Raw genomic sequence first — 72089 nt, 5'->3', positions numbered from 1 at the left:
CCCATTTTTTTGTTTAAAATGTGCAGGCCCTGGGAGATGGGGTCCCCAGGGCCCAAAAAGTATTAAAAGAAGGAGGGCCACACAGCCCCCCTACAAAGAAATTGTTTTTTTTAAAAAAGGCATCACGTCGGTTGCCCCGCCCTCTCCCAGCACCTCTCTGCAAACACGCCCCCTGGCACGTTCTAAGTTGGAGAATTAAGTCCCCTTGAATACTCAGGGTCCCTAGGGGTCAACTAGCCCACCAGGTACCTCCAGTAAGCGCCACACAGCTGGATTGCTGAGAGGTGGTCCGAGGCAATGCCCCTTTTTGCACCACTCTGCAAACGCGCCTCCTGGCACACTGCTGGTGGTATGATGAGGTCCTCTTGTATCCTGAGGACCACAGGACACAAGTGGACTTCATCCCCCGAGCAGCAGTGCTCTAAGAGGCGCGTTTGTAGAGTGGTGCAAAAGGGGGCATGGCTGTGGACCACCTCTCTGCAATCCAGCTGTGTGGGACTTACTGGAGGTACCTGGTGGGCTAGTGGGCCCCCAGGGACCCTCAGTATTCAAAGGGACTTAATCCCCTAACTTAGAACGTTCCAAGAGGGGCGTTTGCAGAGTGGTGGAGAAAGGGGGCATGGCCTGTGTCCATCTTTCAGCAATCCCACTATCTGGGACATACTGGAGGTAACAGGTAGGCTAGTTGGCCTCTAAGGACCCCCTGCACCAAAGGGGACTTTAATCCCCATCCAAGAGCGCGCCACGAAGTGCATTTTTAGAGTAGTGGGGAAAGTGGGCCTGCGATGACAACTTAGTAATCCTGCTGTGTGGGCCTTACTGGAGGTAATAGGAGGAGTATTTGGTCCCCAAGGATGTCCTTGGGGGCCAACTACCCCTCTTGTTATCTCCAGTAAGTCCCACACAGTGGGATTGCTAAGACGTCTTCGGAGGCCATGTCCCTCTTTCTCCACCACTCTGCAAACGCGTCTCTTGGCAGAGTATGGGTTGGGGGAAGAAGTCCAATTTACTCCCGGGGATCTTTGGGGGCCAAGAAGTCTGTTTCTACAACTCTCTTGCCTCATTCTGTTTCTCTGTTGCTTCTTTCTGTACTCTTCTTGCTTCTTTCTCCACCATTCAAGCCTCTTTCAGCATCTCTGTTGCTTCTTTCAGCACTTCTCTTCCTTTTTTTGTACCTCCTGCCTCTTTCCATACCTCTCTTGCCTCTTTGTGCACTACTACTACCTTTCTGCACATCTCTTCTTTCTGCTCCGTTCGTGCCTCTTCCAGCACCTCTGTTGGTTCTATCTGCTACTCTCTTGCTCATTTCTGCATCCTCCTGGCTCTTTCTGTGTCTCTCTTCCCTCTTTCTGCACCTCACTTGCCTCTTTCTGCACTTCTCTTGCTTCTTTCTACACCTCTGTTGCTTCTTTCAGCAATTCTCTTGCCTCTTTCTGCACTCCTCTTGCTTGTTCCTGCACCTCTCGTGTGTCTTTCTGCACCTCTCTTGCGTCTTTCTGCACCCCTCTTGCCTCTTTCTGCACCCCTCTTTTCTCTTTCTGCACCTCTCGCCTCTTTCTGTACCTCAGTTGCTTTTTTGTGCTCTTCTCTTGCTCTTTTTGCACCTCTCGCCTCTTTCGGCACCTCTGATGCGTCTTTCTGCACTTCTCTTCCTTCTTTCTGCACCCCTCTTGCCTCTTTCTGTATCTCTCTAGCCTCTTTGTTCACTTCTCCTACCTTTTTCTACACCCCTCTTGCCTCTTTTTGCTCCTATGTTGGTTCTTTCTGTACTGTTCTAGCTTCTTTCTGCATCTCACGTTCCTCCTTCTGCACTTCTCTTGCTTCTTTCTACAAATCTGGTGCTTCTTTCAGCAAAACTCTTGTCTTTTTTCCTCTTTTCTTGCCTCTTTCTGCACCTCTGACTTAGAGATAGTTTTAATTCCCCCTGCCCTATTATATACTAGGGCCTGCAGCGGAGGTCATGCCAATCACAGGGGTCCCCCAACCCATAGTGTACCCTAGTGTATGTAGGTGTTTTCACTGTAATCTAACTGTCTTTCAGCATAGCACTGGCTCTGGGCCTGGTTAGTCAGAGTCAGTTACCATCAGCAAAAAGTTGAGGGCACAGGATGACTTTGCAAAAAGGCCTCTTTCTGCACCTCTGTTGGCTCTTTCTGCATATCGCTTGCTTCTTTCTACACTTTTCTTCGTCTTTCTGGACTTCTGTTGATTCTATTTGCATTTCTCTTGCTTCTTTCAGCGACTTTCACCTTATTCTGCACATGTACTACCTCTGTAGGCATAGTTAGAAATTAGCATTTAAAAAACCTTTGAAATTCACTGAAAAAACATAGGTTTCAGGGACGTTATTGTTCAAAATTAGCATTTAAAGAAAACCTTTGAACTTGATGAAAAAAACATAGGTTTCAGGCACGTTATAGTTAGAAATTATCATTTAAAAAACCTTCGAAATTCACTGAAAAAAACACTAGTTTCAGGGACGTTATAGTTGGAAATTATCATTTTAAAAACCTTAGAAATTCACAGAAAAAAACACAGGTTTCAGGGACGTTATAGTTAGTTGGACATTTCACTCGTACAAAACCAGAGAAATTCAGCAGTTATAGTTAGTTTAGCTAATTTCTCTGGTTTTGTACGAGTGAAGTGACCAACTAACTATAAAGTCCATGAAACCTGTGGTTTTTTAAAGTAAATATATATATATACTGAAATATTGAGCTGTTTTGAATGTATCTTATATGAAGGAATAAGAAATAAGGAACATACACACACATGTATGATACTTACGTTTTTACTGAAGCAGAGAAAATGTAACTTAGAAGAGAACAAAGGCTATCTTCTATTAAGGAGCATTATATCACAGATAGCATTTTATTATTGCACAAATAATATTCTCTTGTAAAATGAAATATTGCACTAGCACCTTATTTAAATACTTCACACTTTATGATGATCAAATGAAATGGGTCCTCCGAAAACAAAGAGAAGCTGAGTATATATGTTGTATGGTAATTCTATATCCTACATTATGAGAATACTACAGTCTTTAATTAGGAGGGGCTGAATAACAGCATTTTGCACTTTAATTAGGAACACTTGTGCGTGAGTATAATCTCAATAGAGCACATGTTACTTTAAAATTGCTAAACACATTTTATTTAACATGCTACTGAATAGAATCCCGGAGTGGGGCTAAGTATTAGCACGTGACGCTTTATTGAGAACCGCGGGCAATAGTGGGGAACTATCATTGAGAAGCACGTGGCACTTTATAATAAAATACATTTTGTGGGATTTGTTTGGAAAAGAAATAATAGTGATAATGTTTTTAATCCCTTGTGCCCTTTTGCGCTCTGTAGGAATCCATCTTTTAAGGATTTATCATTTATACACTCACACTTAGACTATTTTCCATTCTTTATTGTGCATTGGTGTTTTATTTAATGGGATGTGCAAAAGGGAGAAAAACTGCTCATTTGTGCAATAATTGATTTGTAATCTAATATCTCTACTCGCTTTGGCCCTTGTACGTTGATAAAATGTAGTACAAAAACATGTGTGCTGTAGGTAAAGAATCAAAATTCATCACATGAATTTAGGGGGAAAAGATTGGAAGAAAAAGAAAAAGAAAACCTATATTAAAATTGCTTAGGAATGTAACAACATAAATGTTACAAGATTTTATTTTAAAATAGGGTGAAGTGAATCACTAATGGCGGAGACCTTTTGCTAAAGAAAAACGAAGAAAGGTATTGCTCTAGGTGCAACCAGGGGTTATGGACATGGAAGAGGGACATGTAATATAATGTGTGCAATGTCGAACCCAGAGTGACCCAGTAGAAGGCAACTCGCCAAAACGCGTTGGTTTGGGATTTGTAAAGTAAAGGACAGTTTATTGTCTATTGTTTGAGCCAAAATAAATATCATTTTTTTTTTAAAACTGACTTGGAAATCGGAGCCCCAACTTGTGTTTGTTGGACGTGTGCCGCCGTAGGATCGGGTGTCCAGGAGGTGGAACACCTAACGGAGACCTCGTCAAGCACTGCTTATGTCTTCATATATTAAATTACTCATGATATGATAAACGACATCATTCATGACATTTCAAATGACATAATTGATGAAGTAGTTGATGAAATCATTGATGGCATCATCCTTAGACTGCTATTCAAATTACCTCATAAACCCTTACATCATTCAAAAAAAGAAAGTTGGTAGTAAAGTGCCTATTGTCATATATAGCATAGAAATACTGTATACACCTCTGGGTGCATGGAAAGGAAATAGCGTAACTCCCATGCCTTCTGGGATATGGTGAGCAAGATCTTGCCATTCATTCCTGAAGAGTTTTGAAACTCCTTTGTACAAAAAGTCCCTGACAGAATACTACTGAATACATTTTGTGGGCTGGACACCTCAGGCAATGTGGGCTGTGCTATGCAGATTGGTGAAGTTATTTGTCATGATGACTGAATGTGCTGTGGTTTACTCCAAGACATGCAGCCATCCTTCTCGGATATACGCTTTCATAGCTCAAGGATATTTGATGACAAGGTGTATTTGGCTTTGGAGAGATTTAAAATATAGTGATGCCATGGTCCAACTGTTCTGCATACTCTCTTCAGCCTGTCTGTTCCATCAACAATACCGGACATCCAGGGATTACTCATGGGACCTGGCTCACTACCATAGGCAGTCATCTCAGATCAGCAACCTGTCCAGCCTGTTCATGGTCCCAAGGGGCATGGTTGCGGCAGTATTGGTTGCTGTTATGTATTTGCCATTATCCGGGCATGACCTCAATGAGGCAGGACAAGATGCTGCAAGAAATGAAGAGAGGTGTTTGAGTCATGAAGAGCTAGGTCTTCAATGCCTTGCACAAGGCAGTATGGTTTGAGAGTGCCAGAAGGTTTTCGTGGTCAAGAAAGCAAAAGATCTTCCACCACTACTGATGCAACAAACCAGAGGAACAATCAACAAATTAGTGGAAGTAGATGTAAAGTGAATGCATAGAATGTAAAGTTTACAATATGTGCTGAGAAAAAGAGAGCTTGGTGTCATAGTGACGTATGTGTGGCAAATGCACAGGCTTTTGAATATAATACTTTTTTACATAGTGCAACCTCTGGAAGTGTTTTGATACATGATCTCAGCTTGGAAACCTAGAACCAGCTTGAGGAAGTAGAGAAAGAATTATGTGAAGTCCACTCAGACAGGAGAGATATTGGTGAGCAATGATCCCCAAATTATGGGCTTGATTGACCGGGAGAGGCCAGGGACATCAAACAAGGCCATCAAGTGCCCGTTCATAAAGAACCAAAGTCTTTAATGATCAAAATAGTCACCTTATCCAGATCGAATTGAAAAGAGCAGTTACATCTTTTTGAAAGTTCCTCTGAAACTGCTAACATGTAAGAACATTCACAGATTTCCCAACAGGCCACTGACATTCCAAAGTGGATAGAGCTGTCAACGACCACAAGAGATCCTCCCATGTAATTGATTCTTCCAAACCCTACCTGCCACCAACTAACCAGCCAAGAGAGCACTCAGGATCTGAGGTAAGGTGCTGGTGCTTCTGAAATGCTGGTAGGGCTGGGGAGAGTCTGCCACAAATGTTGTGCATACAACTGAGTCTCCTATTGCTGTACTGAAATATGGTAGCACATAAGGAGTACGAGAGATTTATTAACAGGCAGTGTGCCTCTGGGTGACCCTAGGGCCCAGGTACATTTAGACTTGTGGCAATCATGAGTAGTAGGGGCACAAGGTCCGAATTACCCACCAGTAGCACAACGATCTCACCAACAGTTGTTTCCTGCCTCGAAGGTAGTTCTCACTCTCTTCCCAGTCATTCATTGGTCTCCCTGCGGAGACTTTCAACAGAACTGAGAAGATTATCCCAACAATTACTAAAGGCTCAATTAACAGAGACACAGAGTAAATCAGCACTCCTAGTAATTATACTACAAATGCATGTATAGTTACTAGTGTTTGGATTTCACAAACATTCCTGGTAGTATGCCTTGATTGTTGCTATCGATGCAGGTTTCTAGGAGTATTACTGAAAGCCCAGTGCAGTAATCAGCTAAGTGGTCTATGAACATAATAAATACCATAATGGGAACTGCAGAGCTGCTCAAAGCTGCCAGCTAACTGAAAATGATCAACAGCGTGCCTGTTTTTCACACTCCCATAACACGAAAACTGCACCTCAAATGCCCCACGCATGACACTGGAACACTTCTCTCACAGGGTCAAAACAAAGAAAACACAGTTCCAACCCAGCACCCTTCATGCTGTAGGGTGCTACCGATGCAGCCCTACATGGGAGTAGTAAGCACTATATAAATGATGCAATTCAATATTATTGTTGGACTTAACCCTTTTTTGCAGGGTTATCCCTAAACTTTTTGCCATTCTCCTAGCTTTTTTTCTGACATGGTGTTGGTGATTATAGGCCTCTGGGCACTTTAGCACTGCTGTCCAGTGTAAAGTGTGTGTGCTCTCTGTGATGAATGTGGTAAGATTGGTCTACACCTGTTTGGCCTATTAAATGTACCTGTCAGCCCCTTTAAAGTGGTATCTTAGATACCCAGGGCTGGTAAATTAAATGCTACTGGTGGGCTTGCAGCGCTGATTGCGCCACCCATCAAAGTAGCCTTTCAAACCTATCTCAGGCCTCTGCCATTGCAGGGCCTGTGCACGCACTGTTACTGCTGCTGTGACGTAGCACCTAAAGTGTGTGCCATGTCCGTGACCCACCCCTTTTACTACGTGTCAGTCACCCCTAAGGTAGGTCCTAGCTAGCCCTATGGTCAGGGTGCATTGTAGGTAAAAGATGGAACATGTACCTTATGTGTGTGATATGTCCTGGTATTGACAAACAACCATTTTGGTTTCTCACTACTGTGCGGCTGCCCTCGCATAGGAATGCATTGAGGATTTCCTGATAAGTGTTTCAGTGGTAATTTCTGATATGAGAGGAGCAGTGTGGTCAAGTTTGATATGTTTGAAATAGTAATAATAAATGTAACGCAATGGTGTGAGCAGATTTATTAGAACTATTTTAGAAATGCCACATTTAGAAGTTGGCATTTCTGTGTGCTATGTGTCTGCCTGCCTGATGTGAATTGCATGCCTGGCTTTTGAGTGACAGGGGCTGGGAGGTGTGTGTGGCTCCAGGAGGGGCAGGGTGAGTCAGCACTAGGCTGAATAGGACATCTACCTTTGAAGTAGTGGGAGGGGTAGTCCTCTGACCCTGAATAGGATTGTGCCTGCACTGTACAATGTGGGCTCTGCCCCCTGTGGTGTGTCTGATCAATGAGCCCCCACCTGACAAATGGGAAGAGGAGCCTGTTAAACGGAGTGCTCCAACTCCCCCCTGAACCAGTTTTGGCTGGTCCCCACCAGCCCCTGTTCCAGCACAGACAAAGGAGAAATGTAATATAAATGTAGGGGCTGTGACCCCATGTGTTGTGAATAACCGCCACGAGGGCTTGCCTCCCTGCTGGAGGGCCCTGTGTGCTGGCCTCCCAGGGCCCAGCTATTCCCCATTAAGACTTTTTGGTCATCTAGCACCTCGTTAGCGCAATATTTAAATTACCAGCCGGGGAGAGGAGCTGGCGTTGGCAGCGTGACGCTGTGAGGGAATCCTGACGTGTGGGATTCCCCCCATGCTATGCTGGTAAAGCAGGAGCCCATCCTGCATTTTGTTGGGTAGAGCGGAAACCTAAGCCGCTTCATGGATATTTTCGGCGGGTGCCCACCCATGTTATGCACCTGGTTTTGGCAGGTGTCCTCCCCGCAGTTTACCATGAGGAGCGGGTGCCCACCCCGCCTCAACGCTCATTTTGATAATGGGTACCCACCTCGCTTCTGCATTGCTGGCGGGTGCCCACCCCACATTTTTTTTGCTTTGGATTGACTGTGGGTGCCCACCCCGCTTTTCCGCTGTGTTGGTGGGTGCCCACCCTGCACTGTGCCACTGCTGAGAAATCACTGCCGCGACCCGGGGAAGCCTGTGCCACCGACCAGGAAGCCAGAAGGCCTCGCCTGACTATGTGCGGAGTTTGGGAGCCTTCCGGCGAGTAGGGAGAGGAAGTACCGCCCGCCACAGGAATCGTCCGAAGCCTTGCGGGCTCCTCAGGAGGACAGAACTGGTGCCGAGAGAAGCGGGTTACCTGTGAGCTGTTGTTAGCCCCGGTGCCAAAGTGGATGTCCTGAGAAAGTGCCAGCCGGATTCGAGGTGGGGCTCTCGTGAGCAGAGAGAGCCCCGCAGGTTGCTGACCCGACCCGAAGAGCTGCACCCAGAGAGTCCTGGTGAGTAGGGGCTCCATGTGCACAGTGTTGGTGCCTGAGCGGTCCTGCCATTGCGGGCCGCTCCAACGAAGGGGGCATTTTCTTTCTCAGGGCATCCGGAGAAGCCCGGTGATTGGGGCTCCCCCATTCACGATAGTGCCAGTGTCTCTTTTGCCCACAGTTGCACAGCACCATCACGGGCAACTGCAATGGTGGGCTTGTGCCTGCCCTGTACAATGCTGGCTCTGCCCCCTGTTGTGTGTCTGATCACCGAGCCCCCACCTGAAAAACGGGAAGAGGAGCCTGGTAAACAGACTGCTCTAATTCCCCCCTGAACCAGTTTTGACTGGTTCCCACAAGCCCCTGTGCCAGCGCAGCCAAAGGAGAAATGTAATGTAAATGTAGGGGCTGTGATCCCATGTGTTGTGCTGTTCCTGGACTTGTTGGGGGCTTGCTGCTGCTGGGGGCCCGGGAAGAACCGCCATGAGGGCTTGCCTCCCTGCTGGAGGGTCCTGTGTGCTGGCTTCCCTGGGCCCAGCTATTCCCCAAATAACCTTAAGGACTTTTTGGACATCTAGCTCTCCGTGAGCACCATATTTAAATTACCAGCCGAGGAGAGGAGCTGGCATCAGTAGCGTGAGGCTGCGATGGAATCCCGACGTGTGGGATTTCCCCCTGTGCTACACTGGTAAAGCAGTAGCACACCCTGCGTTTTGTTGGGGAGAGCGGGAGCCTACGCCACTTTATGGATATTTTTGGCGGGTGCCCACCATGCATTTTGCTGGCAGCTCCAACGAAGGGGGCATTTTCTTTCTCTTGGCATGCGGAGGAGCCTGGTGATCGGGGCTCCCCCATTCACAATAGTGCCAGTGCCTCTTTTGCCCACAGCAGCACCGCACCATCGTGGGCAGCTGCAATGATGGGCATAACTGATTATAGAGTCCTATTTGGGCTCTCAGGGCACAGTCAGTGCCAGTGCCCACGTTTTGCGGCACAGCTGCACGGCAATTAGCGGCAGCTGCAATGTTTAGGCCATCATTTCTTTGGGGGCATTTTTGGATGAGACAGGAGTGAGAGACACTCCTCTGCCCCAGCACAATTGCTCACTTTTGAGGTTGCTGCATTGGCAGCCAGCCCTGACATTTGGGACAGAAGGCATTTTGAGCCCCAGTGGAAGGCCAGTTGGCCTAGGGGTCATTGTGGATACCTGTGTGTTGGTAGGGCGCAAGGCCTTAGATAATGGCCACAGAGTTGGCATCATGTGGTTAGCCGTATATGGGTGTTCTATAATGTGTTTACGCCTAATATGCTTGTGATGCCTATGACATAATGTGTTTATGTTTAGGATGTTTATGCATAATGTGTTTCTGCTGGTGAGGCCTAATGCGTAATGTGTTTATGGTAATGAGAGTTGGGCCTAATGTGATTTATTGCCTAATGTCATGCTATGATATTTTAGGATGGTGTCTAATGTTAATGTGATTATGCTTAGGTCATTATTGTACCAGTAGATACTGGTTGTGGTTTATATTTACTTACCTGTTCTGATGGTTCTGACCATGGCCTGATTGACTTGGTCCTGTATATAATCTCCTGTGAATATTGCCTAGTGCCAGTTGGCACTGTGTAAATGTGTGATTATGTTCCTAATGTGATGATGATAACACAAAGGCTATTTTTGATATGACCTTGTGTGGAGTTTCTTTTGTGCTGTGCCTAGTGTGTTGCTGCTGTCTGTGTGTGTTGCGCAAACGCTTTACACATTGCCTCTGGGATAAGCCTGACTGCTCGTGGCAAGCTACCAAGGGGGTGAGCAGGGGTTATCTTCGGCATGTAACTCCCTTGCCCTGACTGGAGTGGTGGTTTCTGCCTGGCTTTGGCACAAGCCTTAGCCAACCAGAAATCGCATTTCTAACAATAATACAATACAATACAATGTCATATGACATGCTCTCATTTCTGCAGTGTGTAATTGTACACAGTGTACCTCGCTGCTCTTGGAAAGGGCAGTATAATGTGCTATGCAAGTTTTTTCCCTCCGCAGAGAACATATTTTTCATGTAAAGAAGCACCTTGCCCCTCACCCTCCACCGGATTCGGAGGTGAGTGGGTCCCCTTCCCACTGGGGAAATGGACTAAGTCGAGCCCTTTGCTGTGATAACGCTGCCCCAATTTAATAACACTACTGCAATTTACAAGGTGGAACATGGTCAAAGTTTATGAATGGCAAAAAACTGAAAGGTGTGGGGGTTAACTATGCCTCATTCTGCCCCTCTTCACCCTTGGCATAAAGTTTACTACTGTAGATTTCTCTCATTGCAGAAAAATATGCAGTAGTAAAACTATTTACCCATATCAAAAAATCTTCTGTGAATACCTGGTAGCTCTAGAAATAGCCATTTAAAGATATAAATATAAGCTTTCAACCGAAAATGGCTTTGTGAAATTGGCCCTTTATTGAAAACAAGAGGAAAGCTTGACACTTTAGAATCTGATCCTTTTAACTGCACATTAAATAAAGATCACACTAAATTACATATCAAACTCCTGATTGCCTGGGATTTAAATTTGTGCATATCAGGATTTGGCTGTGTCACTTTTTAAATGAAACTACATTTCTTGTCAATCAGCAACTTTGTGATGACTATACTACTTGTATCCAAATTAAAATTTAACTCTTGACTTTTTTTTGAGTTAAAATTCACACTCTTCAGGCTAGCCATGCTGTGTACATTTTCCAGAGTCAATGACAGTCTCTGACGTTGGCCTCTACATGGCCACATTCATTGCCGCTGATAAAGTAGAGGTTTCCAGAATCATGATTACTCTACAGCCAACATATCCCATGCAACATTTTTTCTTCAAACGATGTAAAATCTCCCTCTCTCCCCAAATCACACAATTATTGTATTATTATTTAGATTTTTATATAGCGCTAGCGAAACCAGAAGGCATCAGAGCACTTTACATGTTATGTGATAACATTTACAAAAGGTACACGAGGGGATTAGCAAGAGTGCCTGTTGAACAACACACTCGAAGGAATCCACAGGATATCTAACTAAGTATACACTTGAAATAAATCAGTGGAAGGGTAAAAATAGAACACACAGAGATGAAAATTCGAAGAGATTTATATTTACTCAAAAGACATAAGGTTGGGGAGACAAATACAAAAAGTGAATTAAAGCAATAGTTATGAACAGAGGTAAACAATAATTTCTCTACAATTCACAACTAAAAGCATCAACTCCTGGTGGATTAAGCAGACAACCAAAATTAATTAATAAAGAGTGGTCGTATGTTAGTGCCAAAGCAACGTGACTGGAGATGATGGAAGTGTCGACGTTTCGGTCTAGAGGGCAGTCGTCATGTAGACCATCATCAGGAAAGAATATTTCATTGCTGAAAATACTCCCTACATTAAAACAATAAATGTGAATTACTAATAAAGTATGTAAAAAGTTATAAAAAGCATACATATATAAAAACTCCATGTGTCAAATAATAACTAAGGGCCCGATTCACAGAACTAACTTAAGACAAAATCCTAAACTTACTACTTTTGGTATTCACAGAAGTTAGGATTTTGTCTTAAGTTTGTCTTAAGACAGACTTAAGACAGACTTAAGTTAGGATTTTGTCTTAAGTCTGTCTTAAGACAAACTTAAGACAACATCCTAACTTCTGTGAATACTAAAAGTAGTAAGTTTAGGATTTTGTCTTAAGTTAGTTCTGTGAATCGGGCCCTGTGGTGTCTAATCTATACAAAACAAAGTACCCCTTCCTGGTATTGTTTTGGAGAGAAAATTATTAGACACACTGTATTTTAACAATTTTCATCGAGACTTATACAGTTAATGTACAAATGCTCAATATATTAAAAAGGTAAGAAAGACATAGTACATATCATGTTGTATATCTTGTCTCCGAAAACATAGCTGGTAAAAAATGAAATATTTACATTTGAACGGCATTGAAACAGGAATAAGAAAAAACATCTTAAACAGTCAAAATATAGTCTTATCAACAAATGAGAAACACAGTTGATTTGTCACCTGAAATTCATGAAAATGTGCCTTAGTAAGATGGCTTTGGGCGGTGGGTTAACGTGGAGCACGGTATCAAAATGGAATCTGAAAGAGTGCAGAACCTTAATCAATATGCAGTTACTAAAATTAAATAAAAGGCCTTTGGTCTATTGTTGTTCTTGGGCGCCTACCTTAAGTTTGAAGAAATAAGGCCACATCAGTTGGCTTTGTGCGGTGGGTTAACGTGGAGCACGGTATCAGAATGGAATCTGAAAGAGTGCAGAGTGCAGAACCTTAATCAATATACAGTGACTAAAATGAAAAATGCTCTAACTGAGTGCTTCTCGAGAATTGGCCAACGGATGTGGCCCTATTTCTTCAAACTTAAGGTAGGCGCCTAAGAACAACAATAGACCAAGGGCTTTTTTTTTCATTTTTCATTTTAGTCACTGTATATTGATTAAGGTTCTGCACTCTTTCAGATTCCATTTTGATACCGTGCTCCACGTTAACCCACCGCCCAAAGCCATCTTACTAAGGCACATTTTCATGAATTTCAGGTGACAAATCAACTGTGTTTCTCATTTGTTAATAAGACTATATTTTGACTGTTTAAGATGTTCTTTCTTATTCCTGTTTCAATGCCGTTCAAATGTAAATATTTCATTTTTTACCAGCCATGTTTTCAGAGACAAGATATACAACATGATATGTACTATGTCTTTCTTGCCTTTTTAATATATTGAGCATTTGTCCATTAACTGTATAAGTCTTGATGAAAATTGTTAAAATACAGTGTGTCTAATGATTTTCTCTCCAAAACAATACCAGGAAGGGGTACTTTGTTTTGTTTAGATTAGACACTTAGTTATTATTTGACACATGGAGTTTTTATATATGTATGTTTTTTATAACTTTTTACATACTTTATTAGTAATTCACATTTATTGTTTTAATGTAGGGAGTATTTTCAGCAATGAAATATTCTGTCCTGATGATGGTCTACATGACGACTGCCCTCTAGACCGAAACGTCGACACTGCCATCATCTCCAGTCACGTTGCTTTGGCACTAACATACGACCACTCTTTATTAATTAATTTTGGTTGTCTGCTTAATCCACCAGGAGTTGATGCTTTTAGTTGTGAATTGTAGAGAAATTATTGTTTACCTCTGTTCATAACTAATGCTTTAATTCACTTTTTGTAGTTGTCTCCCCAACCTTATGTCTTTTGAGTAAATATAAATCTCTTCGAATTTTCATCTCTGTGTGTTCTATTTTTACCCTTCCACTGATGTATTTCAATTTTATACTTAGTTAGATATCCTGTGGATTCCTTCGAGTGTGTTACATTAGTACAACTCACAACTAAGTTCAATTACTGTTTCAATTAAGTCCCTTGTAGCACACCTTGACCTTAACCGTACAGTGCCCAAGCCTACAAGGGTTGATTGGGTTTCCCCTGCTTACAACATGTTGAACAACACAGCATTAAGAGTATCAATGCCTCTGTCAAACAAGGTGGTGTCCAGTTACAGCTTTAACTGGCTTATATATACCACCACTAAATAAATCTAGTGGTAATCTATAATCGCAGAACAAAAGCAGATCAATATGCAGTCTCTCATACCCATCCTGCATTTCAGGTTCTAACCGAAGCGAGTAATGGCAATCACTGTGAACATTAGACAATGCACAGTCACCTTGTAGAACAGCATTAGATCTGTGCACTGATCCTTGTTGACTTCTCAGTGTCATTCAAACCGATCAACCACAACATTTTTTCAGACCCTTCTGGTGGTATTACCTATGGTGCCAGAGGCATGATCTTGCAAGAGGTCATCTCCTTCCTATCTGACCATTCCCAGTAGGTAAATCAGCATCCTGTTCATTTAACTTTACTAACATCGCCTGCAGTGTTCTGGCAGGGAAGGTGCGGTCCCCACACAGTGGCATAACGAAACTTGAGGGGGCCCCCTGCAAAGAACATGGAGGGGCCCCTCCCTCCCCTGGCAGCGGGGCCCACCATCTACCACTTTGCCCTACCACCCAGAAATGTAGCATATTTAAATTTGAAACCTCCAAAATTTAAATGAAATGTCTCTATATTGTCTTTCTCTAAGTTCTAAGGTATGCCATTTGTAACAATACAGTAAAAAGCTGAGGCAGCAATCAGAACAATGCCAAGAAGTGATCCTATTGTCTCAGGAACTGCCTATGGCTGAAGAACAAAGAACAACTATGAAGGGTCTGAATTAGAATTGACAATACCTTGAAACTTTGAGAAACTAACCCAAACCTGCAATTCCATAAAAACTCGACTGACAATTAAGGGTGGGCGTAAAATCCGTTTCGCGGGCGAATTTGCGGATTTTCCTCGATTTCGCGATCCGCGAATATCGCGAAATCGCGGTAAAATCCGTGAATCAGCGGGGACGAATTTTCAGCCAAGCAAGGGTTACAGCAGCAGGTGCAAAAGTTGAACCTAATTTCTTTGTAACCTTTTACAAAAGGGTTACACACAAATTAACTTCAACTTGGACACCTGCTGCTAATTGCTTTCTGGCGCCTCGTTATCTACTTGCAACTATTCTCTGACCCTGCTCTGACCCTTGAAGCAGGGTCAGAGAATAGTTACAAGTAGGCAACGAGGCACCTGTCCAAGGAATTAAACCTCATCTGGAAGCACTTACAGATATAAAAAACAGGAAGAAGGGAGAGGATGGCAAATACACCCATTTTGAGTTGTCAGGAGGGGTTAAACTAAAAGAGACCTTTACAGCACAATTTTCATATGCATTTTGCTAAAAAATAAAAAGCTGTATGTTCTGTAGGGGCAACTCAGGAATCTGGCCCTTCAGAGATCCGGCCTCTCTTTCTTTCTCTCGTTCTCTCTCTCCCTCTCTCTTTCCCTCTCTTTCTCTCTCTTTCTATCTATCTATCTATCTATCTCTCTCTCCCTCTCCCATAAACGACTGCATGGGTAACTTCGCTATGCAAGCGGCTCGTGAAGACGCAAAAAGCCCCGCGAACACGCAAAAAACCCCACGAACACGCAAAAAAACAAAAATTCGCACAAATTCGCGAATTTTGCAGATCGCGAATTTGCAAATCCGCAAATTCGGGGATCGCGAATTCGCAAAATTCGCCCATGCTTACTGACAATATACATGAGAAGTACACAAGCTATAACTCAGTAACCTGAGAAAGTCAAGAGAAATAGACTGGTGAATTATCTGCATGCCACACACTAGCGACTGTCAAGGGTAGTGCATGATAATAACATGAGCTGAGGAAGCAATTTCAATCATAATGTCTTATTAGTAAGCATTGCAAAACATGCAGGCAAACAAGGCCGAGGAAGAAAACTGTTTGGATGCTTCAGAACATTGATGCAGATGTTTGTCTGTTTTAATTTATCATTTCTGTAGTGTAAACAATGCTAAACACAAGATTTAAGGTACACGTATTACAAACAAGTGCAAGCAACACCATAAATAACACTGCATGTAGAATTAAAACAAACCATATCAGCAAGCAAGTACCTAATGACAATCTATACAAACTGCAGTTGGTAAAACAAAAGTAAAAGTGCAAATACTTTCAAAGTGTAAAATAAAGCAATCACCAGTCCAGCATTATACAAAAATCAAGCATGTTTTGTGAAACAATCCAACTTTCTTCTTGCATCAAGGTGAAAATACTTTCAAAGTACATGGTAAAAACAAGTCCAGCAGCTTCCCTTACAAGGACTGACCTGAACCACCAGACTGGGCCTTACTTCATAACAAACAGAGACCTCAGACCTCAGTGTGTGAACACTGGCGGTATTTACAATTTACTAAGAGTATAGACATGCCTGATAAATTACAGTTTCACCATTGCCTCCAAATGGCTCTATCATCAAGTGTGACAACGCCAGACAGGCCTGGATTTTAAGCCAACAGCGCCTTGCATTCCGGGAGTTGTGCTGTGACCATCAAATTAATGGGTTAAACATTCCAGCATGCAAAGTGTTGTTGGATAAAAGGTATGAATGAACACGACATGGTGCCAATGCCACTTGGCAGCTATGTTTTATACAAACACAAGGGGGTGTTTAATTTCCTCAACACAAGCTGCAGAAGTCTGGCATCAAATAGCAAACACGTTGTGCGGAGAACCCAGGAACGTGCTGTGGTTAGCCCCTGTGTATGGACCTGAGGTGTCATTCTCTAAGAGACCAAGTGGTAAAATCCCACAGTTGTCTCTAATGCATGTTAGTGCCAGGCAGTGGTCAAAGTGGGGGGGGGGGTGGGGGGGGGGAAGTAGAGGAACTGTGGGAGGAGAATCAGAGGGCGGGAATAACCAATGGATTGGGTCAGTGGGCAGAGTGAGAGGTGCGGCAGAAAGGGCAAAATATCAAAATGTTTAGTGTTTGTTTCCCATTTCACTAACCGGTTACAGCTTATTACATTATTTAATTTAACCAATAGATACACATGTTTATTTAAGGTTAAATATGTGTTATTGATATTAAAATACATTCACAAAGTGGGATGAAGTGGGATAGGTTTCCAATCACAGAATGTCGCAAACATCCTTAAAAGTGGAATCACAAGCCATTTGTCTCCCAGCCATGGAGTTTCTGTCATCAGCACTTCTCCTCCCTTTTTCCACAAGAGCAGTTCAAACATGAATGGCAAAATATCATAGTTTGCAAATGTTTTTTTACATAACTATGGCTTTCACATATTTGCCACATAATACATCATCTGCTGCATAATCTAACAAACTTAACTAATAAATTGTTTATAGCTCAAACACATCAACATTTACTAAAAGATTTGACTTTCTCATTGCTGCTGTTGTATGTTTCACTAGTACTAATAAGAAAACATATTTGCAGAGACTGTTAGCATGTGTAAAAATGTCAAAGTAATAAAGTATCAGAAAATTTACAGCACCACTAATACCAGTGTAGGGCGTAAGAGCACTTTAAATCACACATATTATACAGAGACAATCAATCATACGTGTGTAAATCACTGTGTAGGAAATGTTACATAAGTCAAAGGACTACAAGGTGTAGGAGTCACATGACAACGATACTAGTAGGCAGTAAGTATCGGCGAATTTTGCGAATCTCGGGTTCGCGAATTTTGCGGATTTGCGAACTCGCAATCCGCAAAATCCGCGAATTCTCGCGAATTTGCGGATTTTTTTTTTGTGTGTTCGCAAGGATTTCTGCCAGTTCGCGAGGGTTTCGTACCAGTTCGCAATTGCGAACTTACATTTCGGCTCGCAACGGTTGCGATTATGTTGTTTCTACGTCTGGTTCATCATCACAGGTTCCCAGCACCCTCTGTTTCACCACTGCAACCCTCTGTTACATCAATGCCACCCTCTGGTTCATCATCACTGTAGATTATGGGGGGGAAAAGCAAGCACACCAGCCCTGCTTCAACTGACATGAATTAATTTGGGGTTAGTTTATTAATGTGTCACTGTTTTAAAATTCCATTCTAGCACCTGCTTCCTTATCTGTAATTTGCTTTCTGTTGCAGTGCTTTTTTTTTCCAGGACCTTTGTGGCCTACTTGTAGCTATTCTATGAGCCTGCTGTGAGGGTCAGAGCAGGGTCATACAATTGTTGCAACTAGCAACTGAATTCTGGAGGGGCCCTAGTCAGGAAGCACTACAGGGAATTGTTACTAATGATGAGTTTGAACTCTTGCACCTGCCGAGTGCTTTCAGTTTAGCAAAACACGTTTTACTGCAATTTCGCGGGATTTGCGGGGCGCGAACACTCGCGAGATCGGATTCGGAAGCCGCGAATTCGTGCGAATATGCAATTTGTTTTTTTGCGGCGTGTTAGTTCGCAAGGTTTTGTGCGTTTTTGCGAGCAGCTCGTAGCACAAGGCGCGAAGTTACCCTCGCGGTCGTTCAAGGGCGCGGCCATCTTGTTTGCCTGACGTATTTCCGTTTCCGGGCGCGAAGTGTAATCTCGCAAAGTGTGCGGCTCGCTAGTACAGTTTCGCGAGTGTTCGCAAGGAAAATCTCGCGCGAACTTACCCGTGCGGTCGTGAACGGGCGCGGCCATCTTGTTTCTCATTCATTGCTATGGTTCTGGGCATGGTCTTTTTATCCTCTGTCAATCTCTGCCATCCTTTGCTTGTTTGAAGTTTTTTCTGATCTATTTTACTTATTATCTATCCCTCTATTTTTCTAGCCCTATATTTTTGTGTTTACTGCTACTTTTGGTTAATTTTAAACTACTTTTTTAAACTCTTTTCTTTTCTTCTCTTCCCTATTCTATTTTCTTTATTCCTTTCCGCCCAGACCATGGTGAAGGGAGCCGGGAAGCATCCCGAGAAGGGGAAGGGTCCCGCACCCCGTGTCCGGCTCCCGTGCGGGCGTTTGTGGGGGGAGGAGGTCGTACCCAGGGAGATCTTTACCCCGGAGGAGGTGGGCCAACTCATTTTTTATGTTCAGCGCCGCCTCCCCAGGACCATCATGGGAGGCGGCAAGATCAGTGCCGGGTACGGGGTCCGGGAGTGCCGGAAGCGGTGGGAGAAGGTGTGCCAGGCCATTTACCACCACTCTCGGGTCTGGCGTACCTACAACCAGGCCACCCACCGCTGGACGGATGTCCTGACCCGTGAGCGAGATCTGCTCGACCTCCTTGGCCTTGAGATCCCCGGGCTTGGTGAGTAGTAGTAGCTATTTCTTTACTACTATGTTTTCTCCTGCTGTGTTATTATATTGCAAATTTTTGTTTTTTACCAAGAGCAATAATGCTGCTCATTACATTGTAGGTAATTTATATTTCAAAATCTTCTGTGCATTTCAGGTACACTGCTCTCCTTCTTCTCAGTAGTGTTGCTACTATGCTTATTTGTTTTAGATTTTGTGTTCATTTCATTGGCCTGTAAAATTATGTATGTAGTTTAAAGAACTGCGTAATGCTACACACTAAGGTTCAGATTTTTAATTACCGGCGCATCCCTGCAAAGTAGCAGGGATGCGCCAGTAATTGTGCGTCACGCCACTATCACCCATGGTGCGCCGTATTTACAATGTGGCGCACCATGGGCCCAAAACGTCACCAAAGCGTTACGCATCTGTGCCGTAAAGGCGGCGCATTGCTGGAGTTGTGTCGCAACGATGGTGCAGCTCCATCAATGCTCTGGGGTGCCCTATCTCCCCAATGCTGCGTCAAGCCGTACGTCTGCTTCAAGCAGGCGCAGGGTTTGAGTCACGCATCATTGTCCTCAAAGTGACTGATTGAAATCTTGTAGATTTCCCTCAGCCACTTTTAGGATGCGTTCCTGCGCAGGAACGCCCTCCCTTGCGCCGGAACGCCCCCCTATTTGCGCAGGGCTTTACAACGTGATGCATCTCCCATATGCGTCACGTTGTTAATATACGCTGCACCATTGCGCCTCTTTTGTGCTGCCGCTGCGTCACAAAAGTCACGCAACAATGGAGCAAAAGAGCTGCAAGGGGCTTCTAAATCAGCCCCTACAGACTCAAGTCCAGTCCTTCCTTTGTACACATGGCGATAAGAAGAAATAGTGGTGGTGGATTGATAGTTTGAGTATTTTAATGACTGGTTAATGTAGAAGGAAACTTTAGTGTTGTCGCTGATCTTCAATCACAATGGACTTTGGCTGTCACTTCGCGTGCTGCGGACTGCTGCCTGCCAATCCTAGGCAAACCTTTTTAGTACTTTGTTTAGTGAGTTACATAAGGTAATTTCCAATTTGACGGTCCGCAAATCAAGCAATACTAAAGTAATAACGTAGTCGACCACATGAGATTGGTCAATAATATATCCCGTGGAGTAGTTGTCTATTTGCTATTTCGCAAAAATATTTTGTTAGTTCTTTTGAAATATTTGATTTGGTTGACAAATATCATCCATGTTTTCTGTTTTTCTTTCTTTCATGTTGTACATCAGCTTCCCCCAGGGGCAAGAGGAGGACGCAGGAGGAGGAGGAGGGTGCTGTTGACGATGCAGGCCAGGACCGGGCAGGCGAGGGCTCCTTTGCTGGCCCCAGTAAGTTTTAATTTTAATATAGAGTACTTATTTTTTCCTAGCATTCCTCATTCGATTTTTTCTAAATCGTCTTTGATCTTCTTGTAGACAGGATCTAAATTCTTATCCTGCCTCGACTATGACTCCATGTGGTATTACTAGATTATTCTTATTAGTCTGTCTGTGTAGCTAACTAAGATTGCACATTTGGCATTTCCATTGGACTCCCATTCTAGTCAGCAATAGCTCTATGCACTGAGTGCAGTCCTCTGGGATTGTCCATAATGTCTTTTCAAGTATTCTAAATGTTTATGCTTTGACAATTGCCAACAATAAAAAGGTGAATGACCACCAAGAAAGAATAAGATACTACTTTACTTTTGGTTTGGATAGGAGGACAATCCATTCTACTACTGTTGCAGGGACAAATCTGCACAAACAGAACTATGGACACTAAATAATGCATTGCTTAGCTTATCAATTATAATAGGTGCTGTTAGACTTTCCACATACCTCAGTGATAACAGACTTTTTAGTTGAACCCCCAATCTCCTTACTGACTAGATAGTGTGGCAAAGTCATTTAGCTCCCAAAGTCACCGATGGCAGAGGCACGGACTTATGCTTGCAAAAATTCCAAAACCTTTAGCTCATCCACTCTAGTCTGGAGGACCAAAAACCACAGAGTCTATTTGAGTTTAAAAGCTTTATTAAAAGTAAACACATTTATTGAAATCAAGTTTGTCATAAAAGTAAACGTTTAACTGGAAATGGAAAAGTGCTTAGTGCTGACGATTAATTGGACACATTTCTTGTGGTCGAGCCGAGCTCTCACCTGGTTTGAACTTGATCCTGCTCGTGTTCTTAGTCAAGCTTCTGTCTGTTAGGAGAAAAAGTGGTGTGTGTTAAAAATAAAAAGCAAGCATTCATCAGTTGTGCCAAAAAGTGCAGCAAGACAACAGCCTTCCCTGGAAAAAGGGACATTTTTACTTTACAGTAGACAGTCACAAATTATTAAATTGTATACTGTTTTTTTCACATTTCTTTCTTCCTCCTAGACCAAATATTATATAGTAGTGAGTGGTGTATTCTAACATTATTAAATGTACTTTGTAGGTGGAACATCTGGAGGCGGGGCCAGCGTCGAGCTGGTGGTGGCATTGGACGAGGACAACTCTTGGGAGGAGGCGGTGGAAGTGCCGGACAAATCTGTGGGGGATGACACGGTGGTGGCGGGCAGAGGTAAGCTACACATTCCTTACTCATTTGAGATTGAAGACTGCAGAGTGTGCTTTTTGCACGGGTGTATTATAAATAAACCAGGTAGTAGCCTCCTCTAAATGTACTTCGACTTAGCTGTGAAGTTTTTGGCGAGAAGAATCCCAATCAGATCTGAGGTGAACTTGATGGAAGGGATGAACGAAAAGCGAAAGAAGGGTGTAAGTAAGTGTGGAAGGACGAGAAATGTAATGATGACTGGCAAAGAAGAATGATATGTGTTTGCTTGGTCCCCGAGGTGGCTGGGAAGGAAAGAATATGGTATGGTGCATGGCTGGGTGAATGATGAAGCAAGGATGGGTGTAAGGAGAACAGCCTGGGTGGGTGAAACAGAAACTGTATGTGTGCATATACTTTGAATGGATGGATGCCTGGATCATTCATGGTACTATCTGACTCTTAGATAGCATATGTGTATCTAGAGAGAGTAGACGGTCACTGGATGAACTAAGTGTTACTTTGAAGAGAATGTAACACCGCATCCGCACGTCCGTCCCAGTGTAGGAAAGGCAAGGAAAAGAAGTTGTAATTTTGTCCAAATACTACCATGAATAGTAGCAGTAGTTTGTATTGCAACTGCAAGCACAGCATATATCTGGTTATTACGGTGGACACTCCCTACCTCTCTTAATAACTTTAGTTTAGTAGTAGTACGTCATTCATGTGTGGGGGTATCACTGTTCACTCCATAATAAGCAAAGCACCTAAAGTCATCCCATATGTCATCAAATACATCCCATGTGAAGTGATAGATAATCAGATTATTTAGCTTCTTTATTTTCCTTTTCTAATACTCATTTGCACTGTAGGGTGAAAGCTAAATTAATTAAGCAGTAGCCCTTTTAACAGAGTATTCTCAGTGCCACCCGTAATAGAAAAGTAAGAGCTTCACCACCTGCATGTACTGGACCGGTACAGTAACGCAAGTCTGTCTCACTCACCATGGTGTGCGTCTGTTTTTCTCGGGTGCAAGTTCACTGCGCTGGCATTATGCCGGCTTGCATAAGATAACGTACCAATTTTCCTAAACAAGAGAGAAGAAGAAGAATAAGACTGGTGTACTGTCATAGTCGACTGTAATGGAAGTCCATAGTGCTTGTAGAATTTGTTCCTTAAACTCCCACTAATGTTAGAGCAAGGATGAAGAAGTCGGAGGTTACATAGATACTGTCCTCAATAGTTATGTACTGTGCTTTCAATTTGCTACTTGTACTGTGACAACTTTCTGCTCAATCATTTTGTGTTAATCTTAAGGAGCATTGGTTACAGACTATGTCTTTCTTTCTTCATGTAGTTGCTCCTTCCAAATCCAAGACACCATCAAGGAGGAAGGAGCTGGCTCGAATGGCCCGGCAACGGAGGCTGGATGCCACTGTCGCTGAATATCGGCGGCTGGTGGCCCTGGAGAAGGAGGAGACGCAGTCTGGTACAACAACAACGTCCACGGGGACAGCTGCATCCTCCTCCGTGCGGGCTGCCAGCCAGCGCAGTGCTCCAGCGGTACGGAGCCGGGCTACCAAAGCCCAACGCCAACGCCGAGCAGCAAAGACAGCAGCTGCCCCCCACAGGATTTGCAAGGCACACCGGCGCCGCTTATCCCTCAGACTGTCCTACCTGGAGCAGGAGGTCCTGAACTATAAGAACTTGGTGGAGGGCCTCCGCTTCGAACTTGCCACCCTCCACAAGGAGCATGATGCCCTAGCTGCTAAAGCCAATAGCACCCTGCCATAGTGTCCCTTGCCCCTTTTTTAGAGTCTTTTGGGGGGTGGGAATTGGGAGTTGGGTTTTTTGGGGACTTTTGAAGGACAATCGTTGGGGTTAGGGAGGGTCTTGCGGGAGATTATTTTGTTAGGGCTATAAAAATATAATTTTTGAAACTTTATCTGACCATACCTGTTTTTTACTGCTTTTGAGTCTGGTGGGTGGGGGTTTAACAGTAAGTTTGTTTTCCTGAATAGTCCTAGGACTTTAGTAGTACTACCGTCAATCTCTCGTCTCTCCTAATACTCCATTATACTACCTCCAACCAAACGCCTATCTTACCTGTAATTTCTGTTTGCAAGTAGGGCTAGGCCCAGGGCTGGCTCCACGGGAAACAGCGAATAAGGTTGGCAATCCTGGGCGGATAAAATTTCCTCATAGCGGTGGTACTAGTGGTGTGACACAGTGGCAGTTGCATGCCTATGAAAAAAAAGAAAATGAAATCTGGTTTGTCCTCCTGAGCAATACAACGGTACAATAGAGAATATAGCAGGTGACAGTACACTAGAACAGTGCCACATTGTGTCAAGGCCAAAATTACGTTGTCTCTTACCTTTGAGAGGTTATGATTCTTGTAGACAACGTAGGAGATTTCGCAGAGACGCAAGGGACCAACTTCCCAAAAATCTAACTAAACTTTGCTGACTAGAATTCACAGCTAAGTTTTAACTAGAACTTCGGGAGGAGGGCCGGTACTGGACGTTGGTTGAAGGGTTGGACGTTTTGCTGTCGACCTGCGAAACAACAATTGAGCAGCTATTACTTAAATAACTCAAGCCTTCAGAATTCCTACTTAGACTGCTCAACCCTCTCCCCTCCTAAGTGAACTATGAATCTAACTGTATCCTACCTGCGATCAGTCTGGTTCTGTCCTTCGTCCAGTATTTCTTGTCTTGTCGGGAGTGGTGTTTTGGAGTTGTCTTGTTTGATGGAGTTTTGATTTGAGATGATTGAAGTTCTGTAAATAAACAATTATCTTATTAAAACTGTTCTTTCAACAAAATGTTCTCTTTCTTCTTCACCCCCTTACCCTGCTACCCTAAATTACATGGAAATCATCTTCTCTTAATTTTTACAGGTGGGTTCTGTGGTTTTCTTGTGTACCTTAGTACCTTAGAAATGAAAATACAAAAAAAAGGAAAAAATACATCCTATGCAAGCCTAACTCACAATTTACTTCTTGTGGATTAGATTGTTTCTATTCTTTTCCTAAAAGATACAAACATCAAAAATATTAAACCTTCAAAAAGTCTCTGAACTGAGGAACACTGTGTCTAAGTCTCTTTCTTGCGTTGGGCGCCTTGCAAATGTCATTTGTCACTTAGCTTAATAATCTTCTCTTTCTCTTTTCAGGTCGAGATGATTAATGCTCCAGGCGACGTTCCCAGGAGAAGCGCTGATGCTCCAGGCGGCGATCCCCAGTGAAGAGCTGACCCAGTAGGGCGGAAATCCGGAGTCCGGAACTCGCGTTGTTGCACTCTTCAAACGCAGAGGCAAAGCGAGTTCCAGAAGCCTGGGTGCGGTTTAAATACCGGCCGCACCCAGGAGAAACGTGCGTACGCACGTTTAACCGCCTTCGCTTTCTGCCTCAAAACGGCAATGAAAGCGGATGCGTCTTTAGTCTGCTGCGTGCTAGAAACTTGAAATGTCTCTGCTGATTTCACAAAAGATGCCTGAATAATATTTGCAATACATGAGTGAAAAGAAATATCCCCATAAGACTTTGATACATTACTTAGAAATGCCAAACTGTAATTTACAATAAAATAATGTCCAAAAATACACTACATACTTCAATCAAGAGGTGCTGGTGCACGGGAAAGGGGTGGGTTTTCTTAAAGGGGATAAGGCAGATATGTACTAAGATTGTACATAACTGCTATCAAGTCCGTAAGGGACGTGCATGATATTGAACAATTTAGAGGGTAATGTGCTGTGCTTAAGTAAAGTACTGAATCACATGTACTTAAGTAAAGTACTGAATCACTAGATGGAAACAGGAGAATCATGACACATTGTAGCCTAACAAATGGTAAAGTATAACTACTAATTCGGTTGAAGTTCTTTGACATAAGCCATGGGTCTTTGTCAAGCAGAGTAAGAATATATCCTCGGATTTCTTCACCAGCCTGTTGGTATCACCTTATCCTCCCCAGCAAGTGTGTGAATTTATTGCTGTAATTTAGTCACACATCAATCAAAACCACACAGCCCGGGGGAAGAGGGTTAGGGTTTGAAAAATGGATGGGTACGGTTTTTTGGGAAAGGTTTTGTGAGACAAGAAAAAATAGCACAGCATGGACAAACAATTGTGAACATAAACAAATCGTTGGGCACAAACCTATCCATCAATCTTTGAAAGTGCATGCACTAGTGCATGCATGTCAGTGAAAAGTAAGTAGTACTTTCGACAACTGTGGAAGAAAGAATGCGACAGTACAGGGCGTGTGTGGAAATATTGATAACTATATTCAAGATAAGGTCTCTGTTGCCAGATACCTGAGAGCCTTGCTGGTCACTATAAATCCATTCACAACACTCAATGGGGTTGGTCTGGAAGGTGTAGTAGATAGAAAAGGAGAAATTGCTCTTTTTCTAGGTGTCCCCTCACTCACCAGGGTTGCCCCTTGGTGACATGCTTCATCATTGGGGCCATCCCAGTCCTCTACGGGCTGGGGCATGCTGCGACTTGCGAATTACGTAGGAGCACTTACAAATGACTATGTGTGGTGCAGATGTGATAGTGGAGTGGACTAAGTGATGTGTTAAAGGATCAATTTAGAAGCAGAGAGAGATCCAAGAAATGCAGTCACAGTCCTAGAAAAACACAATGGATACTGTATATGTATGTTGTTGTAGTTGTCCTGTTGAATTTGGTAAGTAAGTTGCATGCAGAAAAAAAATCCTCTTATTAGCGGCACTCCTCCATTGCATCTGACGCTTCGTCCATCGATGTTGGTCACCACCAGAAGACACCCTGTAAAAAAAGCACAGCATGGACAAACAATTGAACATAAACAAATCTTTGGGTACAAACCTATCCATCAATCTTTGAAAGTGCATGCACTAGTGCATGCATGTCAGTGAAAAGTAAGTAGTACTTTCGACAACTGTGGAAGAAAGAATGCGACAGTACAGGGCGTGTGTGGAATTATTGATAACTATATTCAACATAAGGTCTCTGTTGCCAGATACCTGAGAGCCTTGCTGGTCACTATAAATCCATTCACAACACTCAATGGGGTTGGTCTGGAAGGTGTAGTAGATAGAAAAGGAGAAATTGCTCTTTTTCTAGGTGTCCCCTCACTCACCAGGGTTTCCCCTTGGTGACATGCTTCATCATTGGGGCCATCCCAGTCCTCTACGGGCTGGGGCGTGCTGCGACTTGCGAATTACGTAGGAGCACTTACAAAGGACTATGTGTGGTGCAGATGTGATAGTGGAGTGGACTAAGTGATGTGTTAAAGGATCAATTTAGAAGCAGAGAGAGATCCAAGAAATGCAGTCACAGTCCTAGAAAAACACAATGGATACTGTATCTGTATGTTGTTGTAGTTGTCCTGTTGAATTTGGTAAGTAAGTTGCATGCAAAAAAAAAATCCTCTTATTAGCGGCACTCCTCCATTGCAGCTGACGCTTCGTCCATCGATGTTGGTCACCACCAGAAGACACCCTGTAAAAAAAGCACAGCATGGACAAACAATTGAACATAAACAAATCTTTGGGTACAAACCTATCCATCAATCTTTGAAAGTGCATGCACTAGTGCATGCATGTCAGTGAAAAGTAAGTAGTAATTTCGACAACTGTGGAAGAAAGAATACGACAGTACAGGGCGTGTGTGGAATTATTGATAACTATATTCAACATAAGGTCTCTGTTGCCAGATACCTGAGAGCCTTGCTGGTCACTATAAATCCATTCACAACACTCAATGGGGTTGGTCTGGAAGGTGTAGTAGATAGAAAAGGAGAAATTGCTCTTTTTCTAGGTGTCCCCTCACTCACCAGGGTTGCCCCTTGGTGACATGCTTCATCATTGGGGCCATCCCAGTCCTCTACGGGCTGGGGCGTGCTGCGACTTGCGAATTACGTAGGAGCACTTACAAATGACTATGTGTGGTAAAGATGTGATAGTGGAGTGGACTAAGTGATGTGTTAAAGGATCAATTTAGAAGTAGAGAGAGATACAAGAAATGCAGTCACAGTCCTAGAAAAACACAATGGATACTGTATCTGTATGTTGTTGTAGTTGTCCTGTTGAATTTGGTAAGTAAGTTGCATGCAGAAAAAAAATCCTCTTATTAGCGGCACTCCTCCATTCCATCTGACGCTTCGTCCATCAATGTTGGTGACCAGAAGACACCCTGTCCACTGCCTGCCTGGCGGATGCTGAATTGCGGCTCGCTAATGTGAAGCCTGACTCCATCCTTTTTTCCCCATTGCACAGACTGAAACCCGGCCTGTAATTATTCAACGAAAAACAGGAAGTGATATAATATTACAACACCACTGATAAATAAATATAAGGTATGTAGGCTGTGAAGTGCAAAAACTCACACTTTGATTTTCCTAGTAGACAGTACAATATTTTTGACAGTGCGTACTCTGTCTGAGTTACCTTTTGAAGGATAAATAAGTATGGGCAAATTAATGTAGCGGATCTTTCCCCTCAAGCTAGGTGTACTGTAAACTGTGTTTTAGAACAACATTAGATCTTCCCAGCAGTGCTCCCACCCAGACCCTTACTAAAGCCAGTCGCAAAAATGTAGAAGACCCCCAATCAAATCGCAAAAAACGAGGCCTAGCAGAAAACTGGTGACAAAACGTACTTTGAAAGTAAAAGTAGGCCCAAATACCCCCTTACCCACCGTGGATTGCATTCAAACCACTTGCAAGCAACCAAGCAAAAGTATCCATAGCCAGCATCGCTCCAAGACTCGAAAACCCCCCACCCAAACACATGCAATAGAAATACTGCTAACCCTAACGAACCCTAAGTTAAGAATAGTGGCAAAGGCTTTCTTTAACTATGCCAAATCTCCCCTTTCCCACCAAGGATTTTCTTCAAATGACTTGCAACCAAAATTACACATTCTCACGAGTGCTCTAAGACCCCAGAACTCAGTTGCAAAAATCTAGAACACCCCGAAACACATGCAATCCTGCTGCTAGGGCTAACCCTAACGAACCCTAAGTTACAAAAAGTGCCAAAAGGCTTTTCGGCGTGGATTTTGTCCCAACCACTTCTACCCGGTATTAGACCTTCCCAGGAATGGCCCAAGACCCGCCAACCCACCCGCCAAAAAGCATAACACCCCCAAACAGGCCAAAAGCAACATCTCCTACTTACAATATTTCTCGGCCTTCGGTCCAAACGTGCTGCGTAGCTAGGCCATAAGTCCGGTTTGCCACCACGGATTTCCTGAAAAGCAAATGCAATCAAGATTAGAGTGTCCCAGCAGTGCTCACAGACCCCGAAACTCACCCACAAACAGACAGAACCCCCCCTAAGCGCACCTCAAAGGCAAGCAAGTCAGCAAAAACACAAAAAAAATTCCGCCTCGGATTTGGTCCAAACCACTTTTATCCGGTATTAGAGCTTCCCAGCAATGGCCCCAGAGCCGTCAACCCAGGAGAAAATGAGTAGAAGACCCCCAAACAGCCAAAGAGCAAAAGTACAAAAATGGGGACTTAGTCATTTTTTTCCAAATTTCCCAAATCACTCCGCGCGCGCTCTGCAGCTAGGCCCTAACTCCCCTCTGCCACCATGGATTTGCTTTAAACCTCTTGCAAAGTAAAGTATCCATAGCCAGCAGTGCTCCCAGACCCCGAAACCCACCCACGAACACCAGGAAGCCCCCCAAACAGGCCCCCGAAAACGCTACATTGAGCAAAATGTCAGAAATAGCAAAAAAAAAATCGGCCTGGATTTTGTCCCAACCACTTCTACCCGGTATTAGACCTTCCCAGGAATGGCCCAAGACCCGCCAACCCACCCGCCAAAAAGCATAACACCCCCAAACAGGCCAAAAGCAACATCTCCTACTTACAATATTTCTCGGCCTTCGGTCCAAAAGCGCTGCGTAGCTAGGCCATAAGTCCGGTTTGCCACCACGGATTTCCTGAAAAGCAAATGCAATCAAGATTAGAGTGTCCCAGCAGTGCTCACAGACCCCAAAACTCACCCACAAACAGACGGAACCCCCCTAAGAGCACCTCAAAGGCAAGCAAGTCAGCAAATACACAAAAAAATTTCTGCCTCGGATTTGGTCCAAACCACTTTTATCCGGTATTAGAGCTTCCCAGCAATGGCCCCAGAGCCGTCAACTCACCTGCAAAGAGGTAGAACAACACCCCCACAAGTGCTGAGTCTTTCTTCATTGGGCGTAAACCAGCCCTCTGCTTTGATGGAAATAGGAGTCTGGAGGAGGAGGATAGAGGAGCATGTTCTTCTGAACTTGTGAACCTGAGGAATGCAGACTGCGGCACCTTCAAATCAATTAGCAAACAAGTGAAGACAGTTCTGCTGATGGGCTTGTTTTTGTGATTATCTGATTAAAGTTTGAATTATATTAACTGTGCACAACAAAGAAAGACAGACACACAGGAATAAAAGTGAATAAGGACGAAAAAGAAAGTTATTGATTCGTTGTCTCATTTTCAGGGCTCGGTATCACGGTCCATGAATGAGAATAAGGCTTCGTCATCATACTCTGCGAATTCAGGCAGGGTGAGCTCAGTGTCACCTGACAGAGAAGAAATTCCCTCATCTATGTTGCTGGCCACCTCATCTTCATCCGGCGCGCTTTCTCGTACTCTGAAATCTGGTGGTATGAGGTGCTGATTCATCTTGATCATTGTTAACCTCTCCACATTTTTGGGCGAGAGGCGGCTCCGTTTGGAAGTTACAATGCAACCAGCAGCGCTGAAAACACGTTCAGAAGACACGCTTGCGAGTGGGCAGGACAAGTAGTTTAAAGCCAGGTTGGTGAGCTGTGGCCACAATTCTTTTTTCCCATGCCAATACGCCAATGGGTCAGCATTAACATAGACCTCTGTTGAGTCATTCAGATAGTCCTTGACCATCGAATCAAGGTTCTCCTCCAAGGTTCCTCCACTTTGATTAGCTGTTGCTGTGACCTTTTGAGAACGAAACCCAAGCCGAGCTAGCCAATCCTCTTCAGCCTCCAATGTTACTGTTGTGTCTGGTGGTGCAGATGATCCGGTTGCCGGTCTCTTTAACGGCTGAGAGGTCACTTGTGCCGCAGCCACAGGTGCAGAAGTGGATTGTTTTGACTGGGGATGGCCTGCTGATGCTGATGTACTGCCTTTTCCTTCAATTTGCTGCCGTTCTCTTTCAAACCTCTTGGCTGAGGAGGCTATCCACTGTTTGTACTTTGTAACATCTTCATCAGCAAAAGGAAAGAATGCTTGGCCTGCCAGCGCCTTTTTGTAGCGTGGATCCAGAATAGTAGCACAAATGTAATGCTGGTTTGAGTGGATCATTTTAAGACGTTCATCACCTTGTAGGTGCTCTAATAATTTCTCAGCCAGAACAAAAGGGTCTTGGTTTTTTTCATCTTTTTCAAACACAGAACACACCTCCTTCAGTTGGTGCTCCAGCATGTACAACAATGGGATAGCTTTCCCCAAATTACAGTCCTTCTTGCTGACTGCACGCGTGAAGAACTCAAAAGGACGAAGTATGTGTATCAGGCTTTTAACTATGTTCCATTGCGCCGCACCCATCCTCAGGTCCTCCTTCTGAGCTGTACCCTGTGTTAAGAAATAGTGATCGAGTACCGTATACTGCTCATACAGACGCTCAAGCATGTAGAAGGTTGAGTTCCAACGTGTTACCACCTCCTGGATGAGTGCTTTCACTGGCATTTGACGTTCATATAGCAGGCTCCTCAGATGCTTCCGGGCCTTAAAAGAATGGCTGAAATGGTTGCACATTTTTCGGCAGGTCTCCACTACTCTGTACGCTGCACTGTCTTTATCACCCAAGAATTTTTTGACAACCAGGTTTATACAGTGCGCCAAACACGGCACTCTGAAATAGTCACCCAGCTGCATGGCCTTAACTATATTGGAGCCATTGTCCGTGGAAACATAACCAACCTGGCGTTTTTTTGGGGACAGCCAGTCAAGGACCTTTGTGTTGAAGACATCCAAAATGTTTTCTGCTGTGTGACGTTTCTCCAAACCAAACATGGCTAGTGTTGCATGTTTCCGAGCAGCTTTAAAAACAATGTCCGAGTCAACACCTGCGTTTAGCTTTGCTTTAGCCCCTGAAAAAGAGACCCAGTGTGCAGTGATGCACATGTAATCAGCGCCTACGCCACTGGTCCACATGTCTGTTGTCAGATGTATAGTGTGAACAGCACTCTTCTGCAAAGCTGCCCCAATCACCTCCAGAACATCTTCATGTAGTGCTGGAACCGCAACTCGGGAAAAATAGAACCGGCTAGGAACCTTCCATTTAGGGCAGAGCGCTGCCACTAATTCTAGAAAACCAACCCCTTCTACAAAAGAAAAAGGGAGAAGGTCCAGAGCTAGCATTTTAGCCAGCTTAGTGTTATACAGACGCGTCAGTGGGTGGTTGCGTTCATATTGCGCTTCTGTAAACAACATCTTTTTAATGTTGCCCTGGACCAAGGATTTACGGGATGATGATGATATCTTCGACCCATTTACGCTCGCTGATGAACTTTTTCGCATTGATGTCTCACTCTCTCCCACACTCTTAGTGTGGCTCACATGGGGTGTGCTGCTGACAGGGGTACTGGGTGTAAGTGAAGTATTTGTATCGTCTTCTTCCTCCTCGTCATCATCAGATGAAAAATCAACGTTTTCATTACGTGCAATTCGGGCTTCCTTGACCGCCTCTAGGTGCGCAAACCATTGGACAGCGTGCGTTCTCCTAAGATGACCTCTCTGGCCTCTGGTACCATAGTTGGTACCAAACTTACCACGACTAACTCGAAGCTTACAAATGCAACAAATGGCTACGTTTTCCTTTTTTGGGCAAACACTAAAGAAGTCCCAAACTGGAGACTTGAAATGTCTTTCGGGGCCGGAGGAGGCGGCGATACTGGTGGTGGTGGTCCTGCTGCTAATGCCAGATGAAGTGGAGGATGTGGATTGCCGAACTTCAGTACGTTTTGTACTTTCACCACCACGAATTGAGGTCGAGATGGATGGAGGTCCCTTCTTGCGAGAAAGAAATATGGAAGCGGTAGGTGTTGGTGTACTAGTTAACTCCAAATCTAATGATTGTTGTGTTTCCATTTCCATTGCCTCCTCGTCGACATCATCATCACGCTCAGCAGCTTCTCGGGATAGGGTCAAAATGTCTCTTTGCTGCATGCCCGCTGGGGCTGCAGTGACCTTTATGATGACTGGCTCGTCGTCATCGTGAGAGGCTTCACCAGCAGCAGTATCCGTCACTTCTTGTTGAGCCTCATCACACTCCATAGCTATGAGTTTTTCGACGACCTTCCTTTTACGCTTAGGTACCTTTGTCAGATCATGGTGTGCCTCACTCTCAGACTGCCGTGATGATGGTTCCCAATCTTCATCCAGAATGGGATCATCAGAAGGAGGTGGGCTTGAAGAAGATGTAGACACCAACCTTGATCTTTTCCTTGCTATGGATGTGGAAGACAATGAATGATCATCAGGAGGAGTGGCTTCCAATGATACCTCGGCTTGATTGTCGATTTCCTGATGTGCCCCTACTTCGGGAGGAACAACTATTGTGGGCACTTGTGACCCTCCATGCACCTCTGCTTGCGCATCTCCTTGCGCTGCCTCTCCTTCCACATGTACTTGGGCTTGTACTTGCACATGGTGTTGTTGTTGCGGCTGTGGTTGTTCAACACTTGTCAGATGAGTTACAACAACCTGTGTTGATTCAGGGACATTGCTGCTACTTTCTTGCGATGAGCCAACATCACTGGTCGATGGTGATTGGAGAAGTACACTGACTGCCTCTGAAGCACTCAAGGGCTTTGACTTAAGTCGGCGTGGTGGTGGAGGCACTGAACCCAATGGAGCTGGGGTGCTGCTCCCAGCTTGGTCCCCAGCAGATCCTGCTGCTGCTGCAGGCGTACTTTTTTTTTTGCTCCCAAAAAACGCTGCGGCCGGCACACCAGCCTCCTTGGTATCTTGCTTCTTCTGCTCCTTACTAGCAACTTTCTTGCTAGAGGAGCTACGGAGACCTTTTTTTGGGGCCATCTTCTTCAGAGCAGGTCAGACAGCAGGCCGCAGTTGCACGAATTGTAGAGTTGTCTGAGGCCAGACGTGACGTCGGGTGACGTTATGCTGCACACACACACCGCTGCAGGACTTCTTCCTGGCACTGGTGGTTCTCTTGAGTCTTGTGCACCTAAAAGCAATGGAAGACAGAGGAACATCAGTTCAGTTATACACCCCAAACAAATCGAAAAAACCCCAGAAAAATCAGCACAATCCCATTCCAAACATGCCCTCCATGATGTTTAAGTTCAAGACACCCCACAGAAAGACTAGGCCCATGCAAGACTCAATACCCCTGGTAAAAAGGCCACAAGTACAGCCCCCAAAAACGAAAATCACTGAAAAATCAGCACAATCCCATTCCATCCATGCCCTCCATGATGTTTAAATTCAAGACACCCCACAGAAAGACTAGGCCCATGCAAGACTCAATACCCCTGGTGAAAAGGCCACAAGTACAGCCCCCAAAAACGAAAATCACTGAAAAATCAGCACAATCCCATTCCATCCATGCCCTCCATGATGTTTAAATTCAAGACACCCCACAGAAAGACTAGGCCCATGCAAGACTCACTACCCCTGGGCATAAAGGTTGAAAAGTAGGCAAAATGGTTGCAGGCCTAACAACAATGCCTGCATTCAAAATGGCCACTTGCCTCCCAGCACATGGCCAGGGCCTGTAGCAGCACTCAAAATGGCCCCCAGCCACATGGCCTGTCCCTCCCCATGAACACCCCCAAAAATCGAAAAACACTGAAAAATCAGCACAATCCCATTCCATCCATGCCCTCCATGATGTTTAAGTTCAAGACACCCCACAGAAAGACTAGGCCCATGCAAGACTCAATACCCCTTGTGAAAAGTCCACAAGTACAGCCCCAAAAAACGAAAATCACTGAAAAATCAGCACAATCCCATTCCATCCATGCCCTCCATGATGTTTAAATTCAAGACACCCCACAGAAAGACTAGGCCCATGCAAGACTCACTACCCCTGGGCATAAAGGTTGAAAAGTAGGCAAAATGGTTGCAGGCCTAACAACAATGCCTGCATTCAAAATGGCCACTTGCCTCCCAGCACATGGCCAGGGCCTGTAGCAGCACTCAAAATGGCCCTCAGCCACATGGCCTGTCCCTCCCCATGAACACCCCCAAAAATCGAAAAACACTGAAAAATCAGCACAATCCCATTCCATCCATGCCCTCCATGATGTTTAAGTTCAAGACACCCCACAGAAAGACTAGGCCCATGCAAGACTCAATACCCCTGGTGAAAAGGCCACAAGTACAGCCCCAAAAAAACGAAAATCACTGAAAAATCAGCACAATCCCATTCCATCCATGCCCTCCATGATGTTTAAGTTCAAGACACCCCACAGAAAGACTAGGCCCATGCTAGACTCAATACCCCTGGTGAAAAGGCCACAAGTACAGCCCCAAAAAACGGAAATCACTGAAAAATCAGCACAATCCCATTCCATCCATGCCCTCCATGATGTTTAAATTCAAGACACCCCACAGAAAGACTAGGCCCATTCAAGACTCACTACCCCTGGGCATAAAGGTTGAAAAGTAGGCAAAATGGTTGCAGGCCTAACAACAATGCCTGCATTCAAAATGGCCACTTGCCTCCCAGCACATGGCCAGGGCCTGTAGCAGCACTCAAAATGGCCCCCAGCCACATGGCCTGTCCCTCCCCATGAACACCCCCAAAAATCGAAAAACACTGAAAAATCAGCACAATCCCATTCCATCCATGCCCTCCATGATGTTTAAATTCAAGACACCCCACAGAAAGACTAGGCCCATGCAAGACTCACTACCCCTGGGCATGAAGGTTGAAAAGTAGGCAAAATGGTTGCAGGCCTAACAACAATGCCTGCATTCAAAATGGCTACTTGCCTCCCAGCACATGGCCAGGGCCTGTAGCAGCACTCAAAATGGCCCCCAGCCACATGGCCTGTCCCTCCCCATGAACACCCCCAAAAATCGAAAAACACTGAAAAATCAGCACAATCCCATTCCATCCATGCCCTCCATGATGTTTAAGTTCAAGACACCCCACAGAAAGACAAGGCCCATGCAAGACTCAATACCCCCGGTGAAAAGGCCACAAGTACAGCCCCAAAAAACGAAAATCACTGAAAAATCAGCACAATCCCATTCCATCCATGCCCTCCATGATGTTTAAGTTCAAGACACCCCACAGAAAGACTAGGCCCATGCTAGACTCAATACCCCTGGTGAAAAGGCCACAAGTACAGCCCCAAAAAACGAAAATCACTGAAAAATCAGCACAATCCCATTCCATCCATGCCCTCCATGATGTTTAAATTCAAGACACCCCACAGAAAGACTAGGCCCATGCAAGACTCACTACCCCTGGGCATAAAGGTTGAAAAGTGTGCAAAATGGTTGCAGGCCTAACAACAATGCCTGCATTCAAAATGGCCACTTGCCTCCCAGCACATGGCTAGGGCCTGTAGCAGCACTCAAAATGGCCCCCAGCCACATGGCCTGTCCCTCCCCATGAACACCCCCAAAAATCGAAAAACACTGAAAAATCAGCACAATCCCATTCCATCCATGCCCTCCGTGATGTTTAAGTTCACGACACCCCACAGAAAGACTAGGCCCATGCAAGACTCAATACCCCTGGTGAAAAGGCCACAAGTACAGCCCCAAAAAACGAAAATCACTGAAAAATCAGCACAATCCCATTCCATCCATGCCCTCCATGATGTTTAAATTCAAGACACCCCACAGAAAGACTCAGTCCACCCACCACTGAGTACCCCTGGGCAAAAGGCCCCAAAACAGCCCAAAAATCGAAAATTCCAAAATTGTAGTTGCAGCAACTGTAATGCCCCAAACAAACTTACTTGTGAAATTTCTAATCCAAAAGTGATCCAAAGAAAGTCAAAAAGGCCTCAAATCCAAATATCCAGCAGCATCCACAAAAAGTAATCCTTCCAGCTCCAGATCCAAATGAAAAGTGACCAGGAGATGGACAAAGCACTGGGAGGAGCCTGCTGGACAGGAACAGGAAGTTAAAGACTGTGGGGCACTTCCTTCCTCCCACCCCCCCCCCTTCCCAAAATGGACTCCTCGCAAAAAAAGTGCAGACAAATGTGAACCTGAGGAGTTATTCAGATAAAAATCATCATTTCCAGAAGGTTTATGCTGCTTGCTGGTGGATTTCTTGTGCAGAATTGCAAATTTTATATTTTCGCGAATGCGAGATTGTTGCTGCTCGCCGCATCTCCAAGCTCGCAATTGCGAAGTCCCGCGATACGTGATCACGGCGTACTCGCGTTGACAAACTCTCGCTGCGCAAGTTGGCAAGCCGCGATTACGTAATCGCGCTTGCCAAATTCTCGCGGGATCCCGCAGCAAGATCCAAAATGGCGCAGCACTCGCAAAATATCGAGAAAAACAACTCGGCAAACGCTGATGAACGCCGTGCGCCGCAAAAATTGTATCACCCAGAAAAAAAATCAGCTGCGTGCGAATTTAGCGGATTTTGCGGGACTCCGCGAATCTCGCGGATTGCGAATTTCCCGAAAATCCGCAAAATCCGCGAGCGGAGCGGATTTTACGCCCATACTTAGTAGGCAGCATAGTTTAATAGTGATTGGTCTGCAGAAACACTAACTCAGAATTAAACACATAATACCATGGTTAGGGGTTCTCTTTAATAATCGGAATTGATTTCTACCCGAATGAACCCTTTTTTGCAAAATTAGGATAATCGAAGACTGGGGAAAAAAACATAATGCTCTAATATATACCCTGGAGTTTGCATCCAGCTCTTACATGACAGTTAATAGCTCACTGTTCTATGTTAGGATTACAACTTATTAACTGCAAGTAACAATAGGGTCTCTCTGACAAAAGCAGTAACCCACTGACCTATTCACATTATGTGCACTTTGTGAACTTCATGGCACATGTTCTTCGGAGCAGGCACATTACACCTCTGCCATTCCTTTTCATGAGTCAAACCTTCCACTAGACAAAATACCATCTCTCTCTACCAAGAACAATAATCACTGGAGTTATCAAGACATTTTTATTGTTGCCCAAAAATGTTGGAGGCCACGAAGGAGGCAGCAAGTGCTTTTAAAACCATATTATACTTACAAACACGACGCCCCCACCTGAAGTTAGAGCCTGGTGCGGTTGCACTGCCCTAGAGCCACCCTGCTCAAGGGTCCTGTGACCTCAGTGACAGAGTCACCGCCACTTTATGGTGTGCTGCTTCATAGGCCTGTCCCCAAGACTGGAGGTGAGCTACATGGATAGTGGTGGACAGGCCTTCAAGGTTAATCCACACTTGCCACTGCTAGGCTCCACCTGCTGGTGCTAAAACACTAGGGCTTTTAAGATCTTACGGCGCCTTTTAAGGTGTAGCATGGGAATGTGCTCCCTCAGGAGAGTGGTCTGGGAGCCTGGTCATTAAGGCTGAACCTGGTTCACCAGTTCAACTTCAGCAGCTCTGACCATAGCACCACATCCTCTCCCCCACTGAACACCATACTGCTCCACTTAGAGAAACTTGCACTGCACTGGCCTGCTATAAACACCTGGATGTGACTCAATTCTAATCATGCACTGGACAAGAGCAATATGCTGCCTAAAAAACATTAACAACATCCTAGAAAAAGCAAACACTCATAGGAAATGCAAGATTAAGTAAAGCATGTGAAATGTAAGCAGGATTAATATGGATACCTTTTTCCTTTTACACTCATTATTCTGAAATTAGTGAGGGCTTTTGCATGAAAAGGTAAGGCCATAACTACAGGGCCCGGAAGGGACCCGTTTCAGTGCCCATTGCTTATATCCTTTAAAAACATAGGCAGTTTGGTTTAAAAAGACCACATTCATAAACACCCAGTCGCTACACATTTTGTTTTCCAATTCACCCATCAAGCAGGTATTTCAGTACCTCCGGGCAAGGTGCACTTTCCCACACAGGGAAAACAATGTTGTTCAAAGACACAGGAGAAAACAAAACTATCACTTCACTGGCAAACACTGAGAAGTGGCGCTAATGTGTTTAGGTGTAAATAAATCAATCTGGCCACCTTGCAACCACTCTGTCTTGCTTTAATTCGTTGTTTTTTCACATTTGGAATGTTTTATTTCTCTCCAACCTCAGGCTGCACTTTTGTCAGAAAAAGACGTTTCCAGCAAAAATGTTTTTCTTTTTGGGATCCATTTCACAGGGGAGCAAATGAACAGAGGAAAGAGAGGGTAATACCCGTTTCTTGAAGTCTCGGTTTCACTGAGGAGCCAGACTAAAAGAGAGGGAAGACTTGGAGGCTTAGAGGCCGTCACCATGGCGTGCGCGCACAGTTTAATTTATGGGGACTTGGGGAGGTCGTGCGCGCAGGAGTGCACGGCCTCCTTCATTCGCAAAAGACTGAAGAGGCATGCTTGCAGGCGCCGCCGTCTCTCTGCTGAGAGTGAGGGGGCCCCTGGAGCGTGGGGGTCCCCCGCACAGCGAGGGCTCTGGGGGCCTGTGTTACGCCCCAGTTCCACATCTATTTAATGCATACGTGCTGCCATTATCTATCATAGGGGTCTCCAACCAGTTTCTCGTGAGCTACTGTAGCTCTTCAACTACCTCTGAGTAGTTCATCTAATAATATTAGTAGCTCTCATTGCGTTTCATTTAACATAAGTAGCTCTCAGTACAGAAAAGGTTGGAGACACCTGGGTATCATCTTCAAGGGCTTCAGAAAGAGTTACTGTATATATGGCTGCGGTACCTAGCAGTGATACCTTTCAAAGTATCCAACATAACCATGGACTGCTGAAAATCAATTGACTCATAAAAGAAGGTCCAAAACAGGATGCTTCAGAACTGGCCAGACATAAACCCCTGAAAGTCTAAGTTCACTCTTATTTCATTATCTCAGTTCCATCCAATTGGCCAGCGTCATTATGACTCTTCCTTTTCGAAACGTCATGACCGGAGTTTTATCCTGGATGCAATTCTATCACTTATTCCAGATCAACTGCATCACCAGGGCTGCCCTCTATGGCCTTCATCTCCATCAAGGAAGCCTGCCTCCCTGCGCTTGCCTCAAAGAACCACACCTCTTTACCAGTGGTTACCTCTGGGAGGGACAGCTGCAGTGGGTTTGCTCCAAAGAGTACACAATGAGGCTACTTTCCTCATTCTGGCCACAGAGCACAAATGTCATACTTCACTCGCTCTGCCTCTTCTCTTGTGGCTTCTGAACAAGCAACGAGTTCAATTCATGATTTTATGACTGGTGAGTAAGGTGGGTATACTCGACAGCCATCCTATCTACCCCTCATGATGACATTAATTAATTAATTAATTAATTGTGGGTTTCTAACGCGCTAGAATCGACTCCCGAAGGAGGATCTCTGCGCAGTAGCCCGCTGGGGAACCCGTCCTGGCTTTGCCTGTGAGATGGTCCCTACTGGATATCTCCAAGGTGAAACCAGGCATCCCCGGCGTATGTGGGGGGCCGTTGTGGAGATGAGGCAAGCTAATGCCCAGAGTTGCAGAGTGTGATCCCTGGTTAGAGTAGGCACCGAGGCGAGAATTATCGAGTCCGCTGACCCTGGTCCACGACCCTGCCGCGTCGGGAATTGAACCCTGGTCCCAGGCCGTCCTCTGCTCTCGGGTCTGCCGCCTCTAACCAGTGAGCCACACCACTCCATTGTCCCACCTGACTATGTCGGCCTCTCCAAACAAACTCCCCTTCCACCATCCAACAGTTTATATTTTGTGGTAGAACATTTGATTCTAAAACCCACTTCCTTCGATCAGTTGTGCAGCAGATGCAGCGTCATCGGTGAGCGAGAGGCCCTCAGCTGTGGATGTTTTACTAACTAACTGGGGGCATGGTGGCCTTTTTTTCCTTGCTTGCAGTAGAACCAGCGACCCCCCTCCCTCTCTACGTCACTGGCTCCGACAAGCCTTTGAGTTACCTTTTAACTAATGGAATAACTTACAAAAAGTAACAGGTCCCCCGGCTCTCAGAAATGCCCGAGGAAACAGTGTTATCTTTCAAGATGCGTAGGTCTGAATGATGTAAGACATCCGAGCTATTCCTCAGGGTATTCATGCAAAACCCCCTTCAGTCACAAAGTCACAATATGTCAACCACCTCCTATCCTATTGGCTTTGTCAATGCTTAAGTGTTATTGCACTGTTTATTTCAGTCGATGCTAGAGCTACCTAATGGAGTCCGAATCACTTGGCGCGGGGCCCGGGCATGCTTTTTGTCGATCCTGCATAAATCTTCTCGCGCTGCCGATCCCCCCCCCCCCCCCCCCCCCCTTCCCAGCCTCCCTTCCTGCCAGGTGTGTAATTAAAGAGTATGGACTCCTGTCCGCGCATCCGTCTTCCCCCCTCCTCCAGTGCCACACTCAAAATCCGACAAATCAGCACATCTCCAATACAAGTTTCATCCCGCCCTTTATTAATGAGCAGCGCGTTGAGCGCGTTTACCGCTAAAGGGAACGTTGTGGCGTAGAAGGCCTGCAATGCTCGCGCGCAATGAAACGTGTTGGCACGAGGACACACGCAACGGATAGCCTCGGAGGACCTTGATAGGATAATTAAACGTGTGCATGAGGCGGAGGTTGTGAGGAGTGTGTACCCTGCTTATTTCCAATAAAGCATACTTTTTCACACGCCTTGGGTCATAAAGGGTTCCTCTCCCAGAGATGTTTGGATCCCCAAATAACCATGTAATAAGGCAGCATTTTCAGTAACGCAGCATGAATTTAATCTAATTGCATTTTCCTTGGAATAAATGAAGAGAGGTGATGGCTTTCCCAGCTACTTTTATTAAGCTCTTAACATTTTCGCTCTATAATTGATCTTTTGTTTGTTTTCGAATGACTGCATTTTAATTTTGTAATTGTGGCTCGTGCATGCCAGCACTCCAGAATTAGGCTGGAGTCTCACGATTAGCCACCACCATCCTGCCCACACAATCATTACTCCCCCACCCCTCTCCATCTCATTCTTATTTTTTTGTTTTTAATTTTGCCTTTTTTGGACTTCCTGGAAGCTGTAATTTGATGCTAGGGTGCTTCCTCCTTTCTAAATAATGCATCTTTACATACTTTTTTATATATTTTTAATTGACATTCCAAGACAGGTGCCTGCTATTCGGAAGAGTAAAATTAAAAGAAAAAATGGTTGTCACAGAATCACCAAAAATAATCAACAAAATGAAAAGACCAAATGAGTCACAAAACGAAAAATACACCAAAAATGAATCAAACAAAGTTTGCATGTAAGGATAAATCCATACATTTTTTGTACATTTTATGGTGGCGAGCTGACATTAGAATGCTGCCAAAGTTCATGAACATACAATTTGTTCCGACGGCGCAAGTGATATGGTGCAAAAATTGCGAAAAAAGTGCTAAATGTGAACAAGATATTTACAGTGCTGCAATAATTGTTGAAATTAGTCATTCAGACGACATCCATCTCTAGCTACATGAAGCTCCACACCGCTTGGGAATTTTAAATTCCATTTCACGCGGAGTGGAGCAAGTAGGGTCAGGATTATCACAAGTACGTCAACATTTCGACTGAAAAACGTGCATGATTGACTAGTAGGCACAGCGGGTCTTCCTCAGGACTAGACGAACCAAAGAACAGCCCGAATCAAAGAGATTTGCAGGGTATGGTCCACCGTTCAGTTGGATTCAAAGCAATGACTAAAATGAGGTCCTTGATGGTTGTGAATCACATCAATGGCACGGCACAGTACTGTAGCTCTCAGAGTTTCGTGACTCATTTGGTCTATTCGTTTTATTGATTATTGCTGAAAAGTTTTGAGTATTGTTGTTTTATTGGTTATTATTCAGTATCCCAAGAATCAACTCTGTTCTGACAGAACCACATTCTTGTACACCCAGGTTCTGAGGGGCACTGAGTCACCCCATTATTCTAGGTGCCATAGAATCACTGCACATATGGACACGTATATGTGTGCATGTTCGGCATGATGCTGGACTGCCACAGTGTAACATAATTATGTCTGGGTTTGTTCTTCAAAAAAAATGTTTTAAAAGCTGTTCAGCATTGGGAGTAACTGGTATATTTTTGTTTTTGGGCATCTCAAAAAGCACTGGCAAAGTCAGAAGGTGAGACTTTGATGCTCTGCTAATGCTTTTTATTTCAAGCTTATGATGCCTTTATTTTAACCTTTTTCACGCTTAAAACTTTCTTCACTTCCAGGCACATTAATGGGGAAATTGAATTTACTGGATTTACACTTTTAAACATACCTACTTTCTGTCCTCAGATTTTGTCATATATGCACTAGAAGCTGCGGAGATTAATAGATTCTACCAGTAGCGGTCGGTGGTGGGAGTGCTGCCGGGCGATGACGTGGGGCGGGGCAGAGTGGTGGGTAGTAAACTAAGGAAAACGGCCAAATACAGGTAAGTAAACATATAAATAAATAAAATGAATTTAGTTGCGCTCACTGCATCGCCAAATGCGATCCAGTGCGTGCAACAAAATTAGTTTTATTTATTTATATGTTTACTTACCTGTATTTGGCCGTATTCCGTAGTTTACTACTCCCCCCAACCTGCCCCTCCTCCTCCCCACGTCACCGCCCGGCAGCACTCCCACTACCGACCGCTACTGCATTCTACACAGCTTCAACACAGACCACAAATGTAACCTGGGAGAGAAAAGGCGAGATGAACACAGGCACAGGGTGAGAAAAACGAACAATGACACAATTGACAACTTTTTATCATGAGCAACTTCCATAAGCAAAAAGTCAAAAAGTTGGTTATTAATTTTGAAGAGATACCCCTCTCAACCCAATGAAGCAGCTTTTTGTTATGTCATAACACAGATCAATGAGAATCCGGGCTAATCTGTTGATAACAATAGCAAAACCAGAAAGCAAGTCCCAGGGTAGCATGTGTTAAGTTCAGCAGTAACAAACCACATTATAGGTAAGTACACAAAACAAAATATTGCCAAACAAATATACTTAAATCAAGGGACATGTATCATAATAAATCACAAATAACTGACGCCATCTTGTCCTTCTGCTTCTACACTCTCAGCCTGCTTTAGAAGATCTTCAAGTGGATCCCCACTGAGTCCAGGATAACGGTCACCCATGCGCTCATCATCAGCAGACTCGTCTACGGCAATGCACTCTACGCAAGCACCACCCAAAAACTCCTAAAGAAACTGCAGAACATCCAGAACGCCTCTGCCAAACTCTTCCTGAACATCTCCCACCTCAGCCACATCACCAGTCACATGAGAGACCTCCAGTGTCTCCCAATCAACAAAAGAATCTCCTTCAAGCTCCTCAAGCATACCTACTAAGCCCTCCACAATGCCGGACCTGCATACCTCAACCTTTGCCTCTCCTTCTACACATCCAACCGACATCTACGCTCCACCCACCTGGCCCGGCCACCATCCCACGAATCTGCAAGACCTCGATCGGAGGAATATCCTTCTCCTACCTTGCAGCAAAGACCTGGAACTCGCTGCCTCTGCATCTCAGGCAATCACCGTCACTGCCTCAATTTAGGAAGGACCTCAAGAACTGGCTCTTTAACTGAATTGCAGACCCCCCCTCCCCCCCATAGCACATTTAGACCCTTACGGGTGAGTAGTCACGCTTTACAAGAAACCTGATTGATTGATTAATTAGGGGAATTGGAGAAATTCATTCTAAATGACACACATAAAGGTAGTCTCATTAGAAATACATTTTATTAATACATGTTGGTGGAGTAAATGTACACTGCAGCACAAATGCCGCCTTTAACTTCTACAGCAGACCAGTTCATTGGGAGTAACACATCTTACATTGTGTTTCTGGGAAATAGCACATGCTTTGTGATACTGAATAGTTGTGTACAGTGTACATAATTGTAAGATTAGTCAAACTCAATCAATGAAAGACAAGACATCTATTTTAGACCTGGCATATCTTGACGTGATCACCCCTGACATTTTGCCTCTACCACCTTTGCTTTTAGATGCTTTGGGTACTTTGCCACTGCTGATCAGTGTCAAAGTACAGGAGTTCCCTATGTAAAATGTAATGGTGATTGGTTGGCCATAATTGGTATGTAATTACTAGTAAAAGTCCCCAGTGATGTGCACTGTGTGTGCAAGGGCTAGTAATGCAAGGGCGCGCAGAGAATGGAACTCAGGCCTTCAGTGTAGGGCCTGCACGCAGAATGCTAAGTTAGCATGTTGTCCTGAAAAATGCAACCACTTCTCAGGCCGGACTTTCCCATTTACATACACATTGGACATGCCTGTGGTAGGTACCAGGTAACCCCTGGGCAGCGTGCAGGGTAGGTAAAAGGCAGAACATAAAATGTGTGTGTGTTATGTTCTGATAGTGAAAAACTCTCCATTTCGTTTTTCACTGCTGAAAGGTCATTCTGTTTAGGACAGAATAGGGAGGCTGCGTGTTGTGTTTGTTAGCCTATTTTCCTGTCAGTTTATAATGGAGAGGTGAAGTTTGGTATGTATGGACTCACAGCATCATAATGCATCTTTCTCTGAAGGTTGTTTTGTCACGGTGTGTTTATAAACCACTCTTTTAGAAAGTGGCAGAGTTTTCTGCTCTGAGCATTTCTGCGAGTCTCTGAAATGTGGACTGTCTGTCTGGAACTGAAAGGTGAGAGGAGCAGGGGGTGGTCTTGACCCAGGGACTGATTGAGATGGCCACAGGCGGCCCTGCATCTAGAAAGTAGGGGGAGGAGAAACCCAGGAAGTGAAAAGCCCTGCGTTGGTGCTATAAACCTATTGACCCATCTCCTGCTGAGTGATTAAGGATCCAGACCCCCAGTATAAAAGGGAGAGAGGTGACACTGGGAGGGAGACACTCAGAACTAATTTAGGGAGGGGTCAGAGACCTCTGAGCACATACAAACTTCAAAGACATTAAGGGGTATAACTATGAGAGATGAAACCCCTGAACGTTGAAATGAAACAGATATGGATTGAGACTGAAAAGGTTTAGACCCATTCTGTGGTCAAAAAGAACCTCTGCTAAAGAAGGAGCAACTGAAGAGACTACTGTGGATAGACCAATCCTTGCTTCGTGATCTGGGGCTGGTCTGCAGTTTGCTGTTCTAACTAAGGAAGAGGCTGTTGGGACTGTGCTTGGATGCGCTGGGTCCCCCTGCTTGAAGAAGACTGTGTTTTGTGCTGTGTCTTGAAACCCCAGGGGCTCGAGGTGAGCTGGTTCCCTGTTTTGGAAACACAGGAATGTAAAAGTCTCCAGAGAAGATGCTCAGATACGCCATGGGTGCGTGTGCTCTGTCTAGCCTGAAACCGTATCAAGTTTTGCCCTATTATCTTGGGCACCTGGAGTTTCAAGGGAAACTCGGACGCACTGGGAGAGTGTTGTGGTGCAGCCCGGGTGTTGGTGAGGAGCACCTGGGCCTCGTGTGCACCAAAGGAAGAAGCAAGACTCAGACTCGCAGTGTGCATTTTGTAGTGCAGCCAGGGCATTGGTGAGGAGCGCCTGGACATCGTGTGCACCAAGGGAGGAAGTGAGTCTCGGACACACTGGGTGCGTGTCGTGGTGCAGCCCAGGTGTTGGTGAAGATGGCCAGGACTTCGTAGGCACCAAAAGAAGAAGTGAGACTCTGACGTGCAACAGTGCGTGTCGTGGTGCAGCCAGGGTGTTAGGGAAGAGCGCCTGGATATCTTGTGCACCTAGAGAAGAGGTGAGACTCAGACATGCAAGAGTGCATGTCGTGGTGCAGCCAGTGCATTGGTGAAGAGCGCCTGGACATCCTGTGCGCCAGGAGTAGAGGAGAGGAGAGGCTCGAACATGCAGGGTGCATGTTGAGGTGAAAGTGGAGAGTTGGTGAAGAGCACTGGATAGTCGTGAGCACCAAAGAAGAGGTGAGTCTCGGACACGCGGTATGCATGTCGAAGTGCAACCTAAAGGTGCTTGTGAGGAGTGTCGTGTTCGGGTGTTAACCGATTTGAAGTAAAGTCCCCACAGTGCTGAGGGTGGGTCTTGATGTGGACTGAAACCGCCGAAGTGAGGGCCAAGTCATTGGGGCCCTCAGAGTCAATCAGCAGCGGCCCGGACCGGCACCACAGAAGAACTGAGCTGCCGACCAGAGTCCGCCACAACCCGTGACGGAGCTCTGGATCAAGGCCCTAGTTGCTGACCTCAAGAAGGAGAGTGGGATCGCGCCCCTCCAGGTAATGTAGATCAAAACTTCGGGTGGGGTGTGGGCTCAGAGGGACACACTCTCGGCCTCCCTCTTCAGTCAGCTTCACGAACCATGGCTTCCGCTCGGATCTCGGCCCGTTGCCGACCCAGGACAGGGCAGTACTGGGGCCGGAGTGGGAACCAGTACTTTTTGTGTCATCATTTGATCCATAACGAGGGCACTGTTAGCAGAGCACGTAAAACTGTCATATTACACTTTGCATAATTGCTGCTAATGAACTATCGAACTGTCGCATGACGCCTGGCCTCATTTGTGCCCGACAAACTTTATGCTTGGTGCGCTATGCACTACGTTATTTCTCCCTTGCATATTACCTGATTGTAACGTGGCGCATAGCATTATTTCTTCAGTGCACAGTATCTGAGTATAAGGTGGCACTGTGTATTATTTCTTTATTGCACCGTACAGGATTGTAGCGTGATGCATTGCTTTGTTTCTTCCTGGTAAAGGGCATGCTGGTGGTGATACACATTGCATTATTCCTTCAATTGCAAGTACATGACTATGGCGCTACGTATGGCATTGTTTCTCTGTTGCACAGTATAAGAGAATAATGTTACGCATTGCAGTATTGTTTCCTTTTGCAACATGTGTTATTCTAGCAATACGACTTGCCTAACCTTTTTGGAAAAAGTTAGAAGTGGGCTTGACTGTTGGTTAAGAAGCAGTGGTTGGGATTAGAACCTACCAACCCACTGGAAAGAATACTACCAATTCTTATATGTTGATTTTGTATTGATGATATCCATTTTTATCAATACTCGTGTGGAGTCTATTTGTGATGACATCATGGGGTTGCTGTGAGCGTGGTTGCACATAATGAACACTCGTGCCTTGTAGATACGCCTGGCTGTTCGTGCTAACCTACTAAGGGGGTGAACAGGGCTATCTCAGACGGTGTCCTTACTTAGCCTAACCATGAGGCGAGGGGTCGGGCAGCACGCCTTTAGCATTTGGTGGTGGTGGTAAGCGTCAGGGAACTCCTCTTCCAACAATCTAGGAAGACCATGCAGAAAAGGTGAATTGCTACAGTTAGTATGAAGTAAGGGGGAGTTGCAAAAAACTGATCTGAGTGAAGTATCTAACTTTGCATGAGGCAAAGTTTTACATCATCCACCCCTACTCTCTGCAGCTTAAAGCCCGTGATCACTTCAGGCTACAGACAAGCGTTATACCTGCACTCGCTCAGGACTACTGTTACCCATGAGTGGCAATGGGAAAACACAAAAATGATCACTCAGCAGCTGCTCTTTCCAATCCACTCCTGAAAGGAAACATGTGCCTCACTGGGACTCAGGACTCAAGGACGCCACCATTGCCCAGTGCGTATGAACCTTCATGAAGCCGGATAAGTTGAAAAGAAAACATCTAATATGGTGAAGCTGTAGCTCTGAAACTTTGCATATTTTTAGTGTTCTCTATGTTTAGTTTTGTTAGACAGAAATTCAAAAGGATTCTTGGCTTGTGTGTTTTTGTAGATATTGGGTTGACTAAATACGGTATCATTATTCTTCACTGTTAAACCACATTAATTGATCCTTGAAAAATCATTTTAACTTCATGTGTTCCGTTTCTATGGGCCTGATTTAGAGTTTGCTGGATGGGTTACTCATTACAACGTGACGGATATCCCACCCGCCTTATTACAAGTGCCTTAGGATATAATGCACTTTTAATTAGGCAGATGGGACAGCCATCACATTATGATGAATAATTCATCTACCAAACTCTAAATCAAGCCCATAAAAAATGAACAAATGGAGGTAAAGTGATGTATCCAGGATCTAACAATGTGGTCCAATTGTTAAGAAGAATTATAACCTATCTGGTCAATCTAATTTCTACAAGAATACATGATCCACGTATCCTTTTGAATAATGTATTTGTAATAAGGTGCATAGGATAGCATTCATGTATGAGAAGGATTAACCTGCCTGCCAAACTTTAAATCAGGACATACGTTTGAAGAAATCAAATAGTACTAAGAATAGACAAGGCACTGGTGCCACTAAAATTGCCTGGTAAATGGAGGATTCGACGAGTTTTTCATGATTCCCTTGTGAAAAAAGCACATGAAATCACACCATTTGAAAACCGTCTGCTATGGTACAGGTAGAAGGACACCCAGAGTATGCAGTATAAGCGGTATTAGTTTGAAGATACAGACAAGGAGCATTGGAGTATTTAATTGCCGGGAAAGAACATGATGCGTGAGGAAGATCTTGGGAGCCAGCCTCACTTGTACATGTGCCCCATATGATATGATATTTCCCCAAAGCATTGCCTAATAAACCAGCTCCTACACTCAAGAGTAAGGATTTTTCCTGGGGGGTGGTGGAACTGTCAAGTAACAGAGAGTTAAGAGGTCCAAGACTAAGCCTGCGCAAAGCACTAAGCTACGCTCGCGTAGTTTGCGAAGTTTGCGTTACTTCGCACTACGCGAATTGCACGTAGCACAGTGCAAACACTTGTAGCATACTGCAGGGGTCATTTTTTGCTTGCTTGCGGTCCTCAACGTGAAGTTGGCGACTGCGAGTAAGCAAAATGACATCCCGGCGAGACTTTTTCCTCGTTCGCTATCAGCAACAACAAGTTGCCAATCGCGAGCGTGGAAAATAAACCTCCCGGCGAGCTTCTGAACGTGGGGAGGTCAGGTTTCTCATTGCGAGTGGTCGCGTATGCTTGCGACCTCTTGCGATGAGAAACTACCAATCCGGGTTGAGAAAGCTGCCGCTCGAGTATAAATCTACTCGAGAGGCAAAAAACGACTGCTTGCACTGTGCAAGATGCAGTGTGCACTGATTGCACAGTGCGGACAAGCATCCGGCACTGTGCAATCAGTGTGAACAGCATCTTGCATAGTGCACTACGCAGTTTGCGAAGCTAACCGTAGCTCGCGTAGAGCGAAGTGCACTTCGCGTAGCTACGCGTAGCGTTACTTCGCAAACTATGCCCAGGGTTATCCAAGACTAGTAACTACAGGGAAAGATTTGCTCACAAGAAGATATTAGCTCAAAGGTGACACCAATTGAAGCAGATTTGGAAGAGAAAATAATAATAATGCAATTTATAAAGTGCATAGCTACTCCTTGTGGAGTGTACCAGTACTAGGAAGCTGACTCAGGGGAAGATAAAAAAGTTGCCCAGTCTGGGGGGAGGCTAACGCTGAGCCAAAAAGCGTGGGCTTTAATTGTTTCCTGAAAAAGGTTTCAGAAGGGGCTGGCCGAATTTCCACAGACAAAGAATTCCAAGCTTTGGATGCAAGAAGGCAAATGGACCTGCCTCCTGTTCTGACCCTTTTGAAATTTGGAATGATCGACTGTTTAGTTTCAGCTGATCTCAGGTTTCTAGTCGGTGCATAGAGTTTCACCATCAGCTGAAGATAGTGATGGCCTTGGGAGGAAAGAGCTTTACAGTAACAGCAGAGTGCTTTAAAAATACACTTTGCCTTACCGGAAGTCAGTGTTGGTTTCTCAGAGCTGGTCTAATTGAAGCCTGCATGGTAAGCTTTAGCAATGCCTAAGATGCAGAATTCTGGACCCATTTCAGTCTGTTCAGATGGGACTGGGACACACCCAGATATAGACCATTGCAGTAGCCTAGCCTGGATATCACCAGGGCCTAGATCACAGTTTTGTTGGCAGTTGCACCAGCAGATGGAGAACTTTCCTCAAAGCTCTCAGTGTCCCATAGCATTTCCCTGTGAGGGCAGCGATCTAGGCATCAAAAGACAGCTTATCATCGAACCAGAAGCCTAGGTTCTTAACCTTCGCCTTGGACACGGGAAGAGGACCAGGCTCATCATGCCACCAGGCATTAGACCAGATGCTGATGTGCTTACTAGGACCACTACTTCTATCTTCCCGGCATTCAATTTCAAACAATTTAGGCCCATCTATGACGCTACTTCTAATAGGCATACACAAAGGGAGGAAACCAGAGTGACGCTATTCTGCCACAAAGTGATGACAATTTGCGTGTCATCTGCATTTGGAATAATGGAAAACCCATGCTGCTCAGTGACTTGCGCCAAAGGGCGGTCATATACATTTAAAAGGGTTGGGCTAAGTGAAGAGCCTGTGGGACTCCCTGCTGGCCGCTGTGTCTCCCTCACCCATGATCCTGCGTACGGATTTGAAGGCCAGCAACAGGGCGTATTTGGTACTATATGAGGGGCGGAATCCAGATTGGGTCCCATGCAGTAGATTATTATTAGGGCTCCCGGTTTTATGCTATTTATTTTTTTACAATTTCCGTCTGTATTCATCCATATTTATTTTTTGCTAATTTTATCTGAATTTATTCATATTTATTTTGGGGTTTGTGGAAAAATTTAGCTGAAATTAGTATATTTCCACATTTATTTAACCGATAAATATGCACTCATGCTTGAATGTCTGCCAGGTTTCAGTGCTGTGAACACCCACAGAAGATAAATCATTGCACTTATACGAAAATATGCAAATTTCAGTATCAACCTTGTGCATATCTACTGCTGTTAAAGCTTGTTTACTAAAATGACTTTCTTTTTTCTTTTTATCTCTCAATCCATACATCTATTGGCCTAGCAGTCATGGCAGACAGTATTTAGAATTACCCAAAAAGCAATCCAATTTCCGTTTTGTACACTTTTAAAAACAATACAGACAAGAAAATTAATGTTTTCTGTCTGTATTTATCTGTAAAGATCAGTAAAAACGGAAACAGGGAGCCTTGATTATTATCCTCCAGATAACTGGACAAGTGCCTATTCACATGATCTCTGTAACTTTTAGAGAATGGGGTATCAGTGATATGGGCCGATAGTTTTCCGGTTTGGAGGGATCAAGTAGTGTTTCTTTAAGACGAGGTACCATCACAGCATGTTTCCATTGCTGGGGAACACTTCCAGAGACCAGGGTCAATTTAATAAGTTTATATAAAACCAGGTGGATACTTTTGCAGCTGCTCCAGGATAGCAGGAGGGAGAAGGTCAGCTGGGGACCCAGATTTAATAGTGGAACAGAGAGAAGTGAGTTCCTCAGTTTGGACTGGGTGGAAGAGCCAGAGCTTAACACTTTTGCCTGTCGGGTCAACCCATGTCTCCAGCTGTGGATGGTTTCTGTATTTAGATAAGAAGGAGGTGTAGATGAGTCACACCTTTTCAGAGAAGGAGGCCAGGATATTACAACACTCTACAGATGGACATGAGGAGGGTGCAACAGCCATTAGGATTTCATGATCTAATATGCAGATGATAGGCTTTCAGAGCTATCTTTTAGTTGACTCTGCATCTTAGATCATAGGTTCTACGCCAGAGAAGTTCAACCTTCTTACACTTCTTTTTTAGGGCCAGGAGTTCATCAGGAAATCATGCAGCTGACGGTTTACTTCTGTGGCTGACTAGTTTCTTGAAGGGAGCAATTTGGTCTAGTGCACCTCCAAGCCAGTCATCAAGTTGACTGCTGCCTTAGTCAACAAAGCTATCCAGAATCGGACAGTTGTTAAGGAGGGCCTGATTAAGCCTCTCGGTTGTCACTTACGAACATCTTTGCAACCATATGGGTGGGGGACAGGATTCCCTGATGCTCTTGTGCAAGATATTCTATTAGGAATTGCCAGGTGATCTTACCACATCAGTGGGATAGAGGGCAGAGTTTCTTTTCAGGCCATGTTGGTGAGCACTGGGTCGAGCGCATGACCTAATCTGTTTGTAGGGGAAAGAACGTGCCGCTGGAGCTGAAGACTCAACTAGGGCTTTCACTGGGGCTGGGCGTAGTTCGCAAAGTAACGCTATGCATAGCTACGCGAAGTGCACTTCGCACTACGCGAGATACGCGTAGCACTACGCGAACTGCGTAGTACCCGGTTCGCACTGTGCAAGATGCCGTTTTCAATGATTGCACAGTGCGGACAAGCAACCAGCACTGTGCAATCATTGAAAACGGCATCTTGCACAGTCCGAGTTGTAGTTTTCTGCGGCTCGAGTAGATTTTAACTCGAGCGGCAGCTTTCTCAACGCGGACTGGTAGTTTCTCATCACGAGCGGTCGCGAGCATATGCAACCACTCGCAATGAGAAACTTGACCTCTTTATTTTCCACACTCGCGATCGGCAACTTGATGTTGCTGATCGCGAACAAGGAAAAAGTCTTGCCGGGGTGTCATTTTGCTTGCTCGCCGTCGCCAACTTGACGTTGAGGACCGCAAGCAAGCAAAAAATGACCACTTCAGTATGCTTTTGCATTGTGCTACGTGCAGTTCGCGTAGTGCGAAGTAGCGCAAACTTCTCAAACTACGCGAGCATAGCGTAGTGCTTTGCCCAGGGTTCGTTTTCACTGCAGGGCAGTTGGTGTCATTAAAATGATAATTAAAGTCACTAAGCACTAACAAATTCGAGTAGCGTATGGCAAGGGGAGACAGTGTATCCGGTAGTAAAAAAAGTTCAATAGTGGCCCAGGGATACAGTAGATATGAGCTCCTAAAATAGCAAAATTGTTAGAAAGTGCAAAGGAAAAGAAGGCAGCTTCACAGCACTTGACAGAAAGTTCAGAAAAGGAGCATTGAAACTCTCTTTCTTAAAAAATATTGCAATTTTGCTCCCTCTTTTAGAGAGTTTATCCTGCATGACAATGGAAAAACATTGCGGGATGGCCTGTAATGTATCAGGGAAAGAGTCCTCCTGAACCCATGTCTCAGTTAAAAACATAGCACCTGGCATGCAATCTTCGAGAAAGTCATATATTTCAATCCTGTGCTTAGACTGTGATCTGCCCTTTTGTGAAATACATTTAAAAGAAGTGAGGGATCCAGAGCCAGGACTGGGTTTCACAGTAGATGCAGCGGGGTGCTGGAGTGTGAAACCACACCAACCACAGTGTGAGTCCCCATTGCCTAAATGAAGAAAAAAAAAACACCACAGGCATTGGGCGGAGTGGTCAGAGACTCAGTAGTTAAAGTTTTATATATTGAAAAGGGGCTGGCTTGAAGGGACCAGGGGTCCTTGCCCCTCGCGTCATCCAGCCACAGAGAGGTGCAGACGGGCTGGGCTTGCCTCAGGCATGCCATTGGTGCACCAGCAGCATGGCCGTGCAGCACCATTGCTTAAGTAAGCATGTCTTATGCCAGCTAGACCGCTAACCTCAGAGTCAGTCTACCCACTTACTGGTCCACACACCACTGCTGGCCAACTTAGCCTCCCAAAGTAATACAAATGCCCCCAAAGCTATCTTTCCTTGTCCTGAATAAAAACTGTTTAAAAAAACACAGTGCAACAGTTATAGCAGCATCTGAGTTTGAAAAATGAATGTGGAGGATGAGCATGTGGCAGCTGGCGAAGGAGAGGCTGGTAGTCCAATCTGGAAAGAAGAACCAATGAGGGTTGCTCTCCCAGGACACAGGTTAGGGCTGGCTGTTTCAAGTGACTTTAAGTAGTAGTTGCAGGAATTACTCTGAGCCACACATTGTAATTTGTTCGGAGATTCCCTCTCTGCAAATTAATTCACAGTTATCATTCCTACATATATGTATGTATATATGGCGTATTTGTGTTGCGCAAACTTTACCAAAAGAGAGTGGAGATTGTAGAGGGCCAAAAGTAGACATACGGTCAAATAATAATAGGAGAAGTAGCTGGGTTCCAGAACCAAAGTGTACCATTAATGAATAATGATTTAGTATTCTTTAAATAAGTGCACCTTACACACCTTTCTAAATTAGAGCAGGGATGGGGCAGTGCTGATGGACCCGTGGATGTTGTACAAGATCCTAGGGGCATATATGTAAAAGGTCTGATGCCTAGTATGTTCTTTTTTTTATACTTCCTAGTCTTCAATCTTATGGTATCCTGACTGCGGGTGTGCCGAGAGCAACCACAGATGGTGAGCATGTCTGCAAAATAAGCGGGGTGCTGGTTGTGATGGCATTGCAAATGATGCAGTTACTTTTGAAGATTGTACAGACTGGCCAGGGGAGCCAATTAAGTTTCTTCAGGAGTATGGTGATGTTATCATGTTTTATCAGGCCCTGGATGAGATGTGCTACAACGAATATGGAGCAGGATTTAACCACCATCCATATAAGACAGAAGGTTGGAGAGCCACCCCATCCATGGATGCCGAAGTACCCAAGTTTCCTAACCCAGGGAAGCCAGGTGCATAGGTGTGAAGTGGTGTTGAACCCAATGGAGGACTTCAAGGAAGAACGCTGCTGAAGAGGAGAAAGTGGCAGTTAGAATCCAAACATTGATTCTTGTCGAAGAGTACTTGAAAGCAGAGGAGTCAGAATCTGGGTCACTAGAGCGTGACCAAGGGCTCGGGAGACGAATGCCCACCGATGTTGGGTATTTGAGGATAGTTCATGGTGCTCTTGACTCTGCAGCTGTGGGCACCAGGCGATGCTGAGGACAACCAGGACCTGGATATGAGCTGTCCCACAAAGGAGGTTGAGTGTTGAGGGGCCGGTGTCCGGCGAGAGCACCAACATGCCTTGGCAAAAGAAAGCCACGAAGGAGGTCAAGGAAGTTTAGGGTTCGGACCAGCAAGGTCCAGGAGACTCACCACATGCAGGGGAGTCAGGGCAAGCCCAAAGCAATCAGGGTAGCCCAAGGAAAGATGACCCTCAATTGGACCCACAGGCCGGAGGCACAGGAGTCGCAAGAGGACCTCAGGCAGCTTCACAAAACAACAGGCCACGGGGCACATGGAGCAAGGTGGTCAAAGATCTTTGTAGAAAAAGGTGCCAGAGATTGGGGCCCAAGGCACTTGTCACATAATTACCAACAAGCACATGCACTTGCAAAAGTATGCTGTGCACAGGGGTCTGGATATTGCAGCCCCCACGAGGGATTCTGACCTCAAACTTGGTGAGAGAGCAGCTTGAGCCTTGAGGGAGACAGGAACCCACCTCCTGTGTTGCTGAGCCTTTCAGAATCCGGAGGAGCTTCGGACCAGCAGACCAGTCAGCAGTATTGCGGTACCTGCAAATGTAGGGGAGTGACTCCTTTGCTCCACGGGAGATTATCTTCGGGTATCTTGGATGCTCCACAAGTCCTGCATGGATCCAGTACAGTGCACAGGCACAGATGATGCAGCAGACTGAGAGGGAGACGAAATCAGGCCCAAACAAAGTCCAGTGAAGTCCAGAGTCCCCAGACGGTCGAAGTGCAGTGGTTTCAGTTCTGAATCTTGTCCACGTTGAATCTAAGGTCCTTCAACCAGGTAGGCCCTTAAGTACCCAATGGGAGAGGGTTGAAAAGATTCAGGGGACCCTCCCAGGGGGGGTCTGGCTAGGGGGAGGTTACTCACATGTCCTTTGTCCAGTTTTGCGCCAGAGCAGGAGCCAACGGCTCCCAGGACTGGTTTTAACTGGACTATGCACAGGGACACCAAATGTGCCCCTCCTGCAGTTTTTCAGGTGCTGGCAAGCGCACCCACCCAGTCCTAATACACTAAATCCTGTTTGGGAGGTGGTCACACCTCCCTGTGACAGGATGCCCATTGTTCTGCCTTTCCCTGCTCGAGCTTGGCTCAGCAGCAGGAGGGCAGAAATGTGTCTCTGGTCAGCAGCTACCATTTTGTGCCGTCCGGAGCTAAAAGGCTAGTATCGGGAACACCGAGGGCCCCACAAAGGGCCTTCCTGGGGGTGGAATCATACCTCCCACACCAGATACTGGTGTTGGGGTATGATTGCAACATGTTTGATTGCAAACATGATAGGGTTTGTTGCAGCCGTTTTCGAGATGGTCATCACGTGGTCGCATAATGCCCCTCTATACTAGTATATGGCTGCTTCACTGACAACCCAGGAGAATAGACTCTGTAGGCTGCAGGGGTCTCCTGCTCATGCAGGGGTGGGCACCCTCTCACTTAGAACCAAGCACCCTGCCTTCAGGATTTTAAAGGCATGCTATAGGGGTGACTTATAGATTTTAAGTGCAGTGACCCTTAGATATAGTGAACTTATATCTCAAGTAAGTGATTCATGCACCAACTTTCCCGGGCTGCAATGGCAGGCCTGTAGTTCCATTTTGAATGGTCTCTGATGAGTGGCATAATACATGCAGCAGCCCTTGGGAGAGCTCTGGGGTACCTATGCCCTGGGTACTTGGGTACCATATCCTAGGGACTGACAAGGGTGCCCCAGTATCCAATCTGGGGTGTTCCTAAGTACATAATGTAACAGTTTTGGGATAAAACAGATAGACTGGGGTCCTGATTAGCAGGATCCCAGTCAGACTAGTCAAAAACAGCTTAGCACCAGGCAAAAAGTGGGGTTACACATGCAGAAGGATCCTACCTTCCTACAGCAGGTACTTGTAAGATCTGAGTGAATCAGTTTGACGAATTATAAAGTGCCCAATATGAAGGAAATGCTTCTCGGAGGTGTGTAACAAAAAACTGGGCAAATGAAGGTCTATGTACATATCCTGAAACGGGATTGATAAAAAAAACACATTTGCTTTTCCCTCTCATCTCTGGTGAAGTATTGAGATCCAGACCATCTATCCCTGGACAAGCTCTGATAACCCACTCCCATCTCAACATTCCTCTCCAATGGTATCCCATGGATACCGATGCCATTCCAATCTATCATTTATCACATAAGAAAATAATGCTTCAAAATATTCACATTTTACATAAAAGTACCATATCAGCATGTTCACTAGGACTACCTCTCCGGTATCAGAGTGAATGGGTCAGACTGACTCTGACCAGTTTCCTCAAATGACAAAAAGCAAGGTCGAACAAGCAGCATACACAGCTACTATGACCATACTGCGCATGATTACGATGGCAGTTGGACGAGCGACCGACCGCCATCGTTTCGGGATCGGGACTGCCCGGCAAGTAGGCACTGGTCCTGACCTCCGAAGTAGGATCCAACCGCCGTATAGGCAGTCAAAAACATGCCTTTTTGTATTGAGGCTTGTGCTGTGGCCCAGAAAAGGGCTGCAGTACAGGCCACAATGCAAAAAGGCATGTTTAGAAACATCCCACCACCATGTGCCAGGCCCCATGTGGTGTCTGGCACAGGATGCTTGGGTGTTTTGGGGTGCACCACAGTTGCCCCCGGGCCCCATAGGAGATTCCCAGGGTGGATGGGCGCCCCTGCAAGAGGCCCTCACACAAGCTTTCTGTCTCTCCTTTCAGGGCGTTCAGACCACAATGAATAGGCAGAGGGAAAGGGACATCGTAATATTGAGGGCGGTGCCTGCACCATTCAGGGATTACCTGTCCGATCACTGCCCTGATGGTTATCCCGGATCCTGTCGGAGGTGGGGGTCTATCCCCTCGCCCACAGCACTCCAACCACCGGCATCGTAATACGGCGGTCGGACTGTGGCCCTGGATGTCGGGTGGACCGCCACCAACAGCCTGTTGGTGGCAGTCCGTACGACATCATAATTGGGCCCATAGCCCCAAGCAAGGCAGAGACAGCAGTGGCAATTCGTTTTTTTTTATCATTGTTTACTTTGAAGATCTAGTCTTTTTTGTGCATATAGAATACACAGGATACCCATTAATGAGAGAATGTGTGGTTAAGGTGGGCAAATCTTGTTATTAAGCGTGTTAGATGGAACGTCACACTACATAAATAACAAGCATTTGCACTGCAATAGGTCTCGCATTAGGAAAGATTGAGCTATTGGAATTGTAAATGACAAATTTTTTATTTATGTGTTGGTTTTGAAAATTGCAAAATTAATAGCTTTTTCATTTACAATGCCAATAGTTTTAACTTTCGCAACTGTGACACCTATAGCATTTGTAATGCAATATTGTTTGTTCTAGTTGATTCAATGCCCATTAGATTCCCAATGTTAGACTAATGTTCTGATTTGTTAACTTTGCCTCAAATTGTAAAGCGCTCTGATATCCTTCGGGATCAAGATCGCGCTATATAAAACTTTATAAATAAATAAATAAATAAATATAATACAGTACAAGAGTGTAAACAGTACTTCTAAAGTTGCTTTTTTGAAGAAACAGTTCCACTTTCTTTGGAAGAGATAGTTAGTGCCAGGCCATCTTTGTTTTTTGGCAATGTGTTCCACGAGTCTGAGGTTGGTATCCAGAGCAAATCCGAGTAACTTGGTATTTGGGGTAAGTTGGAGTTTTAAGTCATTGAGATTCATGTCACCAACCTAGGATCGTACTATTTCTTGCTTGTTTTTCTTGGGAAATAATGGGAATGCTGTCTTGGTGGGGTTGAGCTTCAGGTAGGCAATGGGCATCCAGGTCTGTATGAGATGCAGGCAGGGTTTGAGATGTTGCATGTCTGGTGTGGAGAACACCTTCAAGCAGAGTTGGGTATTTTTCTGCATTTTTTTTCAACATTACCGGCTAGTTTTCTGCTCAACCCACAGTAGGTCTTCTCTTTAGCCCCAGGACACCCTCGGGTATCAGTTTGCTCTCTACAAATACAAATAACATTAACATTAACATATTGGTGAGTTTTGATGCTGTTATTTGAGTAGAGCCCTCAAGTGGCTCTATTTAGAGGTTTAAAATGAGTATGGAGACCTGGGGTGTTCACAGGGGGTAGGAGCCTTTTCAGACCTCAAGGTGCTCATAGGAATGAGCTAGTGTGATCTGGAAAGGTATGTATGCAGGCCACTGCCAGGTAATCCCATTCAAGACTCCAGCATGTGGATAAGAGTGGGATGGGTGACGATGTTGAAAGTAGCTTGAGAGGACTAGCAATACAGGAGGCAGGTTTCATCTTCATCCGTGGTCAGGAGCACGTTATCCATGCTGTGGACGATAGCAGTTTCCATGCAACAGTGCTATTTGAAGCCAGATCAGAAGTTATGCAGGAGATAATTTTCATTGATGTGATTTGGAGTTGAGAGTACACTGCTTTTTCTATGATCTTCTCAACGCAGGGTCAGTGAGTGAAGGGCCAGTAGTTGGCGAGGCCATCAGCTTCTAGTGTATTTTTCTGTAGGAGTGTTGAGAGCTTCTGGAACGATGCCTCTAGTGAGAGAAGTGTTGACAATGGTAAGGCTGAGAGAGCTTCCCAAAAGAAAGCATTAATAAAGGACGAGGGTAAGATATCATCACCTTCTTTGGTATTCATGCCCTTCCCCTTCGTGTTTCAGCTGCTACACTTTTATTTTGGAGAGTACAGCACCTATAAGCAGAACTCCAATGTTGTTAACATTAATATCACTTCTTGGATGGCTGCTTTCAATGATATTAGAAATGGTATAAGGTGTGCGGCACACCGTGGGGTAAATGTAATATATTTCCTTAAGGTAAACTTCGAGTAGCTTTTTGTGGGTGCCTCCGGGTATAGTCCCCTCTGACCCTGGGGGAATGAAGACTGTAATAACACTAGGTGCAGTGTCAACACTGGATTCCTATGAGACTATCACCGCTAACGAAATCAAGGAATTATACAAAAAATCCAATTCCAAAAACAGCAATTTCAACATCAAACAAAAACAGGCCATCAACCAGATTGTATGTAACAAGAACATCAAATGCTGTAAAGCAGATAAAGGAGGAGCGTTTGTAATTATGGACTCTCAATTCTACCAGGAGAGTGTGGCAAAACACATATCTGATCCTGATCTCTACATGAAGTTAGCCCAGGACCCAACGGAAGCATTCTCTAACGTACTCAAAAACATTCTGGAAACAGCACATAGGATAGGAACTATCACTGAAAGGACAAAAAATATCTCACCCAACTCAACCCAAGGAGCCCGAGTCTCCATATGCTCCCGAAGATCCATAAAGATTTTGGCAGACCACCTTTTTGGTCGATAGTGTCCACTAGAGGCTCAATCCACGAGCCTACTGGGAAATACATTGATGTGTGTTTACAACTACTGGTAAAAGAGATGACTACATACCTGCGTGACACCACTGATTTCCTGAATAAACTTGACCAAACAACACTTGACCCGGACGCGAACATCATCTTATGCACAATTGATGTTTGTGCTTTATGTACGTCCATTGCGCATAACAGAGGTCTTGAAGCGATTGAATCATTTCTCATACAACATCCAATCAAAGAGGAATTAAAGATTCTACTACTGGAATTGATATAATATACCTTGTACCATAGCTATTTTTTATGGAATGGAGAATTCTACCTACAACTCGTTGGTACGTCAATGGGAAATTGTACAGCCCCCAGCTATGCAAATCTTTTTATGCACCGACTGGAACTAGACCACATTTGAACAACCCGAGATGGACAGACAAAATAAAAAAAATTTGGAGGTACATAGATGACATTTTTTAAACTTGGGACGGAACAACAGAGGAGATTACAGAATGTATTTCTTACATCAACGATATTGATGATCATATTAAATTCACACACTCCGTGAGCACCCAAAGTTTATCTTTTTTTGATGTACTAGTGAACTGCCAGAACAATCAAATACATACAGAACTGTACAATAAATCCACCGACAGGAACAAATCACTTCACTATGACAGCTGTCATCCTCTTCCATTGAAGAAACATTTACCTTATTTGCAACTTCTTAGGGTTAAAAGAATTTGTTCACAATCAGATACATATACAAGCAATGAACTTAAACTACTGATGAAATTCAAAGAGAGGAACTATCCGAACCAGATTCTGGACTCTGCTAAGGAACGGGTTGGAAACATTAAACGCCATGATCTTTTATTTACCCACACAAGACAAAAGTCTGAAATGTCCATGTGGTTCACCTTATGTAGGGAAAACTGAAAGAAAAATAAAGGTTTGTTTTACAGAGCATAAGAGTACCATCAGGAACAAAGTCATGAAGTCACCCTTCGCTGCACATTTTGTCACTAACAACCATAACATTAGCCAAATCAGATTTCTGGTATTAGAGGTTGTCCTGCTCAGACAGGGTATAGACAACAGGAAGAGATTACTACAAAGCGAACTTGTTTGGATAAAAAAACTGGACGCTTGCCAACCTAAAGGTCTTAATGATAGAATTGAATACAGCTGCTTTCTTTAACATGCCGCATGATGCTAGATTTGTTAAAGTCATGAAATCGATGAACACGTATGCTTTATTAATTCACTTTGGGTATATGTACATGCTCATCCCTTTGTTTAGTATGTCTACTCTGTTCAGACTTGACAGATACATCACACAGTATGTGTAAGCCATGACTTTTTAGATCTTTAATTTAATGTACCATCTCATTCACTTATTCACTTCTGACACTACGCACGCACATTGTCTCTACTACGCATTCTTTATTTCTAATTTCTTCTTATCTCTTAGTCTATTCACCGCTGACACACCGATATTCTTTGCACAGTCAATAACCATAAGATGGCCGCCACATTCACTGTCTTGGTCCGACATGGTTTTCTTTGTTTGACACTGCTCCAAGATGGCCACCACAGTCCTTAGTCCCTCCTCGGGTCTCATTACTTCGTAAGCTCATATGGCTCAGTTGCTAGAGTTTCACGATCGAACACGAAAGTTGTTAATGGAACTACAGGCGGGAGGCAATATCGTTACACCGACCTGTACGCGGTAAGACTAACACCGTAGTTCAATATTCGTGTCTACTTGAACGGGGAACACACAACTTTATTGCACTAACTTGCACAACCCACGCGATCAAGGAACTATCTCCTAGGTTCCCAAAGCTGTTTTGCATGGCATTATTTTATTACGTGCACTATTTCTTTGCGACATTTCATAGCAGAAATTACACCCGTTGCATGTTATGTTTATCACTGCACCTTTTGAATTTTCCTCTCATATTTTGGAAACACGCTGTTTCTCGGTGCACCTAACTTTATCATTTTGCGGTTTTCACGCACACTGTCTACGTTTACACATCTCGACTAATCGTTAAATAGCGCAGTTCCCTTCGGGACTCCATATTACTTTCCTGCTTTCTTTACTATTCCACTATTAGTTACACTAGGCTTCCAGCACCATAGTATCTAGCACCCCAGTTTTTCTGCATGCTTATCCATTATTAGTGCTCTTAGTGGAAGAGTTACCACACCTGTCCAGCATACTAAAACAGAAATCCTTTCATTTTCAGACTGTACATTTGGCCCCTGATGAAGGGCATGAGTCCCGAAATGCATAGGGATATACGCATCGCAATTTGAGTTGGCATCAAATGAAGAAGCGATATTTAACCTCATTGGAAACTGAATACTTGAACAATAAATTTGAATGTCACAAAAAAGTGATTCAATTATGTTTGGAATCAATGTCTTTTTGTTTGGATCAACAACAAATGGTTGCTGACTTTATTATTTGAAATAAACAGACTACACTGTTGTTACTGCCAGAGACAGCGTCTCTCAAGGAGTGCCTGCAGGGCCCAGGGCCATTTGGTTGACACTGCACCTAGTGCTTTCAATGATACACATTCTGCACTTGTTGGCAAGCACAGATGACAGTGCAATGATTGTTGGTCAAAGTCCCACCTTCCAGCTCAAGCATGATGTACACTTATCTGCAAGATCAAAAGCTTGCACTGCTTCATGTGACATACATACTGCTCTCAATCCAGCAACTTTCATGTGATCTCTTCTGTGTGATAATTAGCTAATTCTGTACAAATCCTACCACCCTTTCCCAGGCAATGCTAACTAGCAAGTCTCAAGATTTTCATATAGGATAGTCTTTTTTATCAATGGTTAATACTGGAGCAGATTCAATCATTAATCCAGCTTGCTCACTTTTGACCTGACCGTATCCCAGCCCTACAGTCTTTGACATGGCACTGGCATTTTGCGAAATACAGACTGGATACTAAATATGCCTTTGTTAGTTTGTAGAGTCCAGATTCAATCTTGCCAAAGTTAGAGGCTTATTTACAAGCCCCTTGCACCACTTTTGCGTCATTTTTAACATGGGAAAAGTGATGTATGGGTGGAGCAAGAGGCTTGTAAATAAGCCATTAGTTCAGTTGGATAATGTACACGCTGCATATATATGGATTATGCTACAGTGAAGTTTATATTATGCGGACATAATTTGCATATTTTCAGAATTTTGCATAATGCTTCTTAAGCAAAAACACCAAAATGATGCATTAAAGCCCCTTTGTGTAATTAAGCAACATTCATTACAGCAAATGGACAGAAGAAACATAACACAAGTAGCTGGCATAGTGCTTTTCTTTTATGCACAATTTATTATTAAGAAATACATTCTCATATCAAAAATTCACACTATGGCGCATTTTGATCTAAAATATAGTGTTAAATGATGGATTTGCAGATGACATAATTATGTGTCATTCGACCGAAATTTCACATCAATTCCCAAAAGCAAATTACGTGAATTTTAACCACTCATAATATGCATGTTCCTAGCTCTTCATTTTGAAGCTCAAGTTTCCTGATTTAGCATGTTTAATTTCTTAGCAGGCAAACTTCAATTTAATTGCAACAATACAAGGGCCTCTCAGCAGCACTTCAATACATTGGAGAGTACTATCACCTCTCTGCAAGACTTCTATTCTTTTACTGACAGGTACTTGCTAGTCATTTGAGGACAATTACATTGTTAATGGGATAGAACAAACACAGGTCTGCCATACCTGTAATCAGTCGGTAATGGAATTTCTTAGAAGACATATTGTTTTTTGAAACTGTGCAGCCCTTGTTAATAGAATTGCTATACTATTTGTCGATTGTAAAGTCACTTCTCAGCAGGCTTGGTGTACTTCGGTGAAACGGTCACAACTCATCATTGTAAAGCTGTTGTTTAGTGGGACATTACAGACATTTTCCAGCAGAGGATAGCACTTTGAATGGGAAAGTAGTGATTCATCTCTGCAGGACTGCTCAAGCTTTAATCGGAAAACACCTGGGGCCCTATTACATTGGAGTGGACCAGGGGCATGAAGAGTGTTCGCGTTCGCTTTCAGTATACAATGGGATTACAGAAGGATCCACAGATGCTTGCACGGCCCCTTTTGTAATTGAGATTGTGCATTGCTACATATGTGCCATATCTCTCTAGCCTGGCTGATGAGGGGTGCTACCCTGAAACCTGACCCAGGATGCTTGTTTCCGGTCCTGGGAAGACCTGGCTTGGCAGTTCGGGCTGGACTGTACCCATCAGGCACAGGATCAAGAGTGATTTGCATATAGATGGGTCTGAACTGGGGTGGCGAAGTGAGCTAAAGATCAATGATGGATTCAACCAAGATCTATGACTGGGGGTGAGTGACTGAAAAGTTTCAGCGCTCCATCCATCATCTTCTTGTGTTTGCTTTGTTCACCTTAAGTTGGCAGGGTATGCCCAAACGTGGGTCCCTTGCTCACTTTGCCACTGGATTCAAGCTAGTCTGGCTGATGAGGGGGGATACCCCTAAACCAGCCCGAGGATGCATGTTTCCGGTCCAGGGAAGACCTGGATTGGCATTTTAGGCTGGACTGTTCCTATGGGGTGCAGGTTTAAAATTGATTTGCATAGGGATGGCAACAAGCTGGAGTGGCATGGTGAACAAAAAAACAATGGATTTAGGCCCTGATTTCTTTACTGGGGGTGAATGTTCAGCATTCCATCCATCAATTGTTCATTTTGCATTTGTCACCCAAGTGATACGGGTATGCCCAGACGTGGGTCCCATGCTCTCCATGCCACTGGAGTCAACCTAGTCTGGCTGATGAGAGGTGAACCTACTTCTGAGCCCCAGGACTGGATGGGAATACCTCAGGCAAGGGTAGGTCTAACAGATGGTAGAGTCCAGCAGCACTCGCACGATTGCAGGAAGTCTTTTGTGTCCCTGAGACTTCAGAAAACAGAAGGTCAGCCAGTAAGCCCTTGGAGGCACTCTGGGTTCAAGTGAGATGGATTCAGTCCTTGTCCACACCAAGGCAGAGATCATCAGGCAGCATGGCAGCTCAGCAAAGGAGAGAAGACGTTCCTCAGAACAATCAGTCACAGCACAGTGGCAATCCTTACAGCCAGCAGTCTTTACTCCAGCAGAGTTATTACCAGGGCCAGGAATGTCTTCGCTTGGTAAGGCCAGAGCCCTAGCACTATACCCCAAAGTGCCTTAGTTGTAGGGGGTGACTTCAAATAAACTCTCTCAATTGCACAAGGACCACTTTCAGCCTAGCCCTGGCTCCTGACTACCCGTAGGTTATAAAGCAGCCCTTTATTCGAGGGCAGGACACACAGCTTATTCAGATGTGGGTGTGAGCACCCTTCCCCTTACTGCCCAGGAAGGCTATCAGAATGCAGATGAATCTCCTGTCACACCCAGCCCTTCCTGCATTGTGGATGTCGAGAGGGTATGCACAAGGTGGAGAGGTCACCCAGCCCAGATGTGTATTGGAGAAAGGCTGCAAAGCACAGAGTTGTAAACACAGAGAAATGTCCACTTTCTAAAAGTGGCATTCCTAAAATAGTAATGTGAAATCCAGGTTCACCAGTATGGAGGATGTATCATTATCATTCTAAATATACAAAACATGTCAAAGCAACTCCTTTCTGATCAAGCATTACCACTTAAAAGTATATAAGTGAATTCCCAATGCTAGCCTATCAGAGGAGAAGGCCTCACAATAGTGAAAAATGAAATAGGCTGTTTGTCACTACCAGGACATGTCACACATAAAAGTAAATGTCTACCTTTTACTTACACAGCTCCCTGCCCATAGGGCTACCTAGGGCCTACCGTAGGGTTGACATACGTGTAATAAAAGTGGAGTTTAAGGTTTGGCAAGTAAAGTTAAATGCCAAATTAAAGTGGTAGTGAAATGCACACACAGGTTCTGCAGTGCTGGCAAGCCTGGGACATGGATTTGGGGCCCCTTTTGTGGGTGGCACAAGCAGTGCTGCAGTCCCATTTACAGCCCTGGGCACGTGCAGTGCACTTTACTGGGGACTTGTAAGTAAATTAAACCTGCCTATTTGGTATGAACCAATGCTACCATGTTTTAGGGATAGATCATGTGCACGTTAGCATTTGTTAGCATAGGTAAAGTGTCCAGAGTCCTAAAGCCAACAAAAACGAGGCTAGAAAAATAGGAGAAGGAAGACAAAAAGTTTGAGTAAACCTGCAAAAAGGCCAATTTCCAACAGTTGTACAGTTGCACGGTGCAGCCCAATTACATTTATTGAGTCTCAAGAAGTTGAAGTGCTGCGGGAAGCTGGGCCCTCGCCCAGACCACCGACCAAAGAACAGACAACCGACCAAAGGACAGTAAGGACTCGAGTCATGGTGGTATGGTATGACCTGTGGTCCCTTAGGATAAAAGGTGATGCCGAACGGCAGCAGGAAACGGAAGGAGGATGACGTACGGAAAACAACAAAACCACACAAGAGACTGGGGAGGCACCTCATCTCTTCCTCATCCCTTCCCAAATGTTAGACTCTCAACATGAACATATGTAAGTATTGAGCAGGAACACATTGTGACCAAGTGACAGGAGCTACTTTAATAGATGCAGCTTGGACTTTGATGCTGCCTGGTAAGTGATGACCTGAAATACTGCAATAATTCTATGAAGTTTCAAATTCTCTGTCCTCGTCACGGTTTCATGTCTTCCCACCCCACTCAGACCTCAGGGGTTATCTTCTGCACCATTTTGTGATACATGCCCCCATTCCCACGAAGAGTTATTCACTCCCCTTTTCCTATGGTTTTCTATGGTGGCTATATTTTAATAGTAATTTTATGTATAGGGTATACTTTTATGGTTGTAACTAACCAAATGAAGTTTTCTTACTGACTGACCTATGGTTTCTGCATAAGGTGACCGGTATAAAAGAAAAGATGCTGCAACATAACAAAGACAAGATACTAGCTCAGAAGAAAATATCAACCTCGTTATTAAAACAAATAATCCGAATTGTGCTCAGGAAACTGCAACATTGTTTACTTTTTAATAAACTGAATTTGTGAACCCACAAGCAGATATGCATTTTTCACCAGAACTTGCATATCGCGGTTAAGAAGCTCCTTGCTTAAGTGGCAAACTCAAAATTGCATGTCCCAGAATACAAAGTTATTTTGAAACGCTAAAATTAACACTACCTGGCTCTACTCACAGCAAAAACATGTGGGAACTTGGAGCAATTCTTTGACACCAAGCAAAACAAAAGAAATCGATTTTCCACCAATTTTAAGCCATTATCCAGGACAGCATGGTTTTCTGTAACTCTCATCACGTGATTGATCTATCACACACTCATTCCTTCTTAGAATCGGAGTTTCTGATTTCCATTTTAATGGTAAGTTATGGTCATTTATATAGTGCCTTCCATTCCCCTTGCGATTCCTAAAGCTCTTGTAACCTATCAACTTCAGTAACAGTGTGATAGATGGTATTCAAGATTCTTTATGTCATATCATCTATGATCCCTCCTCCAGCTAAGTGCTGTCCATAATCTAGAGGTCCCAAACTTGAATATTGTCAGGGGCCTATCCACTTCCATACATCTGAAGAAAAGACAATTAATGGTTTTAATTAGTTTCCAGGCTATTTCACTAAGAATTAGAAAGATATTGATGTTTACAAGTCTTATATTGCTGGAAAAATCGAAAAATTCATTACATACCTGTCATGCAGCCGCTAATCTTTGGAACTTATATCTTTAGATAATTGAGGCTTTTGCAGAAGGTACTTTTCATTCTGGACTGTTTTAAAGCAGTTTCTTGACCATCCTTTTGAACAAAAGGTGATTTATCTAATTACCATAACTGTCTTTTTTAAATTTCTGTGATTTTTTATTGAGTAAAAAAAATATATATCTACATGGAGCATGGGATATACATGACTTGAAAATCAGAGAAAGAAGAAGGAAGAAAGGAGGGAAAGAAAGAAGCGCCGGGGGGGGGGGGATTCTGAGTTTGAGGCAGTTCGTCCAGTTGGCAGTGTTCTCTGGTTCTTGGATCGTAATAGTTCGATTGTCTGTGTTCTGTTGGTCGTTGTTTTATGCCTCCTCCTTTGCGACGCTTCGTTGGTATTTCTTTCCCAAACCCCGTACAATAGTGAGGAGGGGGGGGGGGATGGAGGTCGAGGTCGATAGAGAGAGTGCATGGTACGCAGGAACGTGTGTCCCTTCTATAATGTCTGGAATCTGCGCCTATGGGGGTTTGTGTGATGTTAGGTAATGGTCTAGGGGTCTTTTTAACAACTTTATAGAACTTACAAATATCACACATCAGCTTGGCAGAATATGCTCTTTAGACTCAATAGATGTACTTTGGCTGCACAGCTGGAGTACGCTTTTTGAAATCCTGGTTTGGCACTTTTTTTTAAATACTGAATTTTGGGCATTCTTTGCAAAGCACGTCAAAGTGCGAGTCCGGACTGTAAAAGAAGGGATGTCATTATGTTTTACACCCCAATACCCACCTTCCTTCCTCTCCCATCTCCCTCTCACCCCCCTTCCGACATACACCATTCCACCAACAACTTGGCACTAGTGTGACCAAGATACTTTTGAGTGAATCGGAATATTTGGGGGGAGATGCTGAGAAGTTTGTGCTCAGAGGTCAGTTACTGCTTTGATGTGTGAATGACCTGTAAGCACAAATCGGACACCCCGCTATCTTATTTTATTCACCAGCTGCACGGAAGGTGCCACATTTCTCTCCGAGCAAAGGCCGGCTCTGCCCTTTAGATTTAGAGTGATGGGTATATGCAGGGGTGTCCATAGCGCCCTGATGCAAGGATGATGATTATTAACTTAAGCACAACAAGGCAAAGGCTGAGATCATGATCTGTGGACAATGACACGGACACCAGACTGCAGACGTATAGACCAAGGAACTTTATGCTCTGCCGGGTATGTCAAGAGGAATGAAGAGCTTAGGAGTACCCATGGACTCAGTTCTGTCCCCGATACCACTGGCAAATGAGATCACAAAAAGTACTTTCTACACAATGAAAACATTATGCGGCATCTTCCCGTATCTCAGATACCACAACAACTTCAAGCTATTCTCACTCTCATGATCTCCAGGCTGGAGTATGGCAATAGCGCATACATTGCACCCTCTGCTCACAAAATTAATTCAATCTAAGACTCTGCCGGAAGACTCTTCCTTCACCCGAGAGAACCCAGGATACCAGTCCAGCAAACACTTCACTGGCTATCTGTAAATACACTTTCAATGTTCAAAACACTTTGCATCCTCCTCAGAGTCTCTCAAGGAGAAGGACAACTCTGTTTAAATTGAAACAAAATAAATAAAATTGAACTCTGCACTCCAGGCTAGCGCCACAGATCGTCATACGACCTTACAAAATGCAATCCATAAAAAGATATGCTTTCTTGGTACAACCTGCCAAGCTCTTTTCTGCTAATATGTGAAGCATTCAGGAGCATTTAAAATTCTGAAGACAGGTGAAAACATGGTTGTTTCTAACTGCTGACCCGGGGATAAAACCCTGTTTGATAATGCTTCCACCAATATAAGCATGGTGAAGAGCGACGGCACAGCTCCTTCCAACGTAATCTCGAAATAAGCCCAAAATATCGATTTAATATATTCCAATGAACACTAGTAGTACCCTGTAATGGCTGCCCTTTTCTGGCTCTTTTGAGAGGGAGAATGATGGAGAGTGACTCCAGCCTATCATCCCCATAGCATAGGGATTAGGACTATAGACAGGGCCCCTGTTTTACATATATTAGGGCATTTTCGTGTCACTTTCCTTAATGTAGGGCTTATGAATTTAAGTTAGGGGATAGATATATAAGTATTAGTCATGATTTGCCCATTTGCTAACATGCTAGGATATTTTCCATGGAGTTACGCATATTGTGGGCCCCGTAGGCCTTAAACGAGACAGACTCCATTTTGCTTTCTGCCCGGTAGCTCGAGAAGGCTTTCTAGGTGAAGTGTAATGTTTTAGTTTCAAGCTGTTGTTCGCTTGGAGAGAACCGGCTCAGGCTGGCCCTTATCGAAGGAATGTATTTTTCTCCACACCGAAGACACAACTTCAGGCCGGCCGGCTGGGAACGTGTTCTTGGTACGGGGAGGTACAAGAATTTGGTGGGCGGCAGGTTACTGGCCGTAGCTTTCCATGAAGGAACGGGCTTTGATATTAGCGAAGGTGTTAGTCAGTTTGTCAGTTAGTCCGTAGGCGGCATCTAGCCGTTAGCATCTCTGCCATTAATTATCTCATGGCGGACAGTCGCCATCTTCGAAGTCCGAGAAAGATTTAAGACCGAAACTCTCTGAGAAAAGACTGAAGGAGAATTAGCGCGGAGCGCACTGATACAGAGAGAGAGAGAGAGACGGTAGCTTATAACCAGCAAGGTTCCGGTGCCCTGGAGGGAAGCAGACGAGGTTGAGCCTAGCGGTGCAGACGTGTACTTGTGACGGCTGGGGTGTGACTGCAAGGCGAGCCAGGACACAGAGACGAGAAGGGGACCTAGATGACTGCCGAGCCCAGACTTCATATTAACCAGGTGATCTCCGCCCTTTTCCCAATTAGCGTGCACTCTAATCTTTACCTTTTCTTTGCAGAAATTATGTTGCATAGTAATGTGATATGTGTTTATTGCCAATAAATATCCTAGTTCTTATAGAACTACTGTGTGCCTTGTGTTCCTGTTCAATCTTGGTAAATGCATCTTCTAGTCGAGAGTTGTTTATGCGAACGGATGTGAAATCCCGATCAGGTAAATAGTGATCGAACAAAGAGGGAGTGAGTGGACCTTTGATGTCAAGAATAGGAGGTACATCATATAATTTGGGAACCGTATTAAAAGTCATTATTATAGTTTTATCCCGAGTAGATAACTGAGACGTTGCCCTGATAACTGTTCATAGGAATGTGGTCGTCGTTGATATGCGGCGTTAGTGAGAACGTTGGGTAGGATACCAGCGTGGATACCCACAGGATTGTGGCTTGCATAAGTGAGAGCATCAGGGGGGACACTGGCGTGGAGATCTACCGGATTGTGGATCGTTTGGAAAAGGGAGCATTGGGTTCTGCAGGCCCATGTGTAGACACGCCGGATTGTGTGTCATATCTGCCCTAGGGTAGACCGGTCTGGGTCGGGGTGGCCGCGAGACCAACTGATGTGAATAAGATATTGTAGAAAATCTATGCATGTGTATTGCTATTCCCCATCCTTAGGTGCGACTTGTATATATACCTGCATATCTATCCATTGCGAATACGTTCTAAAGAGGGAAGGTGAGTACGTTTTGGCTGGGTCATAGGGGCCCCTGGGGGCTGATCCCATCTAAGCGGAAAA

The sequence above is a fragment of the Lissotriton vulgaris genome, chromosome 5 (assembly GCF_964263255.1).
Source record: "Lissotriton vulgaris chromosome 5, aLisVul1.2, whole genome shotgun sequence".
Taxonomy (NCBI): domain Eukaryota; kingdom Metazoa; phylum Chordata; class Amphibia; order Caudata; family Salamandridae; genus Lissotriton; species Lissotriton vulgaris.
This window is presented reverse-complemented; position numbering follows the sequence as displayed.